Source organism: Lepeophtheirus salmonis, chromosome 5 (genome assembly GCF_016086655.4).
Source record: "Lepeophtheirus salmonis chromosome 5, UVic_Lsal_1.4, whole genome shotgun sequence".
NCBI lineage: Eukaryota > Metazoa > Arthropoda > Copepoda > Siphonostomatoida > Caligidae > Lepeophtheirus > Lepeophtheirus salmonis.
The window spans coordinates 6,414,363-6,465,695 of NC_052135.2; the positions used below are offsets into that span (position 1 = coordinate 6,414,363).

The 51,333-nt window shown below is 32.0% G+C and overlaps 1 long non-coding RNA gene across 1 annotated transcript; it reads right to left on the minus strand.

Moving 5' to 3' along the window:
- Positions 1-11,587: 11,587 nt before the first annotated feature.
- LOC121118952 (uncharacterized) lies at positions 11,588-35,810 on the minus strand. Its single transcript, XR_011779951.1, has 3 exons — positions 35,771-35,810; positions 35,534-35,705; positions 11,588-13,367 (listed from the first exon to the last, which is right to left on the minus strand). It is a non-coding gene; the product is annotated as an uncharacterized lncRNA (long non-coding RNA).
- Positions 35,811-51,333: the final 15,523 nt, after the last annotated feature.

A 51,333-nucleotide genomic window follows, 5' to 3' on the forward strand; every position in this document is an offset into this window, starting at 1 on the left:
AGCAGTTCCTAATGGTGGAAGAAGGGAAATGGAAAATTGTAACTCACGTTGACGATCACAATGCTGTAAATGCCTTTTGTGGGATTATGCATTCAATGTTTTAAAAAGTTTCATACACAGTAATGGTTTCAGATAATAATATATAGATACATTTCCATATATAGACTGTATTATAAATGCTAAAAAATAATTGTTGTTTTACTCATATTCTCCTAGCGGTCCCATACGGGACCATACTGTATCAGCTGAATTATAGAAGTTAAATTATTCAAAATGTTAAAAATATCCTACCAACATCAGTATTAAACAAATGTATAATTTTTTTCTATTTTGAAAAAAAAAATCGGGGAGAAAAGAATTTAAAGTTCTAAGCTAAAACGATTTACTGAAACCTATGATTATATAATAGGTAAATTTCTATTGTAAAAATTCCTCGTATATAACCTTGTTTGTTGCTTCTATCTATTTGATGTAAATATAATCAAACTTGCACCTTCTTTTGACACTCTTGAAAATGCAACATGTAATTGACCATGTGAAATACTGATTTTGGGTAAATATAATGCGAATTTTCAAATGTTTGACCCTGTGATTTATTTATTACCATTGTTATTAACTTCCCATGTTCCTTCTTCAACCTTAAATATAATGAAGATTATTGAAGATACATGCTAAGATTAACTCGCTTCTCTTCTTCATAATTCCCTTTTTTAATTTGTATTTAATATATATTCCTTTTTTGTTGCTAAGTGGGATATATATCACACATATGTAAATGATTTTAATTATATGGGATATGGTACAAAATTGGGAGGGGGAAGGGTTCAGAAACTTTTAGGGGTCACTGCTGGACTCAAAGTGGAAGTGAGTATCGAAGCCGGAGTAATTCTTTCCTATGTCTTTGCTGGATACATTGTGAAACATATGTGTATTTCCATCATCTTATGCTATCTTAATGAAACGTCATGACAGTTCTAGATCTCCTCTCACAAATTTTCTTCTAATACCATGTTGATTTTTGTTTTATCTTTTTGGATACTTAAAATACTTATGATTTTTTTTTGGAGATATAGTATTTAGTTCCGAATATTTATGAATAACTTAGATTCTAAGCATTTTGACTTTTGAGAAAATAGGTAACAAAATCCCTGAACCCTTGGGTGTTTGATGCACCTTAACCCTCTTATAATATTCATTCCATGTAGGATCAAAATCTATCTGTAACATTTTTATTAATCCTGGTGACCAATAAACGAACAAGCAGAGGTAAAAACAATACTTCCGTTCAATTTCATTGGTGGAATTAAAACACTTAAATGAAAAATTTAAAAATCCGGTAATCTACAAATTTATTCTATCAATTTTAAAAGGTAAACTTTAATATGTGAAAATAGTTCATGTTTAATTTATTACTAATTGTCTCTATTTGATATATATGTTGATTAATTAATTAGATTATTTGTAACATAAATTTTTGATTAGATTATAAAATATTTAAATTATTTTTTACCATTATTTATCAATGACATTGAGACTCTATTCAACCACTTTAAATAATCCGACTTTGATAATAAAACAGATATGATTCACCCTGTAGGATCTATTAGATACATAAACCAGATTCAGCGATGGTATAGAGTGCCATCAGCATGCCCAGAAAGGTGCTCCTTATCTTCGTTTTGGGGATTAAAACTAACAGCATAGAGCACGTGGGAACATTCCGGAGAAAACCCTCCCGCCATGAGCCAACTCTCAATTCAGGTACGAGACTTAAACCTTTCAAAAAGATGGTGCTCACTCTTACACATCCTAAATGATACAAAAGTGGTATAAAACTCATTTCTTTGGCTGTTGGATCAACAACTCCGAATTCAGTCAGAATTTGTATCCAATAGATTTTAAAACCTGGTCCATTTTAGAAGAAACGGTCTTCAAGAAGTCCCATCCTAATTTGGATGTACTGAAAGCCTACCTAATTAGGGAATGTATCAAATTCCCAAGGAAGATGCCTGTGCCTACTGCGATGTATTGCAAAATAGACTCAAGGCTGTAATATCTGAAAAAAGACGTCCAATATTCAATATTTTTTTAAATCTATTGCTATGATGTTCGATAGAATCTATACAAAATTTTGGGTGACTAATTATAGAAATACAAAGTTATATGCGATTATTTATTTTACAATATTTAAGGTAAGGTCCACCCTGTACAAGCTGAGTAATATGCCAAAAAGTGACCAATTTGAACCCTTCCTCTCAGTATTATTTTTTTCAGTTGTCAATTTTTTAATTACTTCTGGTTAAGCTGTGAACAATTTTCTTCCATTACACAACTCAAAAAAATCTAAATTGTTTTTCCCTTGGATTGAAATTGAGAAAGGGCAATTTAAATCCAAAATTAAGGCTTTTTATGCCTACGGAGTGCTTCTATTACACCTACATGATGTAATGTTATTTTTCAATATGGAATAAATAAATGAAAGATAATCCCATAAAATATAATTTGTATAGAATATAGCATACATACATGTTTTCCTATTCCAAAAATATTAAAATTATGTATCTATTCATTTTTTTAATTGAAGGAAGAAATGCATTTTTAAGGTAAAAAAATGATGAAAAATTAATTTTTTCTTTGTAAGTCTAATATATTCATCATTTTTGATAACAAATAAAAATCATAGATTGTTGTAAAGTAAAGACATACAATTTCATTTTTTTTAAAGAGCCCTCTAAGAAACTTTAAAAGTTATTTAAGAATTGTTGGTCTAAAAGATACTTTATAAAATAATAAGTGTAGGAAAAAGAAATCCATTGAGTTTAATGTATTTTTCCCCCCATTAATGTTTATCTCCTAGGCAATGAAAACAGTGTTTACATCACAGTTGGACTCCTATGTGTGGTGCATCTTTGATATCAAAATTATCAGAACGGAATCAACGAAACTAAAATACCACGTGATTGTCTACTACAGTATCAGGACCATAAACACTTAAACACTAGAGTCAATTACTTTTTTGAAAATAAAAGACTCGTCACTCAGGTTTTCTATAATTGTCTTTTTCGAGTAGATATTAAGGAGAGCGAAAACCAACATGTTATTCATACACGGAACATAGCCCTTAAATAAAAAGATAAGGTTGATTCATAAATAATTTGCGTTTACCATAAAAACTCGAACTCATAAATCTACAATCATATTAAATAGTCATTCAGGGATGCTGGGATAGCAGTGGTCTCTTAACTTTTTAAGATGGTTCAAGTGCTCTTCTTCGGTCATCTTCTTCATCATTCGCTAGACACAGCACAGAACCTCTTTAGGCTGTCAAAATTGTCTTCTTGGAGTAGATGATTGATCTTCCTGAATAAGAAACAGTCATTCAGGTTTATGAGATCTTTTCAGTAATTCACTCTGTTTTGTTCTTCTCCGACAGTTTGTGGGGTGTCTATCTAGATACTGCAGGTCAAAATCCACTGAACAGTTTTTACGGTAGACAAACATCTGCTGCAACTTTTCGTGTGCTCAGTAGAGGATTGGAGTCCATCAGGTTACAAACATGGGTGATGTTGTCGATTCTACATGTCTCTCATGTACATCTCGGAGGACCCTTCTTCTCTACGGCTCTAGTTCAGTTTTAAAAAGTATCCCGAGTAGGAAGTAGGCTAGATATAGCTTATAAAATAAAGATTCTCCATTGTACTGCGTTTAAATGACCAACTATTACATTTAACGGACTTGAGCTGTAACATTTAATACCCAAATAAAACAAACAATCCTTTGTGTGTGATTAAAACGATGAGGATATAATTTTTTTGCAAATGTTAAAGTTATGGAACTTGCAAATTATTTATGACTCAACCTAATATTTGTGAGAAAAAATATTACCTTTATAACAAATAATTATTATAATATATGAATAATATTTTGTTTACAAATTTGTATATATTAATTATTATCTTTTATAATACAATATCACAATAACAGCATTTAACCTGAAGCCATTTTTTTCGTAAAAAATATTTGAATCTATATATATTAATAATATTTATGCTGAACTAGATACTTTATAAGCAAATACTCTTTTTAGAAATGAAAGATCAACAACATATGTTACATACTCTTGCTTTAAATATATCCCTTATTCTATTTAACTTGAAAAACAGAGGCCTTATTCATACACAAACAAAATCCATAAATAAAAATTATTTTGTTTCATTGTCATTGTTTCTGGATTGGATTGTCTTTCATGAAATCCAAACATCCCTATTAAATTGACATTGAGTTTATTTTCATGAAAATTGGGCACACTTGATCCAAACATAAATATGAGCTAGTGTCTCAAAAAACATCCAAATTTGAGGGGGCTGGGTTATACGCACAGGTTGGTTAGACATGGAATGACACGAGACCATATTGTATGAAGTTAAATCTATCTTTTGATTGATTTTCTTAATTTCAAAAGCAACTTGAGTTTCAGTTTTAGCTAACATACAAATGTTCTTAACGAAAATATATACTCATGTGTCCATGACTACAAGCAGATAATTTGATTCATCATTGATTAAAAACAGTTAATATGTTAGTTTAGTTTTCATAGTTGAAATGATCATGGAACCAAAACTTTATTTCATTGTCTGATTCTTTAAAGGCAGCAGTCAATATCATACTTTAATTTATATTAATTGTCATTATTTTCCTTGTTATTTTCGATTACTGTACTAGTTTTTTTAGAGGATGAAATTTCAAGCCTCAAAACTGAAGAAAAAAATAAAATTTCTTTCTTTCCGAATAGATTATAACAGAGACACTGTAATCGAGTATTTTCACTGATATTAAAGACTGTATAATATATAAAATAATGACGCCATGTTGGAGGTATATTAGTTGAAATGTAACACGTGCGCTGAAAAGTCCAGGGCTCAACAAAGAAAATCCGTTTTTTTTTCTTTCAAAATTGGTTGTTTTTAAAAAATAATTATTTGTTATTATTCTTTTTTTATTTGTTTCATAAAGTGGAGTTTCTATAAGGCTTTTAAGCCCTTACTTAGCTTAAAAGGTATTTTTTCCTATCAAGAAGCATTGTAAAATTAAAATAAGAAATTGTCTTTAATCCATTGTTTATAAACAACAAAAGAAGCGTGCGTCGTCATACTTAGCACAATAACACACAAAATGAAGAACAAATTGTCTTGAAATTTTGACAGCTGTCTTTTGAAGCTGATATTAAATGACAATGGGGTGAATTAAAAAACCAACCCCATCTATGTTTTATGGCCTATACTCTTCAGTCTATGTCTTATATAGCTATAACACAAATGGAAAAGTATCCAAAAAATATTTAGGAAAAATTATCTAATGCTTTTAAAATTTATTTAAAAACCTATTATTTATCTAAATCAATGATTACCAATCTCTTCATCAATTTGGAGCCCTTCATACGTTTTTAATTTCTAACGGTATATTAGACATGTTGAACCAAATGTTTTATATTTTACTAATTTAATCTCGAATCCCTAAACGATGCACAGGGGAGTACAGAGTCCACATGAAGATACGGTTGGGAACCACTTAATTAGCTATTTATGCTTCTTTTAAGATTGCTTACTTCCAGTAGATGAAGTCAAGATATTAAAGTTATTCTTGTCTAAAAGATTTGAACGATCGAAACTTGGCGAGCTGTACAGGGTGGTACAGATAAATTGTGAAAATCTTAAAAGGCTTGTAGCGTTGGTAGATCTGGGCGACCTTGTAAAAGTCCATCTTTGCCATTGTACGGGTAATGGACTTCCTGAATGCCTCCACAGTCGAATGATACTTGGCATAGGCTTCATGCTCGACCTTCTTCCAAAATAGAAATCGTATGGGCTCAGGTACAGACTGTTTGCAGGCTAAAATTCCGGGCTCTAAAAGTGAATATATTTTGTGGCCACGACACCTTGCACTTTTTTGGGCTTGTGGGCTGGTGCACTGTCTCATTCGAAGGTTTCATTTCTTCCTTAAGCTACTCCATCCATCCAGGGAATGTAAATTAATAGTACAAAACCAGAACCAATGGTAGAGCTGGATTTACCTCAAAAATATTTACTTTTTCCCAAGGATTTCTCAGCTCCTTGAAGGGAGTTTTATTTATATTTTCCGAGTTATTTTCTCATCCTCTAAAACTACTTATTATCCCAAAATAGTGAATTTCCTCATTTAGAAGTATCCGGAGGTTGCCTTTGGTTCATATCCTCTGATTGATCATCATTACTATAAAATTAGATTTACCTTAGAATGTAGAAATGAAGAACTAGCGGAAAAGTCATATCTGTACTATAAAAACAATTCCTCAGATTTCAAAATACTTTACAAATGGGTAATGTCTATGATAAAATATTGTCCTTCATTGACAAAAAAAGAGAAAATGATTTCAATGGTGTTGTAATTGAGTCATTTGATAAATGCTTAAGATATCTAGTTTTTTATTCATAAACAAATATAATTTAATTATTCAGTTTTGGTTGATGAACGAATTTCAGAATGCTATCATCACTTATAAATGATATTTACAACTGATTTTAGGGAGAAACCTTCATGGAAACCTTCAATTGTTTTTAAAATTCATTTAAACTTGGATAACTAGATGTAACGATTTTTAATTTTATAAAATTTAGATTTTCATGGCTTGTTCTAGTCGGTTTACTTCCAGTACATGAAGTTTCTTTAAGACCATTTTAAAAATTTATCAATTTGTTAAAGGTAGCTAGTTTTTATTCATATAAAATTGGCTTATTTATGTTTTGTTGATGTACAATTCCAAAGTGGTAATATCACAAATAAATTACTCTGACAATTGATTCCATCAATCCTGAATTCTTAATTAATTAATATAATATGTCCATCTTTATTATCTTATTAACAATGCAAAGTTTATTCGTATGTCTGTATAAAAACAGTCACTGGGTGCACTGTATATAGTGCTCACTGATGTATATCATAAATATATTTTAATTTAAGAAATAACAATATAATTGTACTAATGAAATATTACAGGCGTGTGCATGTATACAAACAACTGTTTCTGTTTGTTGTTGGTATTACTTTCTTATGTATTCATTTAGATTATATGTTAAGATTTGAATTAAGTATAAACGTTAGCAATGAACTAACTCTCGCAGGCCTATCCTATGTAGCATACTGGGAGCACTAGTTTATTTATTCTTTATTATTTACAAATTCGTAGAAAACTGTGTCATACTCCAACTGCAAACATAAATTAATGAAAATGTAGACTCATTAATATGTATACATCATCATGGTTGGCTGGATGAATGATAAATGGATGAGGACATACATACAACATAGAACAACCACTAGTGAAATAAATGCATACGAGACCAATATGTTTTTTTATATGGTAAACCACATTCATTATGTATATAAATACGTTCGTGTATTGTACATGTGTGTTTTTTTCGTTTTTTGTAACTCCATAATTGAGCGCCTCTAATAGAAATGAAGGGGAAATAATACGCGGTTGGAGCTAATTGCTTATGTGTGTTACTTTATTTCTCCATTTTCTTTCTTTTTTTACCTCCCCACTAATGAAAAGAATTAAAGAGGAAGAAAGCCCTTTTCCCTTTTTGAATATATATCCCTTGTTGAATATATTCGAAAAAACAAAACAATCTATATGGCCTTAAGTATCTTATTTGGCTTACATTAGATTTGACATCCTCTGTTTGAGTAGTTTGATAATTTTTGGGCTCATATATAATTCTATTTTACAACCAATACTATTTTTTATATTGATCTTTATTCGTATCATAGATGTATACATACAGATAAAATAATATAAATACCACGGAAAACTGTTTTTAAACTAGTCATTAATCGAGATAAATCTTACAGTTTGTTTTGAAAATGTCAATGGCATGATCCATGGAATTACCAGCCGTCCTTGGCATTTTTAAAGAAAAATCGCAATATCTAGCTGGGGAGGACACAAATTTTTGCTCTTCAGTTTTTTCTATGAATTCATTCTCCATATTCCAAATTAATTGACTATAAGAGCTTTGGCTATCAAAAGAGCAAAATATATCGCTTAATTTTCAGACCTCTTTTGTCTCGGTTTTTCCCCCATCCACATTAAGAGTTACAAATTCAAGTAAAAAGGGAACTAAAGAATATTCGACATAAACAGGCAAAATAACGTTAAAAAACTTTCCATTACAGTCGGTCAAAATCTGGAATGAAAACGTAAATTTTCTTGCTTCGACAATTCTACACAAAGAATCTCCTATCGTGTTAGCTCAAGACTCCGGTAGTTTCAATTTTCTTTTTGACATATCTTGATATATTAGCATTTTAAGTAGAAATTATCATCTTTAAGTGCAATTTTTTGCATAATAAGATTTTTTTCCAAACTAATCATCCAATTTTAATAAAAACTAATGTCAAATGAAAGCTTAATAAAGAACAAACATTATTATTATTCAGTATAGTCGCCTTTGGCGTCAATAACGACATCAGCTGGACCTAAGGTACGGGAGCGGTTCTTGACGACAGTCTCCTTTGGCAGATTCCGGGATTCCTCCTGGACATCAGCTTGGATTTTGTGTTGTGAGAGTTTTGTGGGGGTGTGTCGGAAAAACAATGGATTTAATATTACTACACCTAATATTACAAATCTAATTTTAGAGATGTTATTTGTACAAAAATCATTTATTTATGTAACTTATAATCAACAAAAACACTCAGTTAATTACTTAGAAATCGTTACTGAAAGGTTTTTTGTGACGCTTCAGTTCAATTGGCATACCAATGAATATAGCAAATCAGTTGAAGGACATCCGTAACACTTTTTATTGGATCAAAAAACGTACTAAGGATCCGGGCTGGATATGGTGGAGAGCCGAAATCAACATTGTGATGCTTAAACGTGCAATTACGGAGAAACTATTCGTGAGTGCACGCATCAAATAACTTAGGCGTTGCACCCTGCAAAGGTGGGTATGAAAGGAGGATGGTAAGTCATTTGTGAGGCCGGAGAGACCACTTTTTGCTCCATCCATTAAAGAACGCCATCGTTGACGTTACCAAGGACTTGTTAACAACTTCAAGTCATCATCAGGATAAGTAGTGATCTTTTCTGATGAAAAAACGTGGATATTCGATCCAGTGCCCAACAAATGAGACGATATGTACTTGATTATATATGGGAAAATGATCGAATTGGCCTCCACTCTAACTACCACTATAATTCCCGCAAGTTTCATATTACCGGGATTTGTAGCCTCAAATAGGCATGTCATACAACTAATCTAGTTGCCTAAAGGTTGCCGCCAGAAATTACGTTTTGTAATAGGATGGGTCCTCCGCTGACACGTCTAAGACCATCCGGCTGGAGGAAATGTACATTCTTGGACCAAATATTTGACCCATACCTCAATCTCCTGGAAAAAGTTTTTTGGCCACATATCCAGTACAAGGCCTTTAGACAACACCATCAGAATATGAATGTTATGAAGCAGGCTGTTAGATGTTAGTGGCAAAGCTTCAGCAAAGAGTCCATTGTTTGTACTTGCAAGAGGCCGTTGTTGAGGTCGAAGGGGGATAAACTGAATAAATTTTTTTAAATCAATGCAAATATTATAATTTTTGTTGAATATATCAAAATTGATCAATGGACAAAGAAGTTGATATCTATATTTTTAAAATAAAGTTTCACTCCTAGGTATTTATAATAACATCAACTCTTCCTTCCTTCAATCTAAAAGGTTGTTCAATTCAGGTAAATAGGTCATTTCATTATGTGACCATAAAATATAATTTGAGTATTCAGTGAGTTGATAAAATGTGACTGAATTGAGTGACATATCTCTCCTTTTCCAAAAAAAAAAAAAAAAAAGTACTGCTAATTGTTGTGAAAAAGTATTTAAAAAGTAAAATTGACTATATACAGGGAGCGGGGATCAAATTGTCGCCAAAATATTTTTCTACAAAAAACAACACAAAATATACATTTTTGAACTTTTTTATTGAAAATCAAAACTATGACGAGCATATAGGTATAGAGTAGCCATTCATTCGATATAATCACCGTTGGCATCAATAACGGTCTCTGAACCGGCCGCAGGCTCTTCTGTCCATCTCATTGTCCATGTTGCCGAATACCTCCTTGATGGAGTCCATCAGGCTGGCCTTGGTGCTATGGGGATGTCTGTTGGTATGTCTCTCGACATAGCCCCAGACAAAATAGTCCAAAGGATTAAGGTCGGGAGAGTTAGGAGGCCACAAATCCTTGGTTACGACGTCATAAAAGTTCTCAGTTAACCACTGCATGGAGATTTTGGACACATGGCAGGGTGCTGAGTCCTGTTGCCACACCCAGGGCCTGTCTCCGGCCTTCATGGACCTGGTAGAATCATCCTCTACCATCTTCTTCACCTTGTGGTCAGGGTTGGTGTCCCTGACCTTCCTGTCGGCGCCCTCCTCCTTGGGTGCCCTCTTTATGGTGGCATCAACATCCCAGGTGTCCTCTAGCTTCTTACCGATACGCTGAACAGTACGTAAATTCACTCCTAAGGTTGAAGCAATCGTTGAATTGGAGATTTCACCTCTATTATTAACCAATGCCATGACTACGGCGGACCTCGGAAGCTCCTCGTTCCACTTATAGCTCTTTATCTCCTCATATGATGACGGTATGATGCTAACTGAACTACGTATCGTCAGCTGACGAGAATAGCTTTCCTATTTGTTAACTGGTTTTTTATGTGATAATGTTGTCTTCAAGTTATCAAGGTTTAAAATAGGCGACAATTTGATCCCCGCTCCCTGTATATATAGCCATATAGCGAGTACAAAATAATTCCTTTATTGACCTTTATTGTGTTTATGAAAACCGGGCATGCTGTGTTTAATGCTATATAATGCATATCATATACCAATACAGTATTAAGAAAAGATGGTTGTATACATACAGGGAGCACTGTATAAAATAAATGATATCTCGCACGCGTTTCGTTTAATTCATATTAAAAAAAAAGAAAAGGGAAGTCCTTCATATTAAATTCAAAAAAATGAATTTGAGCTTTAGCAAGGATCTAAAGTACTCCATGGCTCATACAATCATATTAATTTTTTTTTCCTCAAGCTATGATTAACATTTTGTTATTCTTGAGGAGAGCCTGTCTTAAGAATTGAGTGAGGCTCTACGTGTGAGTGTGCTCATAAAAAACGGAGAGTAAAACCAAGGATTTTTTGAATTGTTATCTTCTATAATATAACAGAAAAATTATCTGTTCGTAGAGCCCCAATAACTCAAGGCAATGCTGGATACTGTTTGTTAAAGAATTGATTCCTGTTTACCATAGTATATATGTACATACATGATAAAATAATACAAATATGTGTACATTACAAAACTATGCTTACATACAGTAAAGAACACGAGCACACAATGGGGTATATGTGCTACAACAGCAGAAGTTGATCTTAAGTCGTACTTAATTTTATGGTTATTATCAATAGTTTGTTTAATACTTTTGTACATTTAATAAATTTACGATGATCTTCATCCTCTTGATATCAGAACAACTAATCATTTTTTTTTCTTTCGCTTTGGTTTGGCAACCAAATACAATTTTTTATTATTACTGTCAGTACACCATATATGAAATGAAGAACTTTGCATTTTGATCAATATATTATTAGTCCATCGTAAACCAAAGCAATGATAGGCAAGTATAATAAACGATTAAAGAGATATGAGTTAGATCAACAAAACTTAGATCTTACAACAACATTTTTTTCTTTGTTATGAAAAAAAAATAATAATAATAGAATTAGAACACCTTTAATTTAAAAAAAAACAACAACTTTAGAGTGAAAAATCCAAGGACTAATGGTGTGGGTGATAAAAATCATAACTTCATTTATATAGAAGTAATATAAAAAATGGACAGAAATACTATATGAAAAAAGTTAAGACTTTTATTAATCATGCAATTACTTCTAATTCCGTAAGTTTTTTACTCTATAGTTAAAAAAAAAATTTACAAGGAACCTAGCTTTATAAAAAGAAAACTTTAAAAAAAATCATGACAATAAACTTTGAAAAATGTAAGATAAAAAAATATATTCATAGTCAACTTTTTTATTCATAACATGTCAAAGAAAGTATATATTTTGTTAATTTGTCTGATAGCTTTTTAATCATGTATTATATGTTCCTATTATTGCTTTGGTTTATGATATATCTTTAAATAAAAATTCATCGAAATGCTATTTTATTCATCCTTAAGGCCTCATATCTCAGAGTTGGAGTGAGTTAGAGCTACAAATTTTCATTTATATACCGATCTTCTGTTAATAATACTATATACAAAATTTTAGTCAAATCTGTGTGAATTACCCATATAACATATATAAATATTGATATTTATTTGGGAAATTTTTCACAACTGTGTTTCACATCTTTAATTATATAGTATTTCATCATTGGATAGACGCAAGTCATCACCGGCGTCTTACACTAAATATATTTTATAATATATGACTTTCAAAACTCGTACATGGATATCTATAGGGTTTTATGTTTTGTTAAGACTAGTGAGTATACCTGCAATTGCTATCTGGTTCATTTTTTCAACTACTTTTTATTGGCAATAAATAATAAGAAGTATTGATAGAAGGATCAAGGCACTAATAAATAATATTGTTGTGTCAATCCAGTCTTAAGATCGGTCTTTCAGTCTTTAGGTCGGGTCCTTAAGACTGCCACTACTACTGGAACTGATTAAAAAAAGAATAAATAAAGTTTAGTGACGTAATCATGGAGCAAACTTTATAATTTTTAGGACTGATATACAGGACTTAACTGTATAAGACTCCAGTTTTCAGTCCTAAAGAAGGACATACACAACACCACTAAATACCAACTGTTACTTTTTTTTTACTTTCTTTTCCTGAGTCTCAATATTTATTGTAATTCCGTTTATTTATAATGTCGACTCCTTACCTCAGGCTTAGGTGCATCTGAATTATCTGTCATACCAGCAGGATTCATATGTGAATGAGGAGAACACTGCAAAATTGAGGACTTGCTTCTGACCCCCTCTGAATCAGAGCGTGAGGTTCCTGTGTTGGTTGTATTTGTAGGCGGAGTTGAGGATTCCTTAATCATGTGAAAGGATGTGATCCGTGCCGTATGACAAAGCACAACATTTTTCAAACTGACGGGATTGACTGGAAGAGTGGTTGAGGTGGAGGGTTCATCTGTGAATCCTGGATGATTTCGATCAATTGGTCTTTTTGCACGGTTGACTCGAGGTCCCCGGATTCCACCTCCTATCATCATCTTGAGAATCCTTTCTTTGAGGAATCTGCAATAAGATTTTTCGATAATGATTAAAGTAGGAAGTATCATAGAGGCCTCAAAGCATACACATATTTAATATGAATGTATCTATATTATCAGCACTCAAATAAGCGTATGCAATTAATTAATCAACACATGCAAGTTAATCTACCGAGTAACAAATCAAATTGTATTTTAAAACGATGCAGAGAAAGCAAAAAACAACAATGAATTTGATCAGAGCCATAGCAATAACTTATACCTTCTGATAAATATGAATTCGAAGCAATTTTGAATCCTTATACAAATAACAGAGTCCCTTATATTGTAGCAGTCTACTTTTTTTTTCTTTTAAAATATATGTTGAATAAAAAAATCCATTAAAAAGTCGCCAAGAATATCCTTCAAAAGCTTTCTAAATTCAATATTTTCTATATATATATAATATTTTTAAGAAATTCAGTTATCTTTTTTTGAAGCCTATTACATCTTTTGGATCATGGCCAATCATTATTCAAGTCCTATTGTTTATACACAAAGAAATATGTATTAGTATTCGACAACACCATGTAAAGGATATATATTATATTTACTACATATTAAGGTAATGCCTTTTCTACAATCTTATACTACTAAATTGTTTTTGGAATTAATTTTTGTAGAATTTTAAAGAAATCCAATTTTAAGTGATTTGAGAATAAAATGTCACGCATATAATTATTTCAAATTTATATTGTTATCTTATATTTATAGTATTGGTTGGATGGTGCTAGGAAAATTGCTCCATGAGTACAATTGCCTGAAGTAAAATGAACCGACGTGTAATATTGTCACCAAAAGCTTTTGACATACGAAGTTACTTATAACTAAACCTATGAAACTCTTGAAATTGCCTGAAATCAACGAAGTTTTGTCTACAGGACAATATATTATTTGAAAATGTAATTGTGTTATTTACTTATATCATTAAAAGTCTTTATTTACAATATTAAGGGTGAAACTGTACTTTTTTTTTGCCCTTTTGAATAATGTTTGATTGAAAATAATAGAAGTTGGTTAAAATTCATATTTATCCTTGACCTTTGACAAAAACAATCTCATCTCTTTTTTCCTTTAGAAATTCATAGAGGAGTCAAGTTTTACCATTATATTTTGGAGTTAAAAAAATACGTAGTATGAAAAAAACTAATCTGAATATCTTTAGTAGGCTTTTGTTCAAAAGCCTACTTAGCTGAACATTTTCTGTATTTCCAAAAATTTGTGAAAGTATTTATTTGATTTTAAACAAAAGATATGGATTGTAACATACAAATGGCCTTTAAAAAAAAAAAGTCCCTGTGAAATGATTTAGAGGTTATCTTTTAACTTTTATGCGATCCACAACGGAGAATTTTCTTAGTATCACTTTTGTATATGTACAATAAATTATAATTATTTTAATATAAACTTAAGAATCATATAAGTACAAAATAAAATCCAAATCCTTAGACCCTTCAAGAATCCAAATTAAACTCATCGTATAAAATCAAAATCTGCGATTAGCTATATTTTTATGAATAAAATCTGTACAAATCTTGTAAAAATGAACATATTTAGTTCAGAGAGGTAACAAGATATTATATTTACACTTTTGATCAGGTTTTAATGACCCATATTAGAGAAAAATTTCTCTAATACACTACTGAGCATGGTGATAATATTAAATACATTCAAATATGTATCAAGGAAAATGCTATTTTTCAGATGAAAAGTTGACTAAATCCCAAGTATACAAAAAAAACCCGCAATTTTTGGGGTACTTACGTAGATAAGTCATTTTAAAAGTCCCCATGTCGAAGAAACCAGACCTCGATTAAATACTTTTTTTGACAGATTATCTAGGATTTTTAGCTTATCTTTCAGAAAAAGAACTTTTGGGGTGGAATTCATGATAAGTACCCGTATCGATCGAAACGCAATGTGAAATGAATTTTAAATGAAAAATTTAGCATAAAAATGTGGGCGGTAGCTTACATATTGTACCTATAAGTACAAAAAAAATTGTACTTCATGGGAAGAATTCATTTGCATGAATTCTTATGATGTTGCATACAAAAAAAAAAAAAAAAAAAAAAAAGGAAGAAAAAGTTGAATTGATGCAGATTTTTTACTTTGCATTTCTTCCATGCAAAGTATTGTTTATTCTTAAAGATTGAACCTTCACTATATGCGTATTTTTACTATATCCATATTTTAGTGTACCTTTAAAAATAATTTAAATATGTAAAGAAACAAAAGGAGAAGGAGAGTTAGGGCTCCTGCGATATTTGTTGTGAAACTACCAAGTCAAAATAAAATTTATTTATTCTGGTCCTTCAAAAACAAACTTATAGATTGCATATATGCTAAAATATAACACTAATATTTTATGTATATATTCATATCAACGAGGAGAGACTCTAATTCCTCCATGGGTAGAGTGTGATGCTCTGGAAAGTACAAGGATGGAAGAATGGGATATTCGGTTGAACACAGGCTAAAATAAAATTTTAGCCTTCAGGGATGGCGTCTATTTGAATGCTGTTTTTTAAATCGATGCTACGATTATATAGAGTATTTTAGGGTATTGTTTTGGTTTTATAAATTGTTATTGTAACATAGATAAGTATATATCTTACTCTTAAGGGTTTACAATGTTACAAGTGTTGCTAAATTTGATTGGGCTTTTCATGGATTTAGAGGGAAGTAGCTATCCCTTTGACGTTTTCTTAAGGTATGTAGCCATAAAAAATAAAAGACATTTATAGTAAATTATGCTAGTTTTTTTATATTGAATTTTGATCAAATAAAGATAATTTGTGTAATCTGTAATATCAGTTCAACTATTAACATTACAGGATATTATTTAAAAAAAAGTATATAAAGCTCCTAATATAATATTAAATTTGTATGATCCAAGGCTTAAAACGTTAGTTTTTTCACAATTAGTTATATGTAGTATTTTTTAAAAGTCTGAAAAGAGAAGATCCCTGACATTCTCTGGAGATTCTTTTTCTTTCTTCTCCAAATGATAACCCTTGTGCCTACAATATACTTAAATACCCAGTTTTTAAAAGAATTGAAAGCTTACCCATATGAACAATATATATATAATGTAAAAGAGAAAGTCGAATAAATGAAAGTCACTACATATTTCCACAACTTTTAGTTTTAATTATTCTTTAAGTTTAGAAAGTGACGTTAATAAGGGTTACAATACTTGATACGAGTGCATATTCATTCAAATATATCCGACCAGGACATGACTAGTAAAATAAACAAGTCATGCTAGTGTAAGATAGCCTGTATCTATCCCATTTTGCTAAGTAATTCTACGACTTAAAGAACAAGTCCTGATAGGTGTTTAAGCATCCCCAGTAATCAAACTAGTTTAAACATTAAATGTCTCCATGAATAATTATTGTGTTGAACTTTTTTTTTATTAATCACGCCCACGATAATTTAAATAATATCGTAATCTATTCTTCTTTAGATATGAAGTACTTTAATCATTGTTATTTGTAGCAAAAATTCATGGGATTAATGAAAAAATAGCAAGCTTGAAAGCGTAGAGGATACTTTTTTTTATAGACATACTTTTTTTGGAACAAGGTACTTTTGCCTTAGAACATTCCAACAGAAAACAACCATTAAATGGGTTTTATAGAAATAAACATTACACATTTTGAGAAAAGAATTCCAAACAAAAAACACCAATTTCAACCAAAAATAAACACTATTGACCAATAAAACTAATTTATAAATATATTAAGGGAAAATATCCTTAACAGTAAATGACATATTGGCGAAAAGCTTTGATGTAAAATAGCTTAAGGCGAAAGTAATAGGCCCCCTGTTTTATGTTATTACATTTCATACTAGAATTGTCGGGGAATACGTGTACTTATGGATCAATTTTTGCTTTAAAAATATAATTTTATTAGACTATGGTGTTGACATATGTAAAATATCTTGGAATTTCGACACTAATAGGATAAATACTTCATATACAAAGACAATGTTTAGTTCAACTCATTAGTATTACCCTGTGTCAACGTTCCATACGTCGAATAGACATTGAACAAAATATTATGGATAATTTTTAAGCAAAGATATGTATCCTTCTTTTTGTACTCCCAAGACATACCTCATTTTTAATCAAAAATGCCTCTTTACCTCTGTACTAGAGCCCAAATATGTAGCTTGTTTGTACATTTATGTATATGTAAATAACTTAGAAAAATGTATATTTGTTAGAGATGTTATTTCATAACGTAGTACAAACAAATATCTGATGAAAATAAAGTCCAACAAAGGAGTTTTTATGTTTGTATTTCCTCAAAAAACAAAAAAGTTTTGCCATTACCTCAACTCAGTCATATGGGATAATTTTTATGGTTAAAAAAGACTTTTTCATAAATAAAAAAAAAAAGAAAGAAGAAGAAACAGAAAAAAATCAGGTATCTTTTCTCCTTTTTTATTAATCGTGCTTTTTTTAGCTTTTCTTTACCCTAAAGAAATACGCCAGCTCTGGTTTTTACTATAATATATGTCATACACACGGTGTGCATCTATTAAGATGAGAGTAAAATGAAATATAACTTTGACATACTTAAGTTCATTAATTAATAATAATTATAAAAATATATATTTAGGTTATATACAGGGTGTGCAAGCTATCTGTGCTGTGAAAGTGGTTTTTTTAATTGCAATTTTCTCTCCAACTAGTTATAAAATTTAAAAAATAACACCAAATTCTGGAAGCATAATGGTTTCTAATTTTTTCCATTAAATAAAATCACCTCTATACTCAATTACAGTCTCTATAAGAGATCAAAAGCGCGAGCAGCCTTTTCTACTTGCTCCCTTGACAAATCCTTTAATTTCTTCTTGATCCTACTCATAAGTTCGTAATTAGTGTTGCAGGGGGTTGAGTTGGTGTGTCGTTCGATTGGACCCCACACAAAAAAATACATCAGATTCAGATCCAGCAAGTTTGGAGGGCAAAAGTCCAGCGAGATGAAGTCGTCAAAATTGTCTTGGACCCATTTGAAACAAACAAAAGCAACAAAAAATCAAGTGGCTAAGTGCCTGCGTTTGCCTAAGAGAGTGCGCCAAAGTGACGGCTTAGATAGCTTACGCATCCCCTTCATTAATAATTAGTTATTAACTATATCCCCTTCCACTGTAACGCATTTATCCAAACGAGACCGGAAACTATGGCAATCACGGATGTTTTCTTCCGGATCAATTCAGGCTCATTTAAGTGGAATAGAGACCTTCATGCTTCATCCTTTGAATGACGTGGATAATACTAGCCCTCCTCTTGACAACACTTCAAAAATGATAATCCAGAACCCAAATCTGGTAAAAATGGAGGTCATTTATTCTTATCCCAGAATCTGTTTTTTCTCATAACCTCCCGATACTATCTTTAGGTGGCATTGGAGGTGAAACAGAGGGCTCCATCTTATGGTCATATATAACTCCCACCAGGATAGATCTTCTGACGGCAGGTTGTCTTCTCATGGACTCTAAGTTCCCAGTTTTAGACTTTATGGAAATCGTAGGAAGAAAATCCACCCGCTCGGTGATAATTTCTTGCAAATCGGGATGAGTACGATTTCTCCAAGAGAACATTTAACACCTCACATTTCCCAGCCCGAAATCCCGTTAGATTCGAAAAGTTATGGTTTCTGAAACGACGACTACATCATTCATCGTCTCAAAATCGACATGCGTGCAAATTAAATGAAGGACTGTTTGTCTTTGGTGTTATTGCTTTGATACCTTTATGCAAAGCTCTATAAAAGACGCTTAGATTAACGCAAAAAAAAAATATATATATATATGTGTAGGGAATAGATAATCTTTTATTTATGCTATGGATGTACTGTAACTTTATGATCCGCACCCTGTACATATATTTAAAAAATCCAAGCCACTTGAAGCAATCAAAGTCAGCAATTTTTTCAATTCTCTTCTCGTTCTTTTTTATATTGTTGCTCGTTTAAATATATTTATCGAAAATGACTATTTTTGCCCATTTTGTAGAGCTTCTCATTAGTCTAGACAATTTGTATACTTATATTCCATTGATGATCCCTCGGAATGTTCATATTTACATATACTGAGTGAGCATACCAAGTGATCCACTTAAATCTTAACACTTTGAATTTTAAAATTCAACAAGATATAATTACTTAATTAACTATATAATTAATGTTGCTACCCTTAGCGGCAATGATGGCTTCCAGGCGGCGGCTGAAGTCCTAGCACCTGCTGCAGATGTAGTCATCTGTCATGGTGTCCCATTGCTGACAGACAGTGGCTTTGAGGGCCTTGTTGTTTGGATGACGGAATGCACACAAAATGTGTAATCAAGGGGATTGTCATCAAAGCTGTAGGTGGGGAAATTGTCAAAAAAGAGTTCAAAGGAGTTTTGTAGGGGAGTAGATGGGTGTCTTTCATTGTTGGTGTCAGAAGGGGCCTCTCCACCCTCGTAAAGCTCTTTACAACTACTTTTCTGATAGGTCTCTGAACAGACTAGTGTGAAACCCAAATTGACTTGAGGGGATTGACATGCCCTGTTTTTTAACTCCTCAGGGTCCAGTTAGGCCTTTTTGGCAGAGGATTTCATCTCCGACTTTTCAGACTTGCTGACGGAGTATTGGGTGGTCCTGGAGACCCCCAACTGCTTGGAGTGCACGAATGGAAATTCATTAATATCGTTCAACTGGCATCTTCTCGATTTGTACGTCAGCTGGAGAGATCAAATTTGTTTGGTTTTGTAACTAATTGTTTATACGTTAATATATCGATATCAGAATTAATTTCAATCCCTCAATTCTAAAATTATCGATTTATTCAGTGTTCAAATTTCATTGTACCACTTGGTAAAAGGAATTATGTTCTTTGTACTTATGACATAGAAGAGGCTTAATGAAGCTGATTAACCTTTGTTTAAATTATAGAGCAGTTTTTACCATTCTCTATAAAAAAAATTGTAATTTTTATTTCTTAATTCTATTAATATTGTTTTTTTCCCCTATCTCATAAAATATATAAACGTATAAAAATAACTATATACGAGATACAAGTATTCAGTGTGTATATAAAAGAGTGTATATATTTTTGCTTGATGTAGGGGAGAGAAAAAAAAATAGGGAAAAAAAGTTTCTGTTTGAGAGATTTACTTTATGGGGATCAAATATGTAAATAAATAAATTTATATTATATAATACATTCTTTTAATTATCTCCAAATTTGTTTGATACATAAAGGGCTGATTAAATAGCTTCTTTCTTAGAGGGACTGGAAAAAAGTTTAATTAGGCTTTAAAGGTATTTAGATGGAGTCCACTGTATTATCATGGAAGGTATGAAACTCGTGTGTATTTTGTAGCTCTTCCGTTTTTTGGAGTTGTGAATCAGAAGAATTAACTTTCCTTTCATTAGTTGTTGACATTATTACTTAACCCCTAATCTGTGAACTTCATTTTCTATTACATTCAATGTTATTCAAAACCTGACTGAACATGAAAAGACGTAGAGTAACACTGAGGATTTGTTGCATAGTTATAATAGTTAGTCATGTAAATCGTGTAAGTTATTAGTAGGCCCGTTTTTTAATAATTGGAATTGGTAATCTGAAGAATGTAGTTTATTTTCCTAAGCAGTTGTCTTCATTATTTAATTCCAGAGTGGTGGCTTCCTTTCCTAAGTAGATTCAATTATAATTTTCGAATTGACTTTGGAATAATTCTTGCAATATCCATTTTTATTTCAGTCTCACCCTCCTCCCTCGTCACAGAGGATTGTAGCTGACCTTTTCCAAAGCATTCTTCAAATTGTCTGGGTTATAAAATTGATTTTTGTTTTTACACACACGATTTTCATCACTAATAATTGTTAGTGGACTTGGTAGAATTCAAGAACAGCATCAGAGTCATCCAAAACAGTTCATTCTCTGCTCAAATTGTTAGATTTTGATTCATGTTGATTTTCTGTGTTATTTTTAACATTCCCAAAATACACACTTTTTTCAATGTATCTCTCGATGTTTGTGGGAAAAAAAAAAATCTAAATCCGTAATCGAATCAAAACTATTGGACTTCTATTTATTTCATAGTTGAAAGGATATTGATAGATTAGCAGCAACTTACAAAAAGCTTCAACACTATTTTTGTTCCGATATGTCGTGAGTCAACATAAAAACAATCAATAACAAAGTAAAGAAGATGAGAAAATCCAAATTAATTTTTTACTACTTATATATATGTATATAGTCCCATGTTTCATATACTAGTCTCTGTTAGTTATAGGTAGGTTTGTACTCAAATTGGTGGAATGAAATTAGATACCCAAGAATTTTAGCTGTAGTTTAAAACTTTATTTGATTTAAAAAACAAATATTAACCCCGATATTGTAATTGAAACAAATTTCTCAATTTCTTTTTCTTTTATTGTGATAATTGATTTTGGATAACTTAAGTGCAATTTTCGACCCAGTTTGTTGATGGAAATGCACGATAATTCGTTAAAGAATGCAAAAGTAATCCTTACTCAATTTTAAGAAAAAATATTTTATCTTACTTTTTTGTTGACGGGACACTGGGCAGTGAATACAATTTGGTCTTTCCACATAGGTAAAAGAAAAAGACACATAATTAACTGGTAATTGCTCGGACATTTTTGAAATTTCTTGAAAAACAAAAAACAACATCTAATTGTAGCTTTTTGTCAGCTCTTTTGAATAGCGCCAAGTAGAAAATTGTCAGACTTTTAGAAATGAGGCTAGATGGCCTGAAAGAGGATTTGACATTTTTGAGTGCTCAACCTTTATATCATATACCTATTTTTGCTCTCTTATGTACTACATATATCATTCATAATTCAAATGTATCTTCATTTTATCTTCAGATTTGAATAGAATATAAACACTTGTATGAAAAAATGAATTAACTATCGACGGCGTTTTGTACTTTCCATACTGGGATCACAGTTTTTTTTTGTTTGTTAGTGAGCGTTCTAGAGAATAAAGTACTCATCAGTCATCCCATCATTTCTATACATATGAATGGATATAAGTATTGAGTAGTTACATGTGAGTGTGCTCGTGAAAAACGGAGAGTAACACTGAGGATTTCTTGGGGAGTTATTAGGGCAAAATTGTTTTTTTAGGGGACACCTAATTACTGTATCTCAATTTGTTGAAAAGTTAGAGTTGATTTTGTATTTTGAACCAGGGAACTTGATCACTCAAAATGTAAGGGCTTTTTCTGTGATCATATATATTAACTAGCCTTCCTACAAAAATTGATCAAAATCCATCTGTAATTTTTGGCGTAATCTTATTGACTAACAAACAAAGAGATGCAAAAACATCATTGAAGGAAGTAAACACATTTTACAGAACACCTATATATGAATACATAAGAATAGGGGAAAGACTTATGGTATGTAGTTGAACATTGTGGAAAGCTCCGTATCTATCTCTAAATACATCTATTCTATTTCATAATCATTTATTTTACTGAGAAATATTCTACGCTCATCAATAATATCTAATTGTAACTCGATAAATAAAATACTCAATAAAATACATAAATAATATTGGAAGAAAGGAATGTACAAGGTTGGTCTGAAAGTTACAGATCTGAAATTTTATTTCTTATTTTCCAATAATAGGTTATTTGACATATATATATTTTTTTTCAAATCGGATGAAGCATGAAAAAAATTGTAATTTTCTATGGAATGATCCCTATAAATGAGAGTGGTCTGAAAATTTTCCGACCTCAATGTGAAGATGGGTACACCCGTAAATAAAAGCTAGTAACATCTATCAAGCATCTGTTGACAGGTAATCACTAAAGTTTAAGTCATTTTATACGGGCAGTTATTATGTAATAGTTGTTTGAGTGAGCTGATGTGCGTGTTTTTGTGAAAATGGAGAAAATCGATCATCAAGCTGTCATTCAATATTTGTTTGTTATCAAAAATGGCTGAAACTTTGGTGAGTAACTATCAACAGATGCTACATAGACGTGACTAGCTGTTAGACCATTTTTAATGACAGCTTGATACTCAATTTTGCCACTTTTAAGAAAAACACTCACATGAACTCACTCAGACTGTCAAGAGATGCTAGACAGGTGTGACTAGCATTCATTTAACAGTGTAGGCATCTTTAGGTTGAGGGTGAGGTCGGTTTCCATACCACATAATATATATTGTTTAGAGGGTCGTGCACTATAATTTGAATTTGTACTTGGAAATTGTGGTCTCTTATAAAACACTATCTATGTGGTATATAGAAAAGATGAGTCGAATATGTTTTCCAAAAAAAAAGGTCAGAATAATTTGTTTTTCTAAAAAAACCGTCAATTGATATATGGAGGTAATAAGGTTTAGAAAGCATTCAATCGTGGGTATTTTTACCTCCCCCTCTTCTTTGGAATTGGGAATCTGAGGAATTAATTTTCTTTTCCTCAGCTATTTTATCATTACTATTTAACCCTGAGTAGTAAGCTTCCTCTCCTAATCCATTCAATTATATCTAAAAAATGATTAAAACTTGATGTGTGCTCATAAAATACCTGGTTATTTTGTTGCAAGGTTATAATTTCATGGTTTTGTTGCACTCAGAGTAGAATTAAGGATCGATATTGGAGTAATTCTTGCCAATTCCCTTGTTTATTTCCTTGTCACAGCTGATTATAGCTGATGTAATGAAACGTCATGATAGCTAAGCTGATCACCTCGACTCGAGCTTGGTCCATTCCTTTTAATGCAAGCCTATGGCGACTGGCCACTCCTGTGAAAAGTAGCTTACACCCACTTCTTTAGACACGCCTAGATAGAGTAGTCCAAGGGGCTTGTGTCTAGAGAGAAGGGCGGCCACATGCTGAGGTTCCAAAAGTCCAGAAAGTTGCCTCTCAGAAATGCCCTAACGGTTCGATGGCACGGAGCTCCGTCTTGAATGAAGTCAAAGTTGTTCCCGTACTTTTCTCTGCCCCAAGGTATCATTTTCTTATCCATAAGTTCCATGTAAGTATCTGCATTGAGCCACTACTTCCTCTGCATAAAAATGGGAGTGCAAACATCGCCTGTGCAGGCCACTGCATTTTTGTTCTGTTTATTCACAGTGACATCAACTGTGAAAATGTTTTCACCAGAAAACAGCAGGTCTTGGCCCTAGATTTTTGTTGGCCTTGATGAAATTTAGAATCTTCTTTGCCCTCTCCAAACGTCTCAGCTTTCTCTGTTCACAGATAAGTTGTCTTGTTGTCCTCCTCTGTGATTTTGCAGCAATGTCTTTCCGGATTGAAAATAATAAAATGTGTGCCACAAGATAATATTAATCTTGTAGTTAGATAAGGAGCCCTATGAGTAAAAGGTTTAAAATTTTACCTTTAACTCGTACTCCGTTATAAAAAAAATAAAGTTTGGTTGTAGTTAATTGATAATTGAATAAGAAGGATTAATTTTTCAGGGAAAACTTCAACTTTTAAAATTACAAGCGGATATATTTCAATAGTTCAGTCATAGTTAGTTTTTATCCGAATGCATGTAATACATAAGTCTATGAAAAATGAACAACTAAAAAAAGGAAAGTTAGAAATGGACCACACTAATAAAGTATCTCTAGAGTTGTACATCCTAAACATATTTTCACGAACAAATTTCGTTTATGTTGGGAACCCAAAGAGTGTTAATTTTATTTTTTAATGCTAGTATCAATATTCTTTTATTCTTGAGGAGTGGACATTTTCTACTCCTCTTGATCTGCTTAAGTATATAGCACAGATTTGAGTGGTAAGTGTTATTTTTCTCAATTTTAGTGTAAAATTGAGAAAAGTAAGTGATATGGTTTATCTTCTTCTCCTGTGTTTCAAACAACATCAGGGTTAGATTTAGATCAACTTGTTTCAACAAGAATAAACAAGAATGATAAGTAAAGCAAAAGATTATATACCATATAAGGTAATGTGAGGAAAAAGTGTTATTTTTCATAAAATCCTACTTAGCTCGATAACTTCATAGCCTCGGCAGGTACACAGGACCATCTCATCTATAACATCGATCAATTGCGTCTCTATACACTTGGGGGGGGCTAGGCCTCCCACAAGTTTTTATCATATCTTATATATATTTATAAGTATACTTTTGGTGTTATCGCACATGGAATCCAAAATGGTCAAAATAGATTAGTCTTAAATTTAGCAAGTAAACGTATAAAATAAAGAAGCATATGCCAATGATTTTTTGTTTGAGGCACCAAGCCTGTTTTTGAGTTAAATAAAACTTTATTTTCCTTCTCTCTTTCCTTATCTCTCTCCTTCTCTCTGTCTCTTCCATGTTCTCTTCTCCCTTTGTATCTTTCTACATACCTCTCTTTGTGTCCCATTTATTCTACCTTTCTTCTCTGTTTCTATTCCCTCTATTCAGTCCTGCAACGTGTACACCCTCTCCTACACTATATATAAAGTAAACCTATTTATAAAGTTATTATATAAAGATACGAACGGTAACACTCAAGATTTTTATAGGGAGTCTCTATTGGACTTGGACCTTAATTGACACGGGAGTGATTCCTTTCTTTGCCTTGTTTGATACGGCGTGTGATATTGTTAGTGATCAAAGTCGTGTGTATTTTGTGCATGCTAAAAAAATCAAGATGTTCACCCTGACACTTAGAATAATGTTTTGTAGGAGAGGAGCTTAGTCTTCAGGACGTTCCATTAGATCATCTGAGACAAGGGATAAGAAAGAAATAAACAAAGACACTAGCAAATATTACTCCGATGTCCATACTCAATTTTACTCTGAGTCCAACAACGGCTTTTAAAATTAACTCTACAACACATCCTCAAGGTTACTTTCCGTCTTTTATGTGCACACACGGTTGTTTAATCAAGTTTGGAATGTAATTGAATGTAGTGGAAGAGGAAGTAATTACTCAGGACTTAAATTCTAATACCAAAGGCTGACAAAAAGAAAAATCATTCATCAAATTACCAATTCCAAAAAAGATGTAAAAGTTAGATACTATTCATCTCTTTAATAAATGATATGAGAAAACTAGAAAGTAGCAATTTAATGTAGAAAAGAAAAGATGGGAGGGAGTGTCTTATTAAAAAAAAATTAAATTAAATTTTGAATTAAAAAACGTACATACGTACATTGCTAGGCCTATTTTGTTTCAGAGTATCAATGTATATAGAAAGAAAAGAATAATAATAATAATGCTAAGCCCTCTTTTTTTTGGTGCTTTAAAGTCATTTCAATGAAAACAATGAGGTTTTTTTTTTGTATTTCTTTTTCTATTTTGAATAGAATTTATTACGTCATTAATAATGTTCATTGTAAGAATGTAATATCTGCATTCATTAGTTAGTGTATGAATGCAGTTTTACAGAGTAGTACGTGGTGCGGTGTTGTCTTTCCTCATTGGGAAGGATGTAGAAAGATACAGAGGGAAGAAACAGAGAGAAAGAGATATATAAACAAAGATAGAAGGAAAATAACGTTCTATTTCGGTCAAAAATAGGTTCTTAATACCCTCGTACCCTATAACAAAGTCAATGCCCACCTCTCTCGAAGAGCTTAGTGACGCCACTGAAAAATGACTCAGAATTGGAGTCCCATCTACTCACAACGACATTAAAATTAGAGGTTCGTGAGTAGAGGTTTCGAGATTAACCAAGTCAGAAATATCAGCAGCATGCATTGGAGGAGATCAGCTCATCTGTCATGAAGTTTCATCGGATCAACTACAATCAGCTGTGACAAGAGAGGAGGGGAGAAGAAAATAAACAGTGACATTGGCAAGAATTACTTACCTCAATTATACTCTGAGTCCAACGAGGACATACAAATATACTCATGAACAAATCCTCAAGGTCACTCTCTGTCTTTTATGTGCACACACAAATGTTCAATCCGGCTTTGAATATAATTGAATGCAGTATGAAAAAATGTTCACTGCTCAGGAGTTGAATAATTATGTCACCAGATGAGGAAAAGAAAATACATTCTGCAGACTACCAAATCCATTAAACAGACCAGCTAAAAAATGCACAATATTTACTACTTCAGTTTATGTAGGTACGAGTGTCTGTGCTCCTGAATGACAAAGAGTAACAGAGAGGATTTGTTGGGGAGACTCTGTTGGACTCAGAGTAGAATTGATAAGTGAGTAATTTTTGTCCATGCCCTTGTTGGATACGGAGAGGGATATTTGTTTATTTTCTCCTTGCTGCTAATTCTGAAAACACCTCTAATGTAAGGTCATGACAGCTCAGCTGAGCTAAGTAAACATGAGTGCTCCTGAATGAGGAAGGGTACAGCTGTACCCTATTGGATTCAGAGTAGAATTTAGGTTCGAAAAAGGATACGGAGGGAGATTTGTAGTGAGGTGTATGTTCTTCTTTATTTGGTCCCGTCCAGTTTAGTCTTAGGCTGGTCCTATCATTCCTTGGGATCAGTTCTATGTGTCCTTGGTATTGGTCCTTAAGACAGTCAGTCTTTTGAACTCTCAGTACAAGAACTGATTGAAAAGGAACGAACTTTATTAGTTATAGGACTGAACTGGACGGGACCAAGGCTAGACTCGACAGGACTGCAGTCTTCAACCCTAAATAAGGACCAAAACAAGATTATGGACTTGTGTTTACTTCCTTCATCTCACAACTGCTTGCTCCTATTTTAATAAAATGTCGCAATAGTATGCTGCTCTCCTCCCAACATCTTTCAAACTATCAGGATTACCATGTTAGATGTCTTTTTTTTTTTTTTATATCAAAATTGCCTGCGATTTACAATCCTAGTACATACATACATACATTATTTCAAATCCGTTCAGGCGGATCAAACAAATATGAAAGGAATTTATGCAGTTGCCCTTCTCCATATATCTTCTGGAATTCATATGTAGGTTCAATATACATTTATTGCCTTAAATACAGGGAAAACCCCCCAAAATTTAGTCCTATATTTATGTTCCTTCTCGTCCTCGAGGTTGTTGTTGAATAAAAAGCTCTGTACTATGAATTACATAGTTATTTCATCCTATACGTACTTCATAGATTAATTTGCATGTACTTATATTTTGCTTGTATACATATATAAATATAAATATAGCCCAATGTGCATTGTTAATCCTACATTCATTTGAAAAAGAAAAGAAATAACAGAATTTTGTGTCAAAGTATGTAAGGGCATTTAAAAGAGTATAATTTATGGATAACAAAAGGGCCTTGTCCCTTTTATTTTAGAAAATATGATAGGAGAAAAAAATATCATATTTGTTTTGCGCAGGGTAATACACAGAGTGATTCTACAGGATGGAACTTATAAAAGTTATTGAGGTTTCAAGATTTGATAGTAAAAATTTCCATGGTAAATAAGTAACAAATTGTCAACAAAGCATGTTTTTGTGATTCTTCATTTACGAGCATGGAATCCAAAAGTGATGCTGTTGTGAAGCTTCACTAACTTAGGGAAGAGCAACAAAAATATTTCTAAGGTCTTCAAGGTCATGAACATAAACAAAAATTTCATAAAACGCATCGTAGAAGAATACAAAGAGACAAAGAAAGTCCTGAAAATGGTCGACCACGAATAGCAGACTATTAAGAACATCAAACCCATACATTAGAGAATTTGGCGAAATGCAAAGAGGAACCTCCGTAAAATGACGATGGAGCTAGGCATGGACCACAAAACAATTAACAAACATATAAAGAAGGACTTGAATATGTTCCCTTACTATCATCTAAAGAGGCAGTTCTTTTCAGTAAAAAGAGTTGGGTGCACTGAAAAACAACCTAATTCTAGAATCGGACAACATTCCCATGAAGATGATCCGTGCTTGCTGCAATGCTTTCTCTGGCACTAATTTCTAATGTACAGGGTTGTTCAAGTAAATCCAGACCACCTGTTACCCAATCCTTATCAATAAGGGAATCAAGCGGAGTTTTGAAATTCTATATCAAACGTCTAATAAAATAAAGAAAAATTCATTCAATGTGTCCCCCGTCATCGCCTATCATTCGCTCCATACGAAGCCTAAAATATTTGCAGGGCTTGGCCACGTCCACGGGGAGACTTTGTCCGAGTACTTGAAGATGGATGCCTTCCAGGAGTTGATGCTGTTGTGTGAATTGGTAGGGACCTTCCTCTCTTACTCCCCCTAAAAGAAGGCATCCTTAAGATTCTTATCAGAGGAGTAATAGGTCTAGGCCAGGGGTCCCAAAATGGGATCTTCTATAAACAAGTTTTAGGTCTTGCAGGCCTTGTGAGAGAGGCAGAGTCTTGTTGAAATAGGAACTTGACACCTTTGTCATCATCTTTCATTAAAGGTGTCACTTTTTCAGATTGGCGTTCAGAGTACCTGTCGGCAATTTGGCTCTCTTTTGGATCACAGAAGATGGGGGGCATGACACTGCCTTTGCTACCAATAACCCCAAGGGTCATAACACTAGTCATAAACTTAGTTTTTAAGACGTGGGGAACATTAGCTCTATCTTTGGGAATCTATCTGTCATTCTGGAGGTTGTGGTATCTGTCGACAAATCGTTCAGCAATTTTCCTCCGTGAGTAGCCCGAGAGGCTTTCATTTTGTTTGTGAGAACATGTCTTTTGTAGAAGCGACATGAATTCATCCTCAGGTCAGTTTTTATGGCCCTGGAGACTTTTACGCGGCTTACTTAGCGCTTTTGGGCAAGATCTTTAATCGGAGTCCAAGCAGATGACTTCAAAGAACGTTTCAGATCAACAAAAAATATGGAAGTGCATGTAACACACACCCTCTACTCCAGACACACTTACATAGATTAGTCCATGGGGTTCGCGTCTTGAATGGAGGGTGGCCATATGTTGGGGTCCCGAAATTCCGGGAAGGCCTTGGTCTTCGAGTAGCGTACAATTCCAATGTTTAAATATGTATATTTTTTATACAGTAAATATCTTTTCTGTTCAACAGTCTAGACTATCTGTTCCTTGCGGTCCATCAACATATTCTTTATATAAAAATAATTTAAGCATTAATCTCTTTTTTTTTCTATTCTTATTCCTTTTTTATATATCTAATGTTTCTTTAGGATCCCTACCAATACAATTCATCTACTCATCATCTCATCTCCCCCTTATTTTTCATATTCTTTTTTAGAAATACCCTACACACAAAATCCCTCTACAATGAAATGAATCCTCTTCAAGATATACATATGTTAGGTAGTACATCATCAAATATCTTCTTTTCTGTACGTATGAGTGTGTTGATCATGTAGGTAGGTAAGAAATTAGATTATTTATGCCCTTATATTCTTAATTAGAAAAAAGAGAAGCTAATGGAAAGAAGGAGTAAAAAATCAAAAAGAAATTTGTCAAATTGATTTGATCAAATGGGAGTGAGGAAGTAACGTCATGCTATGGGTATAAATAGAAGCGTAATGGTTTATTTATATTTTTTTTATTCTTTGTGAAGTGAGTTGGATAGAATAATCATTATACCTACATACAAATGTATGTCGTATTTTTTAATGGTTTTTATTTGTGTATTTTTTTAAGTGATCCCTGTATATGTGTTAAAAGGATCGAAATAATGATTAATGACACTTGATGGGTTAAGTCCTCTATAAATGGCTGATAAACACTCTTGATTAATTTGTTTTCTATTAGAGATAAAAGAGGAAGGTAGAAAAAAAGTCAAGTCTTTGATACTTTCAACCAAGGACTCAGACTTAAAAATAATCCATATTAATAAAGAAAAAAGTTTATCTTTATGAATATTTGAATACAAATGAGGCATTTATGATCTAAAAAGTAACAATGCAGTCATATTAATTAAAACCATAAGACCATTGAGTTTGTATACAGGGTGCGCTGTATATATAAAATGAAATAAATTATTTTTCAATGCCCACTTTCATCTTTTTGATGTTCCTTTAATTGGTCAGATGAAGAAGCATTGATCAAGTTTAAGCAAACATTATATTATTACATTTACTCAATTTGATCTATGGATCGTCTGTTAAGTCCATATACTAAAAGTATATTTCCTTTTCTAGGAATGGCCGGGGCGTAAACCTACACATATTGAGTGCAAGATAATATATTCTCCCTAGGGCGTTGTAAATGGAGCTACGTCGTTTCTATTATTTTTCCTTTCTTTTTTTTTGTATAACTAAGACAATAAAACATTTTATTCATCAAAGTTACTCAAAATAATATATGCCAGACAAGATACTTGTAAAATAATTCTAAAATTTAATCTTAATCGATAATTTATTTGATTTTTAATCCGGTAATTTCAATACAGTATAATTTAAAGAGTTGGAACTTTACCAAAATTTATTCAGCAAGTTTTTTCATTGCAAGTCTCTAAGAACCAAAAGTTTTAAGTCGAGGTAGTAAATCAAATACTTACCCTCCCCCACTTTGCAAAAATTATAAAATTCAATTATATGAATATATACCCATAATATGAAAAACTATTTTATTTTCTAAAAGCTTCAATCCCAGGGAATGGTTAAAAGAACATCATGTTTAAACTCTCCTTTTTCATTTGTTGAAATTTTCTAACAACATTTTTTGGGTCGCACGTCAAAATTTAATGACTCATCTTAAAGTCTACAGGAAAATGCTGACAGTAGACATTAGTACAAAATACCTATAAAGCTATATCTACTTTGGTAAGATCAAGAGACACAAGTCGTCTGTTATCCAAAACTTGGACGTGTTTTCTTGTTGAGTGCAGCCCCATTATACATTCATCTGTGTGAAACTGACATTGGAAACAGTTATAAAGAAATATTCTTTTGTACTCTATGATTGTATATCTACATTAAGTAATTTTTCCGGTTAGACATAATATATACATATATTTTGTACATAAAAACAAGAAATCATAGTTGAAGAAGACAGCATCTTGGGTGCTTGATATTTTTACGTCATTTAATGGACAAATTTCCAATAAATCTTGATGAAACTCCATCAAATGGCTTTAAAAATAAAAAGTCTTAACATTTGCATTGAATACTACATACTTGATGCCAATACTAAACAGTGATATTTGAATAAATCAAAGTTAAATATACTGAGAATCCCTAGTAATTGCTTACATTTGTACAATGTTTTTCTTTTTTGGATCGAGTCAGGACGAACAAAATTAGAGGAAAATATATTACTCATTTTTTGCATTGTAATAGTTAATTTCTATTTAATATATGAAATGGAATAACGATCTAATAACATTTTTTTAATACATTTTAGGATAAGATATATATTAGAAATAGAGGAATAGATTTTAGATAAAGGGTTAAGTTTTAAGTCGTTTTAATTTTTGCTTTGAAAAACAAAAGTTCACCATTTCCCTTAATATTAATAAAAAATGGTTTTCCTTCTTATACAAATTGATTGTTTAGGCCCCAACATACACAATGCTGACGTCACGTGAAAAGGCTTTATAATAAATGATTATGTCAGCTGAGCAACCTCTAAATATATTTTTAGATATTCCAAAAAAAATAAATGAATAGAGTGTTCTTCTACTATAATATTTGGGATGGTTGACATTTTTTCCCTACTAATTGACATCTTAATATGGTAGGTTGGGTGAGTTATGCTGTTAGAAAATATTTGAGGCTTTGTTAGGATAGAAATTTATGACGTTGATGATGTTTTTTTTTAAAGCTTTATATTCATAATGGCAATAATAATACAAATATACTACATATGTGCAAGCATTAATCCAAATTAGCTATAATTTTGCAGTAAGAAAAGCATGCTTTTATAAAAGACTAAAAAAAATTCGTTTTAATGAATGAACTGTAATGACTACGAACAATATAGAGTCTGCATTTAAGATATTCTTTGCAATGCTTCTCAGCTTACAAAATGCATCTATTTGTGTTAATTAGGTGTTTCCTTATGAATAAAGCAAAGTTTGTTTTCCTATCTGTCTAAATATATGAAAACAAGTCACCGGATCCACCAAATATAGTGTTTCATGATGTATTCACAAACATATTTTAATATAGGAAATAATAATGTAGTCTTATTAATTAAAAGTTGCAGATATGTGCATATAGCATTGATATAGCGCTCCCTGATGTATGTAAATCATATAAATATTTATTATATAGGGAATAATAGTGTAGTTGTATTAATGAAATATTGCAGGTGTGTGCATTTTCTGTTTGTATAAAAATATATCCCATGTATGTTATAATTCATGTATATGTTAAAATTTCAATTAAATCTGGCATGTTGTTTGTTTTTATTAGTGAGCACTCTTAATACTAAAATACTCATCAGTCATCCCAAGACATATATTACTTTATTCTTGAGGACAGAACCAATAGGAATGGTGATAAGCATTGAGTAGTTACAAGGGAGTGTGCTCATGAAAAAAAGAGAGTGATTTTCTATATTATCAAAGCAAAATTTGGGGCAATGCCCTTTTCTCCTGAGAGCATTTTGCAAAAAATCATTTTTCATCCATTAGTTGATTTACTATTAAATGACAACTAATCTTACAAAAGCATGCATTCCATAAAAAGGCAAACACTAAGTAATACAAATCAGATATCCTCCTATTGGTGGACTAAGATCCAAATGTTATTATAATTGTAGATGTTATGTACAAGTTGCAATTTTGTACAAGTTGTAACTTGTATAACCCAACTGTACAAATGCAACTCAAAAATAATATGAATCATATTATATGAAGGATTTAGAGTCCTTGGGATGAGGATCATTCAATAATTGAATATTCCATGGATGATCGATATATTAAAGAATTATAAGAAGTATATAAGAGGAATATATTACTCGTAATTATATAATAACCACTTAATTCTAATAGATCAAGATGAAATGATAGTATAAATTAACCCACGTTGGAATTAAGTAACGCATTTTACGACAAAGAGATTTTTACTTGTACAATTTGCTTATACAAGTTGCAACTTTTACAGAACATGTACAATTAAAAAATGAAAGGAAAAAAAATGTAAAGTTGTTAAATTCTACAACTTTTTTTTCTTCATGCAAGTCTCACCATGACGTCATTTGAGGAATGGGTAGGTAACTCAGCGAACAATCTAGTTAATAAATAAACGCAAAACAAAATAATCAGATTATCTCACTACATTGCAGGGACGCAGCTGAGGAGAGCATAAGGGGCCTGAGGAAAAAAAAAATAGCAGTCATTTGAATTTGGATAATCATAGTGCAATTCCTCATATTTCTTGCTTATCATAGCTAATCAGATCATTTGAAGATTTAAATAATTCGCCACTCCTTTAACATTTGAAACACCCAAAAGTCCCCCTCCCCCTCACACATGATGTCTCAGCTACGCCCTTGCTATAGTGATTTGGGTATAGTTAAAATTTAGCTTGAATGTCACATTCTCTATTTCTATCTCGAAATTTAAGACTCCTACACCATGATTTTACATAAGGAACAAAGACAGAAAGCCCTCCATATAATGAGATGTTCCGTTTATTTTCAAAATGAGTCCGAATAACTTCGAAAGAGTTGAGATCCCTCCCCTTTGACTATAATAATAATAGTATTTATTTCGCGTTGCATCCCAAGATTTTAAAAGTGTTGCAATGTTGGAAAAGTAACTTTGTAACTTACCCCCCAAAAAAAAAATGAAGGAATTTTCGAAAAAATTTGGTACAAAATAGCAAAGTTTTTTCTTAGGAATTTATTTTAAACAAAGGGTCATTAGATAAAATTATCCTGCAGAGCAAAATTTAAAAAAACAAAACCAAACTGCCACCCAAAAAAAAAAAAAAAAATCCTGTGGACTTTCCCTTTACGAAGTCTCCAATTTCGAGATAAATAGAGGAAATATGACAAAATTGTAAGCCATACCCCAGTGATTCCCAACTGAGACTCTGTGAGTGCATTGTCTAGGGCTACGAATGGTTTTTTTCTGTATAAAACCCCCAAGAAATATTTGTTTCGGAAAAGTTTATACAAAATCTTCTTAAAAAAAACCATTGACCTAAAAATTCCCCAAATTATATGTCTCTTCAAAAATAAATACACTCAGGGTCTTAGCAGAGATGAAAAGGTTGGGAATCACTGCTTCACAACATAAAATTGATACACTTAGAGAACCCTTCTCCCACCATCAAAAATCCCTTACCTAAGAAGACGAAGAGCAACAGTGAAAGAACAAGAACATACGCAGCTGAAGAAGAGAGGAGGGAATCGCCAATATCATTATATCATCGTCCACGATGAATCATCATAACAACAACTCTGAGCTTCATCCTCACCATAATCATCATCGCTCACTCTTCCGTACAAACCACGAACTGAAAGGATAATAACAATAACAAAAAATAAAAGGCGCGAAACCGGCTGTAAGATTTTTTCTTACTCCTCTTCTGCTTATAAGAGTAGTATTATATATACACAACATTCTCCCGAAAAAAGATTTTATATATTCTTCTTCTCTCTCATTTTTTTTATTTTTTGAATTGGGAGAAGAACTTTCATTTTATATATATATATATATATATTCATTCTCGGCAGCAGAAGGGATGTGAAAAGGAGAAAGCACATCATAGTTTATACAATATAATTTATATAGTAAATTTATTTCTTTAAATGAACTTTAAATAAGAATTTCCAGGGATTAACTCTATGCACAATCGATGTTGATAATGTGTTTTATAATAATCAATATGATTTATGGTTCAGGTTTTTCATTTCTATAATACTGTCTTTTCCATTGGTGATAACATTTATATGGTATATAAATGTTATAGACAAGCTTTTTCCCTTAAATAAATGCATTATTTAATTAACCATATTGGGCATTCTAATTATTAACTATACATTCGTAAATTTATTTCATTTTTAATCACTTAAAAGTAAATGGTTATTATGATGAATTTATGAGCACTATAACTCTGGGCATTTGATTTTGATAATGAGCTAACGAATATCTACCTATATTTTAGTAATTTGTATGAAAATAGCCATTGTACAAATTGTGACTTATTTAAGTCACAATTTGTACAAAATTCATCCTGTAGGAAACATATGTTATATATTTTTTTCTTAATGTTTATCCCTTTGGTAATCAAAACAGTGCTTACATGACGGTCGACTCAAGGATTTCCATTATTCTATCCACATTTTCGACAATTGGTCTTACATATTTGATATCAAAATTAGCGTAACTAAATCCACGAAACCAAAATACCGCGTCATTGTCTATTACATGTCCAGGACCATTGTTCGAAGAAAAATTGTAAAATATAGTTTTTTTTTCTATTTGCAGTAGTCCATCTTGAACTACCACAGACTACTCACGATTAATACGTCCTTTTTATCAAAATAGTAGCTAAAAATACAAACATTTTAATATAAATTGTGATGTTTGGCTTAATTGTTAGATCTAGTCAGGTCCAGTCTTAGGACTGATCCGCCAGAACTAGACCTGATTTAATAATAATAATAAAGTTGATTGATGAATTAATTATATGGAGGACTGAATTGGACCAGAATGACGCTGAACTGTACTTGACTGCAGTCTTCAGTCATAAATAAGGACGGATCCAAACCTATTAATATATCATCCATCGAAATCCATTTTCAATGATTGTATTATCCTCATATAAATATTAGACATCGGAAAAGTGGTTCAAATATCTCTTACTCTCATAAAAAATGAAGTTTGGGCCAAATTATTCAACAACAAAATGAGAATTTGCTTATTTTTCAATATATTGAGCGAAACTACAAAATCTTTCTTCTGAAACTGTGGGCTTTTAAGGCAGCCTTATGACGGAATTTTAGATTACCTGCTCGAGAAGTTTGGGGTAACGAATGATAGAGTTGCTTTTTTAGGTCACTATGGGGGGAAGGAGGAGCACAAAGTTAAGATCATTATTTAAAAAAAATATTTATTTAAGGGACCAACTGGTAAATCAATTTAAAAAAAGACACTTTGAATGCTTTTTGACTTGACTTTATTTTCAATTGTTCTTCGATTATTTTTATCTTTATGTTTCTAATTTTTGACATTGTTTTTAACCTGACAAATTTTATATTTCAATTAGCCATATTTTTTGCTTTCTCCATAGTATTATAATTTGTGTAGTTTGGTGTACTAATCTTTTTGCTTTGGAGTATGATTTTATGTTTATATTTTTTGGGAATAAAGTTACGCCCTCCGAAAACCAAAATTGTATTATCCTCATCCCGAGCAGGCTCTTAATCTTTCATTTAAAAAATATTCTTCCCTTTTAGTAAAATTGTCGTGTACAAGTTACAAATTGGGCAATTTTACAATTCCACTGTAGTAGAAAGAAATCCATTATTTTAAGGATTTTTTCATTAATGTTTATCTCTATGATAATCAAAACAGAGTTCTTACAAGTCTCGACGACTTCCGTGATTTTATCCATTTTTTTGACAATTGGCCTTCCTGAGCGGGGTGCATCTTTCACATCTAAATCTCTTCAACAAAATCAATCAAACCAAAATTGTGTGTGATTGTATGATACAGTATCAGGACCATAAAAAATATTGTCATTTTCAGGCGCCTGGCTTGAGTTTCGTCTTGTTCGATGAAAAACTGTACAATATGGTGTATTTTCTCTTGCTGGTGGCCATCTTTGACGATTACTCAAATAAACCTATGTCTAACAATCACAGAAGTGTCTAAATGTTTTTAGTACAACATCTTATCTTTCTAATGGCATAGCGTAGATCCATCATACTTATTCAACGCGAGATACACACTACTAAAGACATTCAATTGTAAAAATTTGGATTACTTTTTACTACACCTACTATTACGATATTCACTTTTAAAAGAAACACAAAAAGGCGAATTATATTATAAGGATGATGGTGGGAGAAGGTAGAGGGGGGAGGGGGGATTTGAGCACATATACACACATAGTATAAATAGCCTTCTTTAGGGATAGATGAAAGTGATATTTTTCGTCCTCTTTTTGGGGATCTTAAGTTCACAAATGTACATAACATATAATATTATGTACATTAAGGGAGTTCACTTTACTTTTCTTTTTGAAATTTCGATTACGGACAATGCGGAAAAGGTAGGTAATGGTAAGAAAATAACCTATGTATAATTTCATTGTTCTACAATGTCATCTTTAGGTAGTGCATCTCGTTAAAAATTCGAGAGAAGAGAAACGTTATTTATTTCGCCAATAAGGATTGTTGGACAATCATATTTTGCATAGGTAATTTCTATACCGTATCACAACTTTTCCACACTAGCCATAATTGAAATTCGAAAAAAGTTGAAAAACGACCCGCCCTAATTTCCCCCTCCTCCATACTCTTTACAAACTGTAACTTTCTTTCACAATAAAAGATAGATTGAAATGACTTTGTCTCTCTCTTTCTCTCTCTCTTTTTCTTAGTCCTTCTCTCCCCCCCCTCACTCTTCCTGAAACTTGTTGGCTATAGAATAAACATAACTATGAGGAGTAGTACTATATATATATATATGTATACCATAGAAGCAATTCTCTTCTTCTTCCCCCTCTTTTTCTGCCCAAAGCAATGTCCCCCCTCCCTTCATTACAAATACTAATCATATATTCCAAACAATCTCCCAATGTTTTCACTTATTATATGCTTCATACCTACTTATACATCACTTAAATAAGATTCTATGATTGTTTATTCTATATCCAAAACGAATGAGGGAAATATTTTCTTATTATTTCTGGTACATAATGTAATAGTATATTTGTGAGTACATACTGACTTGCTGGATACCTCTTGGAACAATTTGATTCCTTTCAATCTAGCTATTATTAATATATTTAGTACTGTTTTTCGATATCATCTACCTGGTGGTAATATGAAATCTAAACACTGACTAATTCATTAAGGTTGATACATTGACATTAATTCATATTTCGAGTAATTATAGTATAAATAGTTAGTTACAAAACGAAACAAACTTGAGCTCTCTAGCCTACGACCAAGTATAAAAAATGACTTCTGAACGTGATCGACGAATTTTCATTCGTGCACTTCAAGCAGTCTACACCCTCAGCAACTCTGAAACGTTAAAGAGAAAGAAGGGCTCTATCAAAAAGGCCAACCTGTGTACGGAGAACTTAAAAAAAACAGCCCAGGCTAATCCCCTCAAGTCCATGAGGGTGGAGACGCAAATTTAAACAACAGCAATGAAATAAACCAATCTCCTCTGTTGCAAAACTCTTTTGAGTTATTTGAACTCTTTTTTGCCACTTTTGGTCCCCCAATTGCCCTGATGTCAATTCTCGCGACATGCATTACATCCACAGCAGGTGCCAGGGTTCCACCGCCACCTGGAAGCCATCATATATCAATGATTACGGGAGCACAGACACTCATCTGCCCATTTATTCCTTTAATGAAGTTGGATCTGGGTCTGGATTAGTGTCAAAGAAAAATTCTTTTGGGTTCCGTCTCATTTAAAATTAGGTCTAGACAAATGCTATTGATTAATATTGGATTTAAAAAACGCTTAGGACATAGCTTTTTAACAACCTGTTTCTCCGTATTAAACTCCCTTTTTCATGAGCACAATCACACGTCACTACTCAATAGTCATATCAATTGATATGACGTGATTTCTCATGAATAATGATATATAATAGTATGATAATAATAGTAACAGATGTAGGGATGAATAATGAGTACTTTAGGCTTTAGCATTCACTAATAAAAACAAACAAAATTCATTTTAAAATACAACATTTAATTCAAATCTTAAGAATGAATACAAATCTACATGAGTTATGATATACAAAAGAGACCAATAACAAAAAGAAACCTTACTCTTGTTATATGTACATATATGCATACAGACAGACAAATTTTGGTTTCTTTATTTAACTGTAGAATAAGTAATGCTCCAATATTTTGTCTCTCGAAATTTCCCAATATCAAAATTTGACAATAATATCCAAATTATGAATATCAAATCACCCATATTTCGGTTCAGACTGCGATCTAAGACTGCAAACTAAAATTCTATCGCTTTCAAATTGTGGCCTGATTTTCTTCTCCTTCCTGATTTATACAACACATTAAACTTTATGTGACGTTATTGTAGATTGATGTATATAATTTTGAAAAACACGTCATTGCATTGAATTTGGTGGATAAAAAGTAAGAGAATTGATGAAATACAATCTTCTGACAAGAGTTCAACTGTATGGTGCTGAAAAAGTTCCCCTGGCTTTATATAAGGTACATTCTCTGCCTCTTTTAGCTCAAAAGGCAATTAATGAAGAAAATCGTGGCTGAATTCCCTTTTTCATTCGAAGTACCTCTGTTCCCTCAAAAGGCCAAAAAATATAACTGAAGTGGGCTAACTCTACTATCTTCTATTATCCCCGATAGAATATTTAAATATTTATTACTGTTTAGCATACATACATAAAATAAAATTTTACAGATATAAGGCAACCAACACGACCACACAACGGTGTATTTGTGCTACTATAGCAGATTCATAAACCTATTTTACATTAAAATTTTGTTCAATAGTATTTTTTCAGGTTTCATAAATTTTAAAATATGAAAGTCTTCGTTTTCCTCATTCATTGCTTGATGTCTCTCGCAAGATTGGGCGGCGGGGTATCTATTGATGAGATGGTCTGCACATTGCAGTTCTTCCATACAGACATTGTACGTTGAGCTTATTTCTTTAGTAAACTGATTTTGACTCTCAGTAAGATCCTCTTCCCAAGATGTTCTGCAAATTAATTTCCTGTAATGTCAGAATGTTCTTTGCACCATTCTAGATGTATATTTTTCTCACTCATTCCTTTGATAATGGGTTCTTTACATTTTACAAGTTATTTTCTAGTAGTAAGTGGATTAAGGATTGCAACAATTGCTGATTGGGAGTCTGATCTGATTATTACATTGGAGAGTGTTAATATATGAGCAGCTAATCTAACTTGATCAATTCTTCTACAGCACTACCAAAGAACTTGTCTATTTTGGATTGCTTTTTCGGACTTTTTGACACCCTCAACATCTATTGATTTGCTGCCACCACTATTCATCTCAGTTTGTTGACTAACTCAAGTACTATCTTTTTTGCTAGTGGCAGTATACTCTTTTATGCTAATGTTACAAGTAACTTTTGATTTATTTGATTTGTTTCGCTTCGTCCCATGAGGTCGCAGGTGGAGGTGTATTTGCAATTAGGCTTTTTCAGACATATTGTCCAGAAGCATCATAAATGTAACGTAAATTACCGCTGTTTTATTCGTATAGCGACGCCGTTGGTAGTAAGGAATTAGGTATCCGATTGGTGTAGACAGACAATGTACGTAGTCTGCGTCAAGTATTTTAATAACTTTGTTCCATTCAATGATGGAAATGTAATCACCGTTCTTTCTTATAATGACAATTTCGTTTGCCTCCTTAGCAATATCGGCGTAAAGAAACTTCTTTTGGGGCCTAGTTTATTTTTTATATTCTTTATTGTACACAGCAAGCATGTGAGGAATATGAGTCCTCTTTGAAGGGAGGGGGGGGGGTCATTAGTTGGGCCCTTTCACCCTTGTTTCATAATGCTAGGGGCTTTCTTTGAATCCTTCTTTTTTGTATCAGGATTTTTCTTGTTACTGACCTCCTTTGAGTCCCTCTTTGATTTCTTCTTAAGGACATTGTATTGGGATATAATCCTCTTCCCCCCACTTGTTGTTGGTGATGGTTTCTCATTTCATACACATTATTGGGTCGATATTAGAATATTCCTCCATATTTATGCATAAAATTATATATATGTATAGTTATATTTTATATCTATGTAGAGAAAGATTGAACAATATATACTTCTTAATTAATCAAGCACATGGATTTATTATGTTATACATGGATAACTAAATAGCTTTCTTAATTCCTCAATTTTTAAAGCGAGTCCCAGGGAATTGGGAAATAATTTTTCCAAGCTTAACTTTATCAAGATTCTCAAAATAAATTAAGGTATTTTTTAAAAATTGTATGAACTAGGGCTCCTAGGGCTGAAGGGCTTGCAGGTTTTCTTTAGGTATTACTTCGACATGTTCGGTCACTCCTTCTCTCTGGGAGCCTTTAAGAAATTCATATTTACATGATAAGTTGCCTAGATCCCATAGGCAAAAGTGTTATATTCTAGTGAGAAGGCAGACATTCACCAAATTGTCTGCACACGACTTTGTAGTTTTTTTTGTTTTTTTTGGCTAAGCTGTTTCTACACCACTTTTGATTTTTTTTTTTGGTGTTGTTGGTTCCAGAATTTCTCTCAAGGCTCCTGAGGCCATCCTTCAGCTTTTAATCTTTATAATGGGACCCTTGGAGCAGGGAACGATGCGGAAGATCTCGCCATAACTAATTCCCACGTCAAGAACCGCTGTCACACGATTTCTTTTGGCCTTCATCTCAGTTATCATTGGTCTGATATTGAAATGTGTTGAACAATAATTTTTTGTTTGTTTAATTAACTCCACCGTGGCTTGGAGCTATTAGGCGTCGAAAAACTGACAAACTTTGTTCCAATAATATACGTATGCTTTATTCATATAAAAGATAAATCCCCAAAAAATACTGAGTCTTAAATCAAATAAGGATTCTTAACTATAGCTAAAATTCTTGGGTATCTTCACTCATCCCACAAATTTAACTAAGAAGCCCAGAATTGACCAAAATAGGACCATGAATAATTAGCCTGTATGTATATCTAAAGTTAAAAAAATAGTTGGGATTTTCTTCCTCTCTTGATTTATGTTCAATATTGTTTTTATGTTGACGCAACACATATTCTTTTGACATTTTTTAAATTCAAATTTGTAAAGAGAATATATATTAAGAAAGTTTTCATTGATTAAATAGAATACATACACATATGTACTTTTTCCCGAAAAGTAGTTAAATGCTAGATTATGTTAGAGTCACACTCATGAATTACGTTTATTTATAAATATAATATCCATTTACATACGTTAGTATAAACAATGATGCCTTTTTCTTCGAATTTATTAATGTAAATATGTACGATTGCATGTAAACAAAAGTGTCTTGTTGCTTTGTTGTATTTTCATAAGGTCGTAAATAACAATTCCCCTACAGCACTCTAAAATTAAATTATTAAATGCATGCATTGATCCTCTAGTACACATAATATTTTGCCCCTCAATACAAAAGTAACATTTAATGATTTTTATCGAAATTGAGTGTGAATTAAATTTGAATTTTCAATGAATTACTATCGTCAATTTCTATAAACATATTATTATTATCATTCACCCCTTGGCTGTACCGTAAAATTACATTTAAAGTACCCAAAATGTTTCGTTGCAAATTAGAATACAATGACATAAAACTTACTCAAATATATTTGTTGTCACTGAAACATTGATTTGTACAGTGTGTCCAAGTATATCCTGAATAAAGCTTTGGAAAGGTTTCATTCAGTTTGTAAATAATAATTTACCGTTTTATTACCATAATATATCAACTGTTTGGACAATAAAAATGCCGAAATCAACTAAAATGAGGGACAAAATAAATCGTACGTCATCGCTTCTTGAGACAGGAATGAATATGACGAGGTCTTCCTGCTCCAAGGGTCTTATTACTAAGATTAAAAAGCTGAAGGACGGCCTCAAGAGCCTTGAGAGAACCCCTGGAACCAGCAACACTCAAAAACTCAAATGTTGTGTGGAAACAGCTAGGCCAATTTCAGGTCCTGGTTAATATGGCCTCACTCCTCACCATACTATAACCCTCTTTAATATAGGATATAGGGCATCACCGAGACGACTGCCTATGACACCTTCCATGTAAATCAAAAAGTTTCCATTTAAAAATGAAGGTTAAAATTTGAAAGAACAACAACAAGAACCTTGAGAGGAAGCCTGGAAGTGGTGGGCAAAACTAGAAAAAGGACAGCGCACGTCCTAGCATACATCTCATAAAAATCAGCGCGGACGTATACCTAGAGATAATGGTTTTTACCTGATTGAAGGGCAACTACCCCTAGGGACAATATGTTTTCCAGCAAGACTCCATCCCCAGTTATTATGTCCAAAAGCTCAAAAGTGGTTTGAAGACAACTTGGTGAATTTCTGGTCCTAATCAATGTGGACTCTGCCCTTGCTAGACTTCAGCCCTCTTGACTATGAAATCTTGGGCACCATCGAGAAGAATGCCACCTCCCATGTGAATACCGGATGAAAGAGAGCTATAGTAGGCATTTCATTGGTAGAGATGGAAAGGGGTTTCATGTAAATAGTCTAATGCTATACGGAAGAGGGTTGGGGAGAAGGAATATCCTTGCTTGCATTCCCGAGTTATGTCGAAATAATCTTCCCCATACAAAGAGCTAAGTTTAGAAAAAGAGTATTTTAATATAGCTGCCTCCATATAAATAATTTTTATTAATCTTTTCAGCTGAGACAGTATATATATTTATGTGAGATAAAGCCGAAGGATTTTCTACTTTTCTTGATTTCTGTTCGAGATTGGTTTTTTTTTTTAATGTTCCTTTAAATACCCGATGGTTTTTTTACACTAATTAAGGATAAGTAAACATTATAGTAGTACAATTTATCAATCCTATCAAGGGATCTTCTTTAAAGTCCATATACTTAAGGTATATTTCTTTCTCTAGAAACGACCGGGGTGATAACTTACGCACATTGAGTCCATGAGAAGAATTTCCCCCGAGCGCGTTGTCCATAGAGCTACGTCGTTCCATAGATTGTTTTTATGTTGATGCACCACATATATGCAATTGTGTATTATATTTATAGATGATAGTGGGGCTAGTTGATATGAAGTTTAGCTTGCACCTGATTACTCATCTTGTAAGAGTATATTCAAAACAATTTTAATGTAATTTGGCACCAATTTTATTCCAGACCTAATGGCAGAGTTGGAGACTTGGACTGGAGATTTAAGGTTCGACTTGGATTGAACCCATCCTTTGAATACAAAGGACTCAACTTGATATTAGAATAAGAGACTGGACTTGACTTGGACTCGATGGCTAAGACTTGCAAATCGTAAGCTATTTCATACTCAACTCAAGAAAAAGTATTAACAATATGTACCAAATATAATAATTACGGCTTGAAATGAGCTCAAAAAACTTGTAAAGACTTGGACTGAAAGTAAAATGACTTTTCCCTCACCTCTGGTGAATTCGAAACACGTCGTTGGGGACTTGAGTCCGTTTTTGAAGTCTTGTAACTTGCCTGATATCGCAACAAAGGACTACAGACTTGACGTGGACTCGATAGCTAAGACTCAGAACCTATTTTATACTGAACTTAAGAAAAACCTGAACATTATGGATCTTATAATATTATAATTATGGACTTAAAAAGGAGCTCAAAGAAATCCGAACCTCGAACTGGACATAAATATTCAAAAAAATTTCAAGAACTTGTGATCAAAAATTTGAGACTCGACTTGGACATATTCTTACCTCTGGCTTATGGTACTATCGCTGTATTGTCAATTTAAGTGTTGTAATTGATGACACACGTTGATATGGAAGTAATAATTCAATATGCAACTGTATTTTCGCCCGCAGACTGAAACCCACATTTATTATTGTTATTTAAACTCGTAAAACACGTATATGACCATTAAAACTTTCAATCGTTATCGTTATTCAGAGTATAACTACGATTCAGTGCCATTTTCGATATGAAAGTACTATATAGGTAGATGAACACAAATATACTTATAGTTCAGTTTTGTAGGCACTTTGAATTCGGACAGGTTATTATTAAATATCATTAAAAAATTGGAAAATACGGAAACTATAAATTTATTTGACTAAACATACAAATTCGATCTTAAATACTTTTACACATTATTATCTTTAATTTTTCAAAAGTAAAATTGAAATAAGTATTTTTGTGATGAATTTTTTTTTACAAAGTAATTTTTATATTTTAATTGAGTCGAAACATTACATAAGGAATTTTGAGACATAAAACCTATGTTTAACCGAGTTTGAAGACAATCGACAAATTAATTTCCGATTTATTAACCCATATCTACCCAATTTACTATATATAGTAGTAGTATATGTTTTTGACGTTGTGGACAAATATTTAAGTAAAATATATTTTTTTTCTTTTGTCTACAGATAAATATCAACACTGTATTAACCAAATTGGACTTTATTTTTGTTGTTGTTAGGTGTTAACATCATTTTTCGACATTCTTTCGTCGTGTGGGGAATTTTTATACTGGCTATAAGGATAAACACCATGATTTGATATGTTTTTAAATTTTTTAACTTTTAATCATGTTAATTTGATCATAATTAGTTTTCCTAAAAAATGATTCATTATTCGAAATATTACTCTCAATTTTATAGCTAAATTATTTTTAACTACTAAATATTGTATGCTGGGTAGCAGAACAGTACACAACTTTTAGTGTGATTTTTTTTCCTTTCCGACAATTTTGTCTGAATTAGAAATCTTATTTTTAAAACATTAGTTTGTCATAAATTGAGCATTTTATGCATGCTGAAGGTACTGAGGAAAATTTATTTTCTCTTGATTGACAGTATAAGAAATATTAAACATTCTAGAGGAGGGAGCAGAAGATGACTCCTCCTGATAATAATTTTAAATCGAATTGTAATTCAGAGGATGAAAATAGTGGGTATTTAACAAATAATTTAAGTCCACGTCAGCTTCAAAGTGAAGCCGAATATATATAGAAAAATGATCAAGTTAGTGATAGAGGTGAACAAAATCCAAAGGGCAATGAAACCTCCATAGTTAATACAACAAAGATTAAATCCCTAAATCTCTAAATTGTTATGGAGAAAATCATCTCAATTTCAATCAGCCGTTGTGCAAGACAAATGAAACACTGAACATCTAAAAATCAATATATCAGAATTAAGTCATCGATTAAAAATTCTATTTTTTCATGAATGACACCAATATTAACACATTAGTCTCAAAACCTCTGAAATTTTCAAATTATAGATAGAATGGACCAAAGTAGCAATAATTATAGAATTCACATTCGACCAAAGAAGTGGTTTTAATCCAATTTTTACATAGATGGTGGATCTAAGCATTCAAAATACCTGACTGCAAATCAAGGCCTTCATAAAAGTATTGCAAATGTAAAGTCGCATTATATTCAAATGCTTCAAAAAATACAACACCAACAATTTATTTAAGTGTGTAATATGTTTACAAGATAAAAAAACTTAAAAGTTATAAAAAATCAAATCCAATTTTTTAAATATCTAAATAAGTCGTATTTGCCCAACATACTAAATATAGTAGGTGCTATATCAATGAGCATGAGGTGTGTATGAGCATGACCTATACAAAAATAAAAATATTTTTCAATACTTTACATACATATGACATAATGGAAGTACAAAATTTGGCTTAAAAAAAATTGCCCATTAAAGGGTTCAAATTTAAATTAAATGCACCACTAGATCAGATCAACTTAGAATATCAAATAGTATCGTATCAACCATTCTTTGACTTCAAATACAAACATCTTAGTGAATACATAACAAATTTTACAAAAACAAACTCTTAAAAATAACCACTTATAATTACATTTTCATAAAATAGAGAAGGTTTAAGAATGTAACTTGATAAAGACAAGCAAATAGTAACTCAAATTATTAAATAAACTAAGGTATTTGTATGTAAAGTCAAAAGATATTTACATAATTAAAATATAGCAAATATTTTATTCGCTTTGAGAATAATAATTATCAATGACATATTCGATTATACAGGGTATTTTTATAATGAGTGGCAATCAGGCTGTCGAAGTATTTAAAGCTTCATTATGTCATTCTAGTAGCGAGATCCTAAATTTTTCTTGAAAATACAATTAGTTAGTAGTAGTTGGGAAAGTGCTTTCAAAAATAAATACCCCCCCCAAAAAAAAAAAAGATTTTACACAATATGTTATAAAATTAAACTCATCACAATTTAGATCCCGAGTTTTTATTGGTTTAATTTATGAAAATAAATTAATTGCTTCAATTTCTAACATACCAAAAACGATGTATTTAATTCATTTTTTAAATGTTAAGTTTGCAAAATTCTTTGAACGCAAATAACTCCATAGATATACATGATATTAAAGAGCTAAAATTGGTGCTATCAGATCCGGGTGAATGCTATAATTTTTTTTTATCGGTCAAATTAAGTTATAAAACTGGATTTATTCATGGAACACCAACAGTTTCAAGACCTTTGCAAACTCGACAAAAACTAATGTTCTTATCAACTACTTATCAACAACATTACAATCAAATATGTTGGTATTAAATGATGCATCTTTTTATATTAAAAAAAAAAACTATCCCCCTACGATCTTTTTATCAAAAATTATCTAATCATAAATAAAAAAGGATGAAAAATCACTTTGTATATATACTACCATTAACTCAACAATAGGGACGTCACTTATCTGATATTTTTCAAAACTATGTAAAACAAAATTTGTAAATGTCTACTATCATTATGAAACACAAAAAGTTAATTTTCCTTAATTATAAAACTTGTTTTATTGCTTTCTGTAAAAAGGAAGTACCCTATAATATTCAACATGAAACTAGTTCCTTTGTATTACCACAGGAAAAAATAATTTATCAGGAATTTTATATAAATAAATATAAAACATTGTATGTAGAAGTATTTAATCGATTTTTTTACAACAAATGATTAAATTTATTTACATAATTTCTACCCCACATTTCATTCATAGCTACGTGATTGAGTCAAAACTAATTTTTATGACTATGAGTGCTCTTTTTCATCATAATACTAAATGCAAAAACATATTAAAGAAGAACCGGACATTTTTTCATTAAAAAATGTATAAAACGAGGGGACTAACATCAGGTTTTTCTTCGTTTTCTGTATCAGAAGGTTTGTTAAGTCCTTTGCTTACAAAGGTTGAAACGTTCATCCATCATCATTGAAGAATTAAAATGTTATAACAATAAACTAAATCAAAATAATTTAATATTTGGTAGAATACACATAATTTGCCTGGGTATAAAATATAAACACAAAGGAAAGAACAGAACATTTGTGCATTAGAGCTAAGGCAAGCTGTCAATTATCAACATTTTTTAGTTGACGAGTTGATTTATTGTTGCCAATCTGAGGCAGTTTTTCATTTTCCAAACATTATTCTTATAATGTGAGTAATATACAAATTTTTTATACTAAAGAATATTATCATTCAAGGAGTTGTATTACATATTTATTCGTAAAACAGTGCCACTCTCTGACGCTTGGCTTACAAACTAGTATAAGTAAACAACGCTTAAATATAAAATGTGTTTGCGCATGAAAGACGTAGAGAAGCATTGATGGATGGTTTGTCTTGAAGTTATAATAAGTTTAAGCCCCGGTGAGACTCAGAGTATAATTGAAAATAGATATTGGAGTCATTCATGGCAATGTATTTGCTAAATATAGAGTGGGATTTATGTTTATTTTCTTTTTCTCGTTGCTGCTCGAAGCTGGTCAAATGAAATGTTATGCAAAATAAGCTGCTCTCCTCAAAAATATTCTTCAATTTCTGGTTTCTTTATTTTACATATTGAAAGTTCTCAGAATTTACAAATCTACAGAGTCGTGACACAAAACTTGCAGTAACATTTAATAACGATTTTATTCCCGTTACTTTGAATTACGATATTTTATTAAGCAAACAAACCACAGTTGAAACCAAAATGAACAAGCTATCCCTGTATACCATGTCTCTAACCATAAAAATGTCAGAACAACAACAAAAAAGGCATCGCGGTCTATTCTCCGCCGGTGTTAGTGCTGATAAGCTGAAAAGACCGTTGGCATCTCCAACCGGACTGTCTAAAAATATCAAAAAGTCCATTAAAGTCCCTTACATCCAAGAAAAACCAAAACATCTGCAGCAATACAATGGATGAGTTATGGCCTGCCTCCATGTGACCCTTTTTTAGCCCTGACTTTAACCCCATTGACTTTGCAAATATGAGGGTTTTGCAGAAGAATGTCTGTCACATGTCTCGTTCAAATTTGGATTTGCTACAAGCTTACATAGGTAATGACATCGTAGTACACCGTGAACAGGAACTTCATTGTCAAGAGTTGAAAATCTATTCTTAATTAATAAAAAATATAGCCGGATAGTGTGTTTAACTACATATATCCCAAATTAAATCGTATCTAAAAGTATAAAGTTATAATTTGCTCAATCAAATCAAATAAATATCTACAATTACAAGGTAGGAAGAACAAAAAAAAAAAGAACAATACAAGTCCCATATCTTTTATCTTTTCTCTTCATTCAAGGTACCGGCTTCACAAGTAAATACTATCATGGACAATTAACGTACCATGTTAAAAAAAGATAAAGAAACCAAAATATATCTAAATGATATTTTTTTTTTAAATCAAAACACCAACAGAAACGATCAGTGACAATTATTTAATTAATAGTTTTTATACGGGTGAGTATCATTCTAAAAACTAAAATATGACGTAAGAACTAAAATATTTGAGTTCTTGTTGAATAAAACTAGGTCATGGTGTGAAATCATACCAACATCGTATTGTATCTACTCGAAATCGAATCATCGGAGGCAATCTCTTGGAGTTCCCTCGTCGCCGCCGTCACAAATCCTTTGTTTATATTCATTCTCTTCCCCATCGCCGCGACTTCTTCATATGGAATTTAACAATGCAGTTATTAGCCAATGTATACCTATCATTAACTACTAATAGTCGATACTTAATCTGATACTCTGATAGTTTTTTCCCAATAAATGCCTCAACGCTCTTCTTAAGTGAAGTGAAGTGTGTTTTATTCTTTCCCCACATCCAGAACACTTGAACATATTTGCTACCTTCGTTCCTAGGTTTCCAACATATATTGATCCTAATGCAATTT